The 70864-nt window shown below is 40.7% G+C and overlaps 4 protein-coding genes across 5 annotated transcripts in view; 2 read left to right on the top strand and 2 right to left on the bottom strand.

Annotated features, from left to right (window-relative positions):
• LOC130608993 (zinc finger protein 493-like) overlaps nt 1-3763 on the bottom strand; it is a 4148-nt gene extending 385 nt beyond the window's left edge. Inside the window, exons 1-2 of the mRNA XM_057427504.1 lie at nt 3451-3763; nt 1-2459 (exon numbers count right to left, since the gene is read on the bottom strand). The exon at nt 1-2459 is cut by the window's left edge and continues 385 nt beyond it. Coding sequence (XP_057283487.1) covers nt 1-2459; nt 3451-3745 — 2754 coding nt within the window. The 5' untranslated portion in view covers nt 3746-3763. The remainder of the gene's footprint in view (nt 2460-3450) is intronic.
• A 26733-nt stretch (nt 3764-30496) lies between these two features.
• On the top strand, nt 30497-36310 carry LOC130609019 (opsin-5-like). The gene is made up of 4 exons (XM_057427547.1): nt 30497-30618; nt 33675-33968; nt 34878-35209; nt 35966-36310. Exons 1-4 carry the CDS (start codon nt 30546-30548, stop codon nt 36308-36310), a joined length of 1044 nt encoding a protein of 347 aa, XP_057283530.1. The 5' UTR covers nt 30497-30545.
• Nucleotides 36311-38207: 1897 nt separating this feature from the next.
• MMUT (methylmalonyl-CoA mutase) lies at nt 38208-56743 on the bottom strand. The gene is made up of 12 exons (XM_057427507.1): nt 56332-56743; nt 54161-54528; nt 53355-53512; nt 51785-51956; nt 50157-50405; nt 49624-49735; nt 47654-47769; nt 46905-47020; nt 42452-42583; nt 40184-40331; nt 39905-40072; nt 38208-38644 (listed from the first exon to the last, which is right to left on the bottom strand). Exons 1-12 carry the CDS (start codon nt 56708-56710, stop codon nt 38516-38518), a joined length of 2247 nt encoding a protein of 748 aa, XP_057283490.1. The 5' UTR covers nt 56711-56743; the 3' UTR covers nt 38208-38515.
• A 3251-nt stretch (nt 56744-59994) lies between these two features.
• On the top strand, nt 59995-64810 carry CENPQ (centromere protein Q). 2 transcript variants are annotated; one of them, XM_057427531.1, is made up of 8 exons: nt 59995-60121; nt 60839-60896; nt 61778-61892; nt 62133-62201; nt 63392-63521; nt 63797-63916; nt 64080-64157; nt 64587-64810. In XM_057427531.1, the coding sequence occupies exons 1-8, from the start codon at nt 59999-60001 to the stop codon at nt 64713-64715; spliced, it is 822 nt and encodes a 273-aa protein (XP_057283514.1). In that variant the 5' UTR covers nt 59995-59998; the 3' UTR covers nt 64716-64810. The 2 variants fall into 2 exon arrangements, with proteins under 2 accessions (XP_057283514.1, XP_057283515.1); XM_057427532.1 differs by having other exon boundaries at nt 60842-60896; nt 64587-64809.
• Nucleotides 64811-70864: the final 6054 nt, after the last annotated feature.

Genomic DNA, 70864 nt, shown 5'->3' with positions numbered 1-70864 from the left:
CTTCAGGTGGCTTGATGTGCGGAAAGCGACAGCACACTGACTGCATTTGTATGGCTTCTCCCCTGTGTGAATCCTCATGTGTAGCTTCAGGTTTCCGTTGTGGAGTGTGCAATAGCCACACTCCTTGCAAGTGTATGCTTTGACAGGTAGCTGCTTTTGTTCATAGAGACAGCCAGTAGATGAGCTTTCTTCATAAGAGTGTGAAGCCAGATGCCGTTTCAAGGACAGCCATTTGTTTGTGGAATAGTCACACTTCCTGCACTTGAGATAATCTGAATTATAATGCATGACTCTGTGTCTTTTAAGGTGACTGGAAGTACGAAACTTCTTCTGACAAACACTGCAGCTGTAAGGTCTCTCACCTGTGTGAGTTCTTACATGTAGTTTAAGATTACTTAAAATGTAAGTAGCATATTCACACTCTGCACACTGATAGTATTGTGGCTGACTTTGTCCTAGCAAATCATTCCCTTTGCCCCCCTGGACATCTGGCTGTAGTCCAGAGAGTTCTGAACCAAGCAAGGAATGGAAACTTTTTGAACCTTCCAAGGAACCAAAATCTCTTTCTGGACACATAACTACAGGTGTGTCACGATGCCATTCAACATCCTCTAAACAACTATTTACATAGAAGCAACGGCCAAACTCATATCCATTCTTTACATGAATTAGACTGTGTTTCTGCAAATCATCTGCTGTTTTAAATGCCTTATTGCATTCTTCACACACAAACTGTCTTTCATTTGTATGACATTTCAAATGCAGCCTAAAGTTGCTATGAACAGTGGTAGCATAACTGCAGTGTTGGCACCTGTATGTTTTGAATGCAGACAAACTGGAAGGCCACGTCACCTTTAGGTTTTCCACGTATTTACGATACGCATCAACATCTTGAACTTGTGAATGAGAGCCCTTGGAGTTGAAGAGAGGCTCCGCTTTACAAATGACAGCTTCCATATGGTGTGAATTCAGAGGAACTTCAGATCTATTCCCAACAGGTAAGCTGCTGCTTCCACGGCTTTTTTCAGAGAATTTCTTTCTAGAGCGCATTTTCTTATTGTCCCGCACATTACCTTCCTGCTTGGAGTCTACTGCTGAAGCTAGCATTCTCCCACCAAGACAATCATTTTCTTCACCACCAGGAAGAGACAGAGAAACAGTCTCCTGGGAATCACTGTTAGCTTTGCATATTTTTCTTTTATGATATTCATTGCTCTGATTCACATAACCATTAGCCTTAAACTGTTCATGAAATTTCCGATGAAAGCTGAGATGTCCTTTAGTGTAAAACACCATGTTACACTCATCACATGTGTAACTCTTTACAGGTCTTCGAGTTCTCTTTCTTCTAGTTGCTGAGTCAACCTGCTGCCCTCGGCAAGTTTCTTTGCCTGCATGTAATCTTCTGTGTCTCTTTAATGCTGTAGTGCTTGTGAAATTTGACTGGCAGAACTCACAGGAATACAGTCTAGCCCCTGTGTGTATGTAGCTGTGCCTTACCATGCTTGCAAAATACAGTGAAAAAAAGGTGCAAAACCTGCACTGGTACAGCTTATATCCAGCATGCCAGTAGATGTGATTCAACAAATAGGATAAGCTAATGCAGGAATAATCACATTGAGGACACTGGTAGGGTGGTCTCTCTTTATGTCCCTTCATGTGATTAATAAAAACCCTAGGATCTGATGAAGCAAAGAAACAAATTCTGCAGGAAAACCTAACTGGTCTACTCAGAGGTGTGAAGTCCCTTTCTATTTTGCTGAAAAGTTTATTATATTTACTTTCTTTTTTCTTGGTCTCAGATTGTCTTTCTTCAGATCTTCTCTGACCAACTTTTCTCACATTCTTTCTATTTTTTCTTGCATTTTTCAACCTAGTTATTTTCTTATGAAGCTTAAGGTGGTTCTTAAGGTTGACAAAAAAGAAAAAGGTTCTTTTACAAAAGCAGCATTTATACATTTTCTTACCTTTATGAGCTGAATAAAGATGTTTCTTTAGATGTGCACTGCATTTATATACAGAATTACAAAATCTGCACTTCAATCTTTCATGCTTATTTGTAGAAGACGCTTTAGGAAGGGTTTTGATGGTGATAACATTACTTAGGCAAGCTAAACCTTCTTGCTGGTTTGGGGATTCTTTTCGGCTTGCATGAAGAGAAATTACTTTTTCCTGCCGACATCTTTTTTTAGGAAATGGTGATAATGTCTCACAAAGATAATCTCCAGGAGTATTTGATTCAGCAGAAGTGGAGGCACTCATCTCCGATTTCCCTGCCTCTTGTAGCAATTCTTCTGAAGTAGAAGAACATCCATTAGCAAACGGAGCAGAACAATTATAGGTAAATTTTGGTTCTTCTTTCAAGCCACGCTTCAAAAGAGAACCCAGAGTTTCATCTTCAAATTTGCTTCTCTTATTGTTACTGGCTTTATTATCTCCATTCTCTGAAGAGTCAGGATCTACAGGGGAATAAAAAGTCACATGCATGACAGGTCATACAATCACCTATGTTCATGATTAATTGGTAGTAATAATCCTGAATTATCTAATGACTTGATTGCTCTGCACTCCTTTTGCTTCCTTAATACTTTCCCATCTCCACTCTTTTAATGTCTCTCTTCCAGTACCTAAAGGGGCTGACAAGAAATTTGGAGAGGGGTATTTTACAAGGGCCTGCAGCAATACAACATGGGGGAATGGCTTTAAACTGACAGAGGGGAAATTTAAATTAAATATTAGGAAGAAGTTCTTCCCTCTGAGGGTGGCGAGGCCCTGGTACAGGTTGCCCAGAGAAGCTGTGGCTGCCCCATCCATGGCAGTGTTCAAGGCCAGGTTGGACAGGGCTTGGAGCAACCTGGTCTAGTGGAAGGTGTCCCTGCCCATGGCCGAGGATTGGAATAAAATCACCTTTAAGGTCCCTTCCAAATCAAACCACTCGGTGACTGTGTTCTCTGTATGTTTCCGCATCCCATCCCCACCCCCACCCCCACATTTAGTGTCTTAAGATAAATCCTAAATAGAAGCCTTCTTTCCACTTAAAGCTCCAAATTCCACTGGACAACACTACATCCCCTATACTTTTTAGGGAACAGCTTTATGCCAAAATTCCTATAAAAGTACCATCACAAACTTTGCTAGGGTTCCATTCTCACAAATATGACACCTGTTTTGCTTCTTATTTTCAGATACTTTTTCCTAATGAAAGGATGCCCTGCAAACTGCAGCAAAATGCAACAGTACCAACTTATTTTAGTTTCATTTTCACATGAGTCTGTGAAAGAACTAAGCATACTCCAGCCAGTATTCTCTTTCTGCTGCATTTGATATTAATCCATGTTGAAATGCTTACTCTAAAAAAAATGAGTCTCGCATTCTTCCTATACACTTTCCTACCTATTTCAAAACCTTGAGATTTCTGAAGCTCTTGCACTAGGTTTACTAACAACTTACTTTTCATTTCAACAATAGTTTCAATCTCCTTGGGGATTTCTGGTTGTTTCTCTTGACTGCTACCATTTGCAGCACTGACAGGCTCCTCTTCATGTTTGGGTATCACTGTCAATGTCACCTGGCTGTTTGTTCTGATGGTATCATACCTACCCTCGATGCCAGCAGAGAAGAGAGGAGGAATTTTCTGAGAGCTGTCATCACCATCACATTCTTCTCTGCAACTGGCTTCATTTCTCTCTGTAAGCTGTGTTTTGCAAGATGATGTAGGCAATATGTAATTCTGACATTCATCCATGAATGCACCACTCCCATCAGTTAATTCGTATTCATTACACACACTCTTGGCAACTTGTTTTTTTTCAGTGTATGTTATACTATTATCCTCATTTGAAGCAGTCTTGTTTTCTTCCCAAATGCTCACACTGTTACTGTCATTTGAAGCTGTTCCATTACTTTGTAAGAGAATGCTGCTGTTCAAGGTCACTTCCAGCTCATCCTCCTCCTTTGACTTGGGAACTGACTCTGCTTGCTCCTCAGAGTCATCTGGGAGAAAATCATCATCACTCAGCTCAAGCACGGTGATAGGGAGAACAATTTCAAAAACATCTGAGGACAAAAAAAAAAAAAAGTATTAATACTATTTCCAAAATGCTGCATACATTTCTGGTGTCCCCAACACAAAAAGGACACAGAACTGTTGAAGCAAGTCGAGAGGAGTGCCACAAGGATGATCAGGGGGCTGGGGCACCTCCCATATGAAAACAGGCTGAGAAAGTTGGGGCTGCTCAGCGTGGAGAAGAGAGAGCTGTGTGGAGACTTCATAGCAGCCTTCCAGTACCTGAAGGGAGCCTACAAGGATGCCAGAGAGGGACTCTCCATCAGGAGCTGTAGTGATAGGACAAGGGGTAACAGGCTAAAACTTAAACAGGAGAAGTTTAGATTAGATAAAAGGAAGAAGTTCTTCCCTGTGAGGGTGGTGAGGCTGCCCCGAGAAGCTGTGGCTGCCCCATCCATGGCAGTGCTCAAGGCCAGGTCGGGCGGGGCTTGAAGCAACCTGCTCTAGTGGAAGGTGTCCCTGTCCGTGGCAGGGGGTTGGAGCTTGATGAGTTTTAAGGTGCCTTCCAACACAAACCACTCTGGGGATTGTTTATGTTGGTTTAAAGTTTGGTTTACTCACCCGGTGCCTGGACTGGAATACCCCAGCCGTGAGCAGGGAGGGGTTTTCGAAAGCTCTGCAAAATCCGCGTTTTAAGCAAAACAAGATAGCCCATCAACCGGGAGGTGGAGGGCTCAGACCTATGTGTCCCGAGTGTTCCTTCCCCCCTCGGTTGAAATACGCCGGGTTCTCGCAGTGATCTCATGATGTTTGTTTTGGTCCTGCTGCTGAGGAGGGGAGGTGGAAGAGAACAGGCAGGGTAGGGCAGGGGAGAGGCTTGCAGAATAGGTCTGAGGACATAATTTGCTGGTGAGAGTGGGTAAACTGCAAGGTGTCCTGAGCAGCTTATCCAGAACTTGTTTCCAGGATGTTATGGACAAGCCCTCAGAGGTGTTCATTCAGGAATGAGCTTCAGTGTGTTTGTGAGGGTTTGGACTCAGAGATGAGTGTACTAAGGACACACAGAAGGAGGAGTTTCATGATGAGCGAGCAGTGTCTTGGGGCTTAAAGACTGCTTTGCCTCACTTGCTCCTCTGTGCCAGCTCCTTGCTAACTCAGCTTATAAACCAAAGAAAAAGTCATTGTGTCACTAGGCCCAAAGGATTTCACAGAAAGTCTGGTTATGATAGAGTTAATTTTCTTCCTAGCAGCCACTATAGTGCCGTGTTTTGTGTTTGTGACCAAAACAGCATTGATAATGTACCAGTATTTCAGCTGCTCTTTGCACAACATCAAGGCTTTCTCTGTTTCCCATTTGCCCCGCTGTGAAGCAGGCTGAGGTAGGCAAGAGGCTGGGATGGGACCCAGCCAGGACAGCTGACCCCAGCTCCCCACAGGAGTTTGATCCAAGTGACCGACAGGGTCATTCTAGACTGTATGACTATCTGGTGTGTTATTAACACAGTTTAGTTACAAATCTAAAACAGAGCACCTTGCAAGCAGCTATGAGGAAAGTTAACACCATCCCAGCTGGAGCCAGTGCAGGTGCTGATGGCCATCTAACAGAGGAGTAGGAGATTTTGTTCCTTTTTAGTTTACTGCCTGGCTGTCCATGTTCTGGGGCTGTTGATTGAAAAAACAGCACAGGAAGGTAAACTGAAATAAAAAGTAAATCAGTAATGAAAGTAGAAGTGGTTATATTTGCTTTGAAAGGACTATTCTCAACTAGTCTCATAAGCTCACATGTGCTGCCAGAACTTGCAGTCCCTTATAGCAAGGTAAGGATGCAGTGAATCCCTCACGCAAGGCCTGAGGGAAAAGTGTTGGGGTTTGTTGAATCTTTGACTCCACTAAATGGGAGTCTGCTGCAGCTCCTCACTGCCAGATCCAGCCAGCAGTAAGGCTGAGCATGTACTGCCAAAAGGCACTCGTGTTCATATACCCAGCATACAAATATATATATATACACACACAGATTTAAATATACGTACACATGCATGTATGTGTGTAATAATCAGCCACACAGATTAACTCAGACAGAAAATACAAAGCACGCAGACAAATATGAGAGGTATTGGTGCCCTGATCCTGTTCCTCCTCACTGCCTGAACATGCTGGATTCTGCTAATGGAATAGGTATGCATACATCTGTAAATATGCATACTATATATATATGTATATATATATACACCCATAGTAAGGATCATTGCAATAGCTGGTGGGGTGCTCAAAGTCTCATTTATGGGGAAAGAAGCGGCACACCTTATATATCAAGCTAAGAATTTGTTGTTAGTACAACTGATAACAATCTAGTTCAAGAATCATTATTAGTCTAGATCTAATTATTATTAAAAGAAAAATAAGATTGCATTTAGAATACTTCTGTGGAGGAGAAATCTCAACAATAATAGAGCAATTAGAATGTAAAGCACACAGTTTCTGTTACCTGGCAATGAAGAAGTTAAGATTTGTAAAGGACTGTGTGTGTGAAAGCTTGAAAATCTTGAGTTTGGAAAACAGTGTTTCCTTACTAAAGTTACAGGCCTTGAGAAGAGGTAAAAGACTGGTACATCTGGATCAGAAGAAGAGTAACAACTAACTTGGGAAAGATTCGGAAGGAACCCAGGGTCAAAAATCCAGAACTAACTTTGAAAAGTGCAGCAAAGCAGAAGATAACTGTGTTCTCTGTGAACTTAGTTCATTGTAATAGCAAAAATCACACCCCCTGAGATGAGACCCTTCCCCACAGAGGAACATGCGTAATAAAGTAAATATGTACTGTGTCCTTAAATGGAGATGAGAGAATCGAAGAGACAGTGATTGTAGATATAGATTGTTACATGTACAGAAAACAGTGATTTTCACTGTTTGAAATGCATGAAAGTGAATATCTGGCAGACTGAGGGTGTGCTAGGTCTGTGAAACTACCACCTAGCCCCATCTTTGTGCAAATAAGAATGGAGCAATGTCTTGACTCTGGAGTGAGCTGGATGTCTTGCCTACACTGTTTCCTGCCACAGCAATCCATAGGACGTCCTTCTTGTTCCTTGTGCGAAGAAAAAAAAAAGCAAAAAAAAAAAAGGCAAGAAAAAGGCAAAAAAAAAAAAAGCAAGCAGAAACATCTCCTCCTGCCAGAACCGCCTGAATCTTCTCCACAAGAGGGCTCTGCAGCTGCGGGTTTGCTCCATGGCCGTGCTGGGAAAGGCTCTGAAATGGGGGAACCTCAAAACACACGAGAGATCACAAATAATCCCGTTCCTGTTCATCTGGTCCAAAGCATCTCTTGTGGAAAGGGGTGATAGATCTGATTTTCAAGTAGAAAATTAAGGGGGAAAAGAACATCACCTCAGTTGTAATTATCAAAACTAATGAAAAGGTAATTTCCCACACATTTGTTGTTCCCATTTTATAGGTGACTTCAAAATGAATCATATTGTTACCGCAAAAGACAGTCTAAGAAACTCTCTAAGATTTGATTCAGAGTTTTAAAAAGCAGACATTCTTTATTGCAGCACTGAGCGCACACACAAATCATTTTGCAAAGGTGAGTGCACCTAAAGTCTACAAGCACCATCCATATATCCAAAAAAATTATGCATATTTGCAACCTTTCTAGGAAATGTTTTACATTAGATTTCCTGAAACTAATTGTAATATTTGCATTTTAATTACACGTGCTTTTCTTGCTGAGTGGTGGTCTCTAGAGGTCTCCGATGGTTGTGTATAGTCTTCTACTGACTCATCTCTGCTGGCGCATATGAAAAGACTCGTGAATTACTTAACAATTGTGTCTGTGTTTTAGGTTAGTTCTCATTTGTTCTTCATCTTGAAGAACCGGCCCTGTCTGTCTTGTGAAAAGCCCCTCTCCAGCTTTCTTGTCAGCCCCTTTAGGCACTGGAAGTTACTTTAAGGTCTCCCTGGAGCTTTCTCCAGGCTGAACAAGCTCAGCTCTATCAGCGTCTCTGCATGACAAGCCTTCTTCCTTGAAAGTGAGTATTTCAACTTTTTCTTATAGTAACAAACTATAACTCTCAGCCTAGTACTCCTTAATGCCATCATCCACCAATTAAAGTAATCATGCAATGGCTGAAGTGTGGCCTATAGACAGTGAGTCTGGGTCACAGTGGATCTGCCCTTACAAGCCCATTGCACAAAACTCTATTCTGCAAATTCAGCTTGCAGTGGAGTGAAAATCTGCCTGCAATAACACTTGTGCCCACAATCCAGAATGAAAAAAAGGAATAAGTTGTGGGAAGTATCTTGAAAGGAATCTCTGTGATTCCTGCATCTATGCCTTCTAACTCTGTGACAAAACCGGGAGAAGGAGAACATCCCACACTTAAATGGAGGAGGAGTTGACATTAATTAGTAGCCAAAGGTCATTATTTATGAGCTTTGATTATGATTATCCATGCATGCATGTGTCTTGGCCAGTGAATGTTCCTATTTTCCTTTGATTTGCCAGACAGCAGTGACAGAAACATGCATATACTGTATTTTTAAGTGTACTTTAACAATAAACAACAATAATCTTTTTGTCTGCAAGATAAAAATCAGACACTGATTTGTACTGAGACTTTGTCTATACTGATTAACAGTCAAATATGTATCTTGTATTTTTGGAAGGTAATAAATTTGTAAAACAATTTGGAAAGTATTGGACACTAACACTGCAGAAAATTGAAGTATCCCCAGTGAAATGTAATTATTTGAAGTGTGGATTTTTGACATCTCTGGGGCCAGAAAGGTGGCCCAGATTTACGTCAACATAAGGCATTGACCTGAAATGTGTGACATGAGAGTGCAGTCACCCTAGGCTGCTCCTAGAGCAGGCTTTTTTTTGGTCCTCATGCATCTAATGCTGTGCATTGGAAGGACCCATAACAGTAGTTTCATGAGGTCTTACATCAGGATGCTTCAGTTTGCCAGCTAGGGCCTTGTACCTCCAAAAGGTAGCCTTAAGTCTTCAGAAAGCTGAAGAAGGTTGAAAATTATTGCCATACAGTAAGAACAGAGGTGAGTGAGGTGTTAGACTGAGCCACCTTTCTTGATTATGGAAGAACTTTGGAAATTACACTCCTGATATGCAAACTTTGGCTACAACACTAAAACGAGGATTAGTACATCTGGTATCTGTCTGCACAGTGCTTTGCTTAGTGGAGCACAGTCTGATTACAGCCTCCAAGTGCTGCTGCTGTATAAATATTACTATTGCAGCAGTTACACACTTTGTATTTCATGCTCCTGATTCTGTTTCTCTCAATGACTGTCATCATCTCTCATATTGATGCCATCAGAACCTGTCATTTGTAACTGCTGGCAGATGGCAATATAAGTCGTTATGGGCGTTATAATATGCTGTTTAAAACCTCAAGAGAAATACCGTCAGCTGTAGATGCTTCCAGATTCTCAGCTGGACAAAAACATCCACTGCTCCTAGTAATTTCAGTTAAACCTTTGCAGATTTGGCACGTAACAAAAATCAGGCTGGAAATAGCCTAGTTGAGTAAAAAGCCTGAAACCCCAGGGATAAAAGATAATGTCACTTTTAGACCAGGGAGAGTCAGAGAATTTTTCCTAGGAAAATAATGTAAGAGCAGTTATGGTCTGGCAATTAGAGCAGGAAGCCGACTACAGTGGTAGCCGACTACACATCCAGCTGGAAAAGCACAGAAACAGGATGGATGAGTTGGAAATAAAATCATTAATTTATCAGCTAATGTAAAGAGGGAAGATATCTCTAGGAGGGTTGGTCAGCACAGTATCAGCTGTATTAGGACTGTGACCTGCAATGACTGACAGCTTTTTAAAAGCTAGGATGTTGCAATAGCAAACCAAGACTTAGGAACTAACTGGCTTCCTTTATTGTAAAACCTGCTCTGGTGTTGTTTTTCTCTTTTTCACACTGACTCAATTTTTTTTTTTTTTTTTTTTTGCAAGCAGCTTGACTGAATTCCGTTCCAGAGGGAAGAGAAGAAAACACGTCAGTAAGGAGCTAATCATTGAGAAAAAGCTGAGCAACACTTAGGGACAGAGTCTTCTAACACCAAATGCCCACAGAGAGATGCAGCTCAGGACTGAGAGTCACACAAAGTCCGCAGTGCACTCTCTTTTCAGTACTTTCTGCTCCAAGATGATCTCTTTGTCATTAAGTTCACCTTGAACTCATTCAAACTGCAAGACTGGAGGAGAAATTCAGTCCTATGGTTAGGGCAGAGGAGCCAGAATGTTTGATTTCCACTCCTGATCGTTCTGCAGGTTTGTGTAAATCAATGTTGTTAGCAAAGTGTTTCACATTCTTCACATTGCTTTAAGACAACAGTGCAGTGCTATTATGTAAGTGTTTGCAGCTCTTGGTAATTGGAAACAGATTTTAATTTATTGCCATACACAGCATTTCCCTGAATCAGGAGACAAATATATCGAAGGTAGAACTCAGGAAAACATGGAAATACAAAGGCCTTTCTCTGGTAAACTGAGGACAATCAATTCTACTGAACAATCCATTCTCTCTCCCTGCAGTTCTCTTGCACCTTTCTGATGGGAAAGACGAAGGATCTCTGCCAGCAAGGACACCAGTCTGAGACTTCTGAATCAAAACAGTGTTTCTTGTAAAGCCACACTTAAGAGTCTAATACCAAAGTAGCTATTCTTGAAGGTGTGCAGAAAGAACTAGTAACACTGAAAACTAAATGTTGTTTCCTGGTTTGATCTGAACAATTAGCTGAAAATTCTGGGTTGTGGGGCTTGTTGCAGATTGAGAGAGGAGCAAGAGATAACACGAAATATTTCTATCATGCAGTCCTCATTGCAGCTTTTTCCCTAGAAGGGAGGTAGTCCGGGGGATTCTGTGTCTTAAATACATGCTAAAATGCATAGGCCATCCACTTCCCTTCATCTCTTGCCCATGTTCTGCGAGAAACACTGAAGACTCTACTCTTCCTTCTGCTCTTATTTCTATTTGTTTACAGTTTTCTTCTCTTTTTTCCACCTGCCAGTTTTCTTTCTGCATTCCCCACATTACCTCCTTTCTTTCTGCTTTCTGTCCCTGTTCTTTCTCTCCTAACCTTTTCGCTCATTTTTCAGAAATCTTCATTTGACTCAGTTCACACCTTGCTTTGCACAGTAGGGTCTCCAGCATTCCCTTCTGACTGTATCACTGACTTGCACTTTGGTGACCTGCAGCTTCTTGGGAACCTTTACAGGGAAAGCCTTGCTGAGCCCCAGTGACCCCAGGGTGGATGTGCCTAATGATCCCAGGAATGGTGGGGAAAGGAGCTGTGCTGGGAGAAGCTCAGTGCCAGCACACTGGACAATATAGCTGTCAAACTAAGCCTATTGTGAGCATGTATGAACTGAATTTTTTCAGGGGCTCAGAGCTGTGTTTTGTTTGGAAGAACATAATGAAAACAGCTAGACACAACGTTGTCCCCAGAGTTACGTGTATAGCTTGATTTAGAATCATAGAATCATATAATAGTTAGGGTTGGAAAGGACCTTAAGATTACCTAGTTCCAACCACCCTGCCATGGGCAGGGAGACCTCACACTAAATCATCTCACCCAAGGCTTCCTCCTTTTCAAGCTTCAAAGCACAGAAATACTAGAACTTTTCAGATTAGTGTAGTACTGACTGTATTTTTTAATTATTTCATGTACACAAAATATTGCTTAACACTGGTCTTGGAAATTACTGGTTTTTGGGGGTTTTTAATTGAATCTTTCTGAAAAAGGTATCAATGTGAAACAAACATGGCCAAGGAAATTTCAGCTTGAAAGGTCCAGCAAGACTTTATTATGGAAAGTGTGAGGAAATTTTAATATGGAATATTAATACCTCTGCCTTCAATAATAATTTGAAAACTGAATATTAAATTACAGTTTAACAGTGAGTAATGAGCCATCACTTGTCAAAAATAATATTGTAGGAAGAGATCAGCTGTTTGGGAAAGCAAATGCCTATGGATTGACAAGGTTAATCATAAAAATGTGTGTATCACTGCCAAATTGTCAGTTGCTGAGTGACCCACAGCTGAAGAAAAGTATATGTGCCTAATGGACAGAATTTAATGATTTACCATCTGTGTGAAGTTTTCTTCAGTGCAGCGTGTAAGACCAAAATACAGGTTGTACAGACAAGAAGTAACCAGCTTTATTGGTGGAGTTCAGGTTATGATTAAGACATAGGTCTTAGTCCAGTTACTTGCACATAGGTAGATGCCTTGGGTTGATCAAGAAGCCCTTGGCTACCCTACAGCTGTTTCTACTGCTGGTCTGGAAGGAGCAGGTATCCTGACTGTGTCCTGTTGTCCAGCCCTGTGAGGATGTTTCCTATCAGCAGAGCATTTAAAAGAGTGCTACAAGTCCAGCTATGAACTGGTTTAAAACCTTGAAATGAGATTGAGCTACAACTCAAGAGACCTGCACCACATGTGTCCACAGGTACAGCAGATGTCTAAGCTCCCACTATAGATAGTAGACCTTAGGAAGTAATTAAGCTTATCAGCCACTACATAGTTCAGTCACCTAAACATGGGTGTCTGCAAACATTTGAGGTGCCATAGGGCATGTGAGACATCTGTGTGGGCAGGCAGATATGACAGATATGATAGAAAAATGAGACCTTCTGAAAGAGCATCCGTAGACCAGGCAAGATAAATCAGGGCTTCTCAAATGGCTTTACATTTACTTAGACAATACAATGTACCTGTCCATTTGGTCAGCTGATCTCTTTCTAGACTCAGGTAATATTGACTGCAAGCTCTATTCAATTGGCTGAACATAAATAACAATAAAAAGTTCCTTTATTTAGTTTTTATGTATCCTAATGGACTTGAAATAACTTAAAATAAAACATTCCCACCAATTAAATAAACTACATGTTTTATTTATGGAACAGTTTCTTCATGGGCACAAGGGTTGAAGACCAACCCAAAAAGATGATAAACAGATGGCTAAGGCATCTCACTCAAAATGGACAATGTTCTGTTTGCTTTGAGTGGATATTATTTGATTGTTTAGATGATTCTTGACATGTTTTTTGCATGTGGCAGGGTTTTTCTTTTTTCTGGTTGAAGGCCTTCATAATAGGATCTGCTCATGTCCTGTTGTGAAATTTCTTTTATGCTCCAAAACTGGGTGGTTAGATCCCAATTGCCATTTGGAAATTATCCATCCATATCTCTGTCTCTGCCAGGCCGCACCGACAAAGTAGACAGTGACAGACACCTGCACAAAGCAGTAGAACTCAATCCATCTATATGGATGGACTGGAAAGGCCAGGTTGTACAGGTCTTTGAGCAACCTGTTCTAGTGGAATGTAGACCCGTTGCAGGGGTTTGGAATTAGATGAGCTTTAGGATTCCTTCCAACCCAAACCATTCTGTGATTCTGTGATTTCCTTTTTTGCCAATTCTTAGAATAAAGTATTACTACCTCACCTACCTACCCTTCTCTAAGGCTTCCTTTAAACTAGACACCTAAGGCCCTTTTCTATGGACAAAAGAAAAACAAGCACCTTTAGTGTGCAGTCCACGTGACCTTTAGATGTCTACATTAAAAGATGAGTCTTTTGACTGGAAATACCCTTTGTAGTGTGCAAAGTGGAATCTAGACTACTTTAGATGGCATCTAAAGTTAGGGCTGCTGTTCTCAGCTGCAAAAAGGATACTTCGTTTGACTACATAAAAGGGTGCTTTGTTTGTCTATACCATATATTTAACATTTTTCTTTTCCAAAAGATTTCTTAAAAAAGTCTCCCCAAAACTATAAGTATATGCTGATCAGATGTGGGTTATGGCTTATAGTCAGCTTGGTTACATTTTTGCAGTTGGGAGGAGTGTCTCCATTGAAAACAAAACAGATAAATGGATTCTCAGTTGTTTTTCAACTTAGTTATGCATTCTGGAGCTGCTTCATAATCATAGAATAAATCAACTATATTATTCATGCTGGGAAGACAGAAAATGACATAAAATTATGGAAAAGAAGCCAAAGCTTTTCATGTTTGCAACTTTTTCCCCAGCTAAACAGGTCAGGTCCCTCCTAACCTATTTTTGTATTTTCCTTCCAGCTTATATTATTCCACCCTAAAATAGTTTAGGTTATACTTCTAATAATGGAAAAACACATGAGGCGCATTTTATGTGATACAAAAATCCTCTCCAGAATTTATTTTCCCCTGTACATTGCAGAGTACCACATCTGGCTTCAAGCAAATTCCATTAATGCAAGTACAAAATACTCTTTTTTCCGTCTTTTGCCTTGCATAAGTGACAGTTACACAGCATGTTAGAAGTGATGGAGGCATTCACCAAGTGGTATGGACTTCTCATTATAGTCGAATGATTACTAGGGTGACTTATCAGTCAAAAGGCATTATATTCACCATGGCTATGGTGTAATTAAGCACAGATGAGACCCACAAGCAAGCATTGCTCTGGGAAATAAGGTTCACATGACACTGAATAGAAGGAGCTTTCTGAGGAAAGGAGGTAGGACGAAACTTACTTTGGTACACATGATTTCTCTGAGCTGTCCCAAGCCACTAGCTTGCAGTGCTTTCCCAGAGACCAACCTGTGACACGTTGTAGGAAGACACTTTATTCTTCCCCTAGCAGACAGAAACAGTACTTGTTGTCTGTTGGTTTTTTTTCCAGAGAGTCATTTGCTGTGCCTGCATTTAGCATATATTCCAGATGTGGCCAAGTTCACTCTGACTAACTTCTCCCTAGTGAGACAAGGAGGCACAAAAGCACAAAATGTAATCAGTTCTAAGCAATGTTAAGTGTGATGGCTTTGTAATGGAAAATAACTGCGGTGCTTGAAGATAGTTGACATAGTTTCAGGTCCTTAGGACCTTACTACAAAAGGTGTAAGAAAAGCAGAATAGAAAAACAGGACCTGGGGATCGGGAGTATCCGGGACTAGCTGATGTCCAGGATGGGAGCAGTTAACTGATAAGTAGAAGGACAGGATGATTGCTATGTCTGTAACGTTAATTAGGCTGGTTATGAAGATTGTTGGGAAAAGTAAACTACCCTTAAAGACCACCACATTTTTGTATGCATGCCGGAAACTTTCTGGAAAATGATGTAATATGCCCAGTGACCATATTAGGATGGCCTGCATGGCAATACGGGGACACACGTTAGGAGGAGCTATCCTCCGTGTCTCCCGGCGCCGCAATAGAGAACACTTGCTTGTCAACTTGAAACTCTGTCGACGAGTTTGTTCCTAGAGTTTTCTCCGAATCACTAGTTAAAGTTACCTGGAGTAGTTCGCTCAGAAACAAACCAAAGCATATTTCCCTTAGACAGGCTTCTCACTGAGATACTATGAAGGAAAATCTCATTTTAGAGACGGAGAAAAAAAACTCAGAGAGTACTCTTTTGCCTAAACAGAAAACTGGAACACAGTCCTGATGTCCCAGGTGCCAGCTCAGCACTGTTATCACTGGGAATGCAAAAGGCATGTTTATTTATTGCACTGACAATTCTGTAGGCTGCACTACCTCCTTGCACTGGTCCCCTTGCCTGATATTGCAGTTCTTTGAAACATTATGGCATCTCCCTGGTGCAAAAGAGAGAAATGCTGCTTACTGCAGCTCATTAAAAAAGAAATCAGTCCACTCTTTCAGAGGTTAAGTATAGTGTCTGGGCACAGTCTGAGAGCAAAACTCAGCCTACCTGAATATCCAAATCGGGTTCAATCTTCAGAAACCTATATTCATGCTTTACCTGTATTTCTTTATAGAATTTTTGAGAACAGAGGTCCAGTTCTTTCCCCAGAGGGAGCTGCATTCCCTAATAGATGATAGGAGTCCCTACTTCTCAGATAAGTCTGTTAAGTTCACAAAGTTCACAAATTAAGTTCTGAGATTTCAAAATGCAGCTATTATGGAAATAGCTATTGTTATTCTTGCTTTTAATAGCTGCTGACAATCGTGAATATTTTAAGGATTAGTGCCAAATAAGAAGCTGTGTTTAAGAATAGAGCTTTTCAAATACACAAGGACTCTATTATGTTTTGGGCAATTTTGTGAGAAGCTTTATGTTGGTGTGTTTGGACTATCATCCGAGAAACATCTGGTGGAAGGGGATCAGACTGATACAACAAAGACTGGCAGTCTTTCTTCATGTCCCCTTGTGGAGCCAGTTTATGGTTTTGGTTGTGCTAAAGATGTTCTACACTTCATCTTTGCAGGGCTTTATCGAATTTACTTGAGCTGTCTGAAACTCAACATTTCCATTTCATGTCAAAGTTTTACAGTGTATTTTTGTTCTCAGTATGAACAAAGCCACAACTATAAGAAATTTCCTGCTTGTTTAGAAAAACATTGCTTTAAAAAAAACAAATCTATATGTATGTATGTGTGTACACAGGAAACTTCACTTCAAAATTAAATTGTTACTTCAAAACTTATTTTGGGTTTCTTTTTGTCTCTGTATTAGTTCATTATCTCCTGACATAATAGCTCTAGTAGTCCAGGATATGGCAGATCTCATCACACTGTGTCTTGTCAGGATGTGGTCCAGGTAAGGATTTTATTACTAGGCAACCAAGCAGGCAGTTTCCAGTGGATGAGATTCAACTACAAGTACCTAATTTGGATATCTTCTTTGCGTAGTGACAAAATCAGAGCTAGTGGCCAAATTCCTGGTTTGGAGAAAGATTTCCTATAGCAAACAGAGCCCACAGGGTAGTGCACATCACTCTGAAGTAAGTACCTCTAGGCAAGTGAATTGCTTTCCACTCTTTATTGCCTGTATTGACTAGTTCTTCATTGTGTATTACAGGACCCTACAGTCTGTTATAGACATGTCCATTTAGTTTTGAAATGGATGCTGAATTTAACCCTACAGTGTTCACCAGTGGGATAGGAGCTTTCTGAGAACAAAGTAATGACAATAATTTGAAGCCGCTTGTCCATTTAATATTGTGATCTTTGGAATATAATTGAGGCTATTTTGGACCTGTCATCCAGAACATATAACCAGAGCAGAGTACTTCAGAGGCTATCTTGTCACTGCAAAAACTTGATATATTTTTAAGCTGTTAATATGAAATCTTACTGAAGTAAATTTTGTAGTTCATGCAAGACAACTCAAAGCCAACTGGATTTACGTGAACCTGTTTCTGCTAGGATCTTGTGTTGACTTAGCTGTTTGATTTAGCAATCAGATATAAAAACACAACATTTTTGAAGCTTGTCTAATGAAGATGCTTGGAGTGAAATTCTTTCTAACCGCATGTCAATGTCTGAAGCTGAGAAAATTACCTCAGGCTCCCTTTATTGTCAATGGGAAGAAACAGGCATTTAGAGTGTGAGTCATCTGACCTATTTTAGCTGTCCATTTTAGAGTGATGAGTTCCAGATAAAATGCTGATTTCTCTTCATTGAGCACCAGAGAAGCAGAGGGTGATTAACTTAGATGTAGATGTCCAATGGGATTAGATGAACACATTCCATCCCCACTTCAGAGTACAATGAGGGTATGCTTCGCTGTATCAGCAGCAATAGCTTTATCACTCAACAAACACCATGGCTGATAAGGGTTCTGTCCCGAGGATCTTCATGGAGATGAGAATAGCCACTGGAACTGGAGCTCTGTTTCCAGTCGAGAATGATTCATAGCCCACTGTGGTCAATGGGAATCTTTCCACTGGCTTCAGTGGGCTTTGCAAACCCTGGGGTTTCGGCATACATTAATTTAGCAGATGGTGCCACAGTTCAAGATAACATCATTCTTCTGGTTTTTATTATTAATGTTTTGCCAAAAGTCAGCACTTTTATGGCAGAGCTGGCAGAACAAAGTGAGTCATAGACTAATATGGGGGCTTAATCAGTCTTAGAGGCTGTGTCTGTGCTATCCTGTTAGCATGCATTAGCACAGTTCCTTCCCTTAGTTACCTGAGTCTCCTCTGGTTTGGTCGATCTAGACCAGAGTCTTCACCATCACAACAATCAATACTTAATCCCTTTGTCCATCTAATCTATGGCTGCTGCTCATCTGTTTTTACAAAGAATAGCTTCCCCAACCACTCTGAGTGTTAGCCACCTTCCTCAAGGAGCCCCAGCAGTCTAGTCAGCTGGGTCATGAGAGAGATGAATAAGTTAGGCAGTCTATTTTAAATGGATTATATAGGTTCTTATTATGATATGTGAAGGGCAGGCAACCTCCAGCTGAAGATAGATAGGATGACGTTTCATATGGAGGGTGCCTGTCTCTGTGATGTAAGGGATGCCTGTGGGCAACTAACATTTATAGGACTGTAACCAGAATGTGAATCCTTCAATAACTGTTTCCCTGGCATATGATCTCTATCCTTTCATCATTTGGACGTCTTGAAGCCTACATATCAATAGCAAGTCTGATGGATTAAGCAAACTATCTGGACTGATCAGTGGACTGAAAGTACCTTTGAAAAGAATTCAAAGAATTCATAGAATTGCAGACCCACAGAACGGTTTGGATTGGAAGGGACCTTAAAGATCATCTAGTTCCAACCTACCTGGCATGGGCAGGGACACCTTCCACTAGACCAGTATACAAAACTTTTGGGTTAAAACCACACGTTCTTTCTCTCTGCCAGATTGGCAGAGCTGTAACTTATATGATAGAGAACAGGTAAGAGGAAATACATTATTGAACTGGATTAACAAAGCTTGAAACTTCATTAATTAACAACATGAAATGATATTGTAGCTTTTGGGGGCAAGTGAAGACTTTGCAAAGAAAATATGAAGGTTCAAGGATTTGCCTTATTTTCATGGCTTTATGGGTGCTTTTGCAATACTTATACTTTTACTGACCCCACTGTTCCAATCTTCCTTTTCAGTTTCTGGGAAAGATTACTCTTTTGTGCCTGGAGAGTGCCACAGAGAATGTTCTGTTGCCTTACTAGCAGAGCCTTACAAGTACCAACAATTTTCTGCAACAAAAAAGGGTCAAATTCATGTTCCCTCTGTTGCCCAGGTCTGTGTAATAGTGACTTTCACAGTCAAACTGAGATCATTCAAATACTAATAACATCATTGTCCTAATTGTGTTTCTTCAGGAAAAAAACAGCAATTTAAAACCTTTGGGAAAACAATGAAAGTTGAACAGCTAAAATACTTTTTAATTTTCATGATTCGTGGCTTTTGAATGGTCTGAGGAATTTCATATTTTTTAGTTATGGAAACAAGTAGAATATAAAAAAAGTTTAAAGCCTTAACTCAAGATTAGAGACACCTAGGTTCCAGTTTATCCTTTCCTATACGGTTCTTGTGTTGCCTTGAATAAGTCTGTCCAGATGGGATTCAGCTCAATCAAATCTAGCCACCTCAAAATGGGTGGTTTGTTTAAGACACCTCTTTGGCTTCCTGTAACATCAGTAGGCACTTCCAATGACAACTGATCTCCTTCAGACAAGGTGGATATTTCTCCACCAAGAGTGCCTTTCACCACTGACTCTAGAAAAAGTCTGGAGGACCAGTTTAAACTAGATCTGAAGCTTTTAAATGATTTTATTTAGCTGAAATAAATTCTGTTCCAATGTTAAGTTTATAAAATCCATTTAAGTACATGTGACAGAGAAATAGTTTAATATATTCAGTTATCGGCAAAAATAGATTATTATCCTGTCAATTCCACACATTAAAGTGGTCACAAGTCAGTAACAAAGAAATGGTGAGTGAAAAAAGCATTGTAATTATGGATTTTTATTTACCTCATGGCTTTTGTGCCTGTTGTATTCAGGCTGTCAGAGTTTTTTCTAAATAACTGTAATGGGTAAAGACGGCCTAGAATTTTCCCTTCTGAATGAATACAGAGATTCTCTCCTAATGAGGAAATGGAGTCTACAAACAAAGAAGCAAACAAACATGTTTGCAACACAGACTAAGTATAAAATGCTCTTGGGGAGGGATTTTCCAAGTGACAAGCATCCCTACTTCCAGACATGCTGAAGTGTGCCATGGGGACCTTTGACCGCATCTGCTGATGTGAGTTCAACAAGCCCCCAGAACAAGGCCCTTCTGCCCCCAAACTCTGTGCTTATGAGTAAACAAAGCCATCAGCTCTGCTCTGAGCAGCAGGGCAGGTGTAGCACAGTTCAGATCTACGTGCCTGAACCTTCTTCCTACCCAGCACAGGAAGGAAACTGCCCACCATGAATGCTCCTTGGCACACTGGTGTCCTTTGAATCATGTCCATACATTGCCTGAGGGAATGCTGTTTTGCACAGGCTGGAACTCTGCCGCAAATTGTACTAGTGATTTAAAAGATACAAAGACGAAGAAAGCTTTATTGACATCCATAGTTTAATCTGGGGGTATTAAGGCCCAGAAAGATTTGATCACTTGCCGAAAAGCAGACAGGAAGACTGTGGCAAGGCAAGGAAATGAACCCAGCACTCCCCAGGGCCATAACCACAAGACTTTGTTGTTTTTTCTGAGCCTAGGTTCATCTCTGTTTTTTTTCAGTGTAATTGGGTGCAGAAAGTATTCATAGTTGCTATTGCTGTTTTTAAGCATGGTCTGTTACAGAATAATCTGAACCATGGTCTTAAAAGTGAGATAATTTTTTTTCTGATGTACAGCAGATTATTTAAGTAGCGGAAAAATTTCTGTTGTACCTACCTAGAGCTGCAGAAGGCTGCAGCGATGCATAGCTTTTCTGAGACCTGTTGTCTTCTTACTAGTTTTTCAATGTAAAGTGGCCCTTGGAAGGTAATCAGAAGGATAACACAATATTACAAAAGCATAGCCAAGCACCATTTAAACGTGGAGGAAATAGCTCTAAGTTTCTCTGTGCAAATACCGGGAATATCCACTAAATGTTTAACTTTCCCCCGATCCCACTCTTGTTTCCTGTTAAGTATCAAGAGCAATGAGAAGAGTACCTGACTGCAAGTTAATAACACTTGCAGGAATTATTTTTTGCAACTTAGATGATCTCTTATATCCCTGCAAAGGGCATTTTACATCACTGCAACGAGGCAAGGGAGTGCCAAGAAGTAAACCCTAAAAAGCCTTCCAATGCAGAAGCGTGGGATATGCTTCCTGGGAGCAACACATAGCTGCAGCTCACTTAACCTGGAAAACTCAGGCAATTGAAATGCTAGTGCCCAATATCTAATAGTAACACAAAAGTAGTATAGTAATTTCTCTTCTTTGCCTCACAATCCTGCTGTGTGCCAGTTTGAAGCTTGGCAGTTTTGTATAGCAAGGATTAAACACTACATGGCTTAAAGGGCCAAAAGACCATGGAAAGGAAAGCAAAGCAGAATAGCTGACTTCTCTCACTCATATAAATATAATCTGAAGGCTGAAAAACAGGCCTGAACATGATTTTGCAAATTTCATAAAGACCTGAAAAGTGACAGAGGGTTTTCACAAGAGGCTTCTGGTGCCATTCCTGTTGCTTGAGACTGTTAAACTCACTCAGCCAAGCAAGAAGTTTCACATGAAGGTTAAGAACCAGGGAAGTTGCCTTAGCTGTGGGTTGTTGCATTAGGAGTTGCTGGGGAGGCAGCTATGCTGAATGTTCTCCTAGAGAGGATCACTATTAAAGTACTGTTGGTGCCACTACAGCTCATTGTAGGGCAGAAGAGATTTGTTATCATCATGTCTCTGTTGTGCCTACCTACCTACTTCCTCTTTCTTTATTGAACAAAGAAACCTGTTCTTTTCCTTTAAAGAGAGTATCCCCATGAATTTCCTTTCATATTTTGCACTATATTTTTGTAGGATTTAGGCCCTCGTCTATTTTTCTTTTCCAAGTCTAAATAATAAGTTGTAATCCTGGCATTTCTGAATTCTCAGTGTGGGTCCGTTTATAAATTAGTAAGAGTAAAATTAGCCAAATCCTAGCATGAAAGAAAATTGGCCTCCTTCTTAAAACTATTGTTGTATCACAATGGTGCTGAGAGGCACAAGCCAATAATGTGCAGCACTGTTAACCAGACAGCAGAAATAGGAGATCAGTCAGACCTTGAAAAATGTGGGATCTCTGTGGATAAATCAGAGGCAGAAAGAAGAAGAAAGTGACTTGATGAGTGTTACACAGTAGGCAACAGAGAGGCCAGAGCAGTACCACTGAGTTCATCTGTAGCGCGTATGTATCCTCGCACCCTTGAATTCCACTGTCTGTCTGCACTGGATGCACAGCCATGCTTGCCTTGGTGTCACACCCCTGGTCTGCTGTATTCCTGCCTTTCTGGAGAAACTGGGAAAGGGAATAGAGGCAAATGCACCTTGGACCTTTGGTCCTTCACACTAAAAATCCAAAGAGTGCCCAGAGACCCCACGGTGTCAGCACAGCTGGGTTACACCATTTGGGTAAGGAATACCAGGATATACTTCATCTGTGTCCCCAAAAGTAAGAAAAATACCTTGATCTCTCCCACTCTTGTAACTTTGCCTTCTGACCACCTTTAACTAGATCTAACAAGCTCCCTTCAAAACAATTCCCCCTTTCCCTCCTTCAGTGAAGCAAGCATCACCAACACAAGCACAAATGCAACCAATGGAATCTACCAGAGGTGGCGCTGGATGGGATTTATTTTCCTCATACCTGTGTTCAAAAGGTCCCTCAAGTATTTGCCATTCCATATGGCCCTGCACGTTAAACATCCCCATTTGTGGCCATCACTGCCACAGCCTGCTTTGTCCTGTCTTAATTCTGCCAGATCCTAGTCCTGCTATCAAAGTTAAGGAACAAAGAGAAGGACCAGTTTCACCTGTGCTGCTGGAGTGATGCTGCCTCCCATCATGGTTCTGGATTTCCCCACAAAGAGGAGAGGTTTGAGTTTTGTCACTCAAAAGAGGTAGGAGTGAGCACAAATCAGCACTGGGTCATCTAAGAAAGAGACAAAGAGCAGAGATGGGACTAGCCTTGAAGCTGAAGACATGGCCTTCCTGCTCCCAGTGCTGCTGGAGGGATCTGAGCAGGTATAGTCCCAACGCTACACACTGTGATCCCTTTCTAAGGTCTGACTCCCAGTGGCATGATTGCTATTTTTCTACTTCCAGGACACTTCTGAGCTTAGGATCACAGTCAAGTCTTTGTTGCCACCATGCTACAGTTACACAGTATCAGAGAATCTTGAATGATTTAATCTGTTCACTGGCTTTTTGGGGTGTAGAGTGGCTGCAATGCATTGATTCCCAGTTCACCCTTCTTTTTAGCTATGCTTCTGCATGCAGTCTGTCTGGAGGTGTGCAGAGGATGACGATACAGAGCTACTGCGCAGGAATGTTCTTGTGGTGGTAGAGTTATGGGTGGCTCATTCTACAAATTGTATGACTTCTTTCCATGGTCTGAATGGCAGAGAAGAACCATGAATAAATAGAGTCCAGGACCAAAATGCAAAGGAAACTCAGTACTGCTAGCTACTGAAAACAACTGTTAATAATTGGTTGAAAAATTACTTAAATTGCAAGTGTACCCTCATGATTATTTGTGCAATACCCAGCATAACAGGACAGAAATTTGTCTTTGCCTGAAAATGAAGGGATCAGTTCTGTTCATACTACTATTAAACTGAGGTCTCAAATACTGTCACTATATTAAATATAAGCAGGTTTGCATTCTTCAATTCCACACCATGGGCAATATATTTTATTCTTGTCTTTTCATAGAATGGTTTGGGTTGGGAAGGACTTTAAAGATCACCCAGTTCCAACCCCCTGCCATGGGCAGGGACACCTTCCACTAGACCAGGTTGCTCCAAGCCCTGTCCAACCTGGCTTTGAACACTGCCAGGGATGGGGCAGCCACAGCTTCTCTGGGTAACCTGTGCCAGTGACTCACCACCCTCATAGTGAAGAACATCTTTCTAATATCTAATCTAAATCTCCCCTCTTTCAGTTTAAATCCATTCTCCCTTATCCTATCCCTATATGCTCTTGTAAAAAAATCCATCTCCTGGTTTCTTGTAGGCTCCCTTTAGGTACTGGAATCTGCTCTAAGATCTCCCTTGAGCTTTCACTTCTCCAGGCTGAACAACCCTTTCCTGACATTATAGTATTTTTCATTTTATGTTAGCATCTTTGGTGCCATTTCCTTTCCACTCATAGTGTCTTCTCACACCTTTGAAAGAAATAGTTATAATATGCTTCATACTTGAATGTTGAATTAACCTTTTCATATCTCATTAGCACCTTTCTCTTCCCACCTCATGCTATGTTTCTACTTTGTCTTTTCAGATTGCTTCTTAAATTAGTCCTTTTCATTTTGTATTTGGGAAATATGAAAACAAACAAAAAAAAAATAACCCCCCCCATCCCTGAGAGGGCATCTTATTGCCCAGTTGAAAAGAGCTGGCTTGTCACATCAAAGACACATCTTTACTCTGCATGTGACTTTCCTCACAGGTGTACATCTTGACCTCTCTTTTTCACCAATGTGTTATGAGTATCAATGTTTACCAGATACAAACAGATGGTGACATTGTTGTTTAATAAATGTGAGCTTCTGGCTTTAATTCTATGTTATACTTACCAGTCCTAGTGTGGAAGTTGTACAAGTTTTTTTGTTTCCTCATAACTCAATCACAGGTCATTGATTTAGTGTTAAAATTGCTGCTTTAACTCCTCACCTCAGACTCCCAGTAGCATTAAACAACTCTTAAAAGTGAAGAATAGAAGTGATACAAGAAGTCTTGAGGTCCTCTTTCAGGCCTTTGTGTACAAGATGGTCTTGGGTTTGTAGCCTGCTCTGGGGTCAAACACTCACCAGAATAACAGCTCCAACACAGTTCTTCTGGGGGAGTCTCTAACTGCTGTGGTAGAGAGCTGTACTCACTTTGACTGGGTTAACCAACAGCCAAGTATTATATGTTAAAATGGTTTTAGTAAAAGAGCAGAATTTATTGATCCAAACTGGATTCTTCAACAGGGCAGCTACCTTCAGTTACTGTGGAGGGAAGCTAGGGAGGTCAGTGTCCCTAGACCAAATTTAGACTTTGTAAATAACCCCTCAGGCAATAACATGCAAGTCTGTGCAGACATCCAGAAGAAAACAATTAACGAATTACTATGCTTGAGGTTGCAAATACCAGCTTAAACAATATTTGGTTGTTGAAAACATACAACTTCATGAGCAGACTGAGAATTCAACTTAAATGCTCATTCTGGTTTGCAGAAGTGGAGATGAAAGCTAGAAGCTCAGCTAGGGGTCCCAAAGGTGAGCCTCAAAAAGTAAGACTGCAGAAATAGACCAATAATTAAATTAATGGAATCTGTAGGAATTCCTGGATAATATGATGAGGTTGTCTCCTCCAAGGAGGAGAAAAAGGTGGCATCTGTTAATGAAAAAGCTTGAGTGTGCGTCATAGCAAACTTGTTTTGAGGAGAAGACACCCAAAAGGGGCTCTCCAAACAGACTGTTTGCAGTACTCTGTTCAGCTAGAAATCTCAGTCTTCACAGAGAGTAGATTTGGACAGAGCAGCCACTGATAAACAGGAATAACAAAGCCATGCTCATCTTCTAAATGACAAATGACTATTTTTGATAGACATGAATTCTGTGCAGGTAGGGACATAGCTGCATAGCCCTATTCAGGTATAGGAGATATCAATGCTATTGATATATAGTACCAAACTAAACCTAATATTCTTGGTTCAAACAGCTCCAAACATTGAGACACTTTATCTCTGCAAAATGAACTACCATATACTGGCAAAATGATAATTCAGAACAACTCCCTTATTCAGAATTCAGGATACTATTGTTTTTTCCTTGTGGAAAATAACAATAGAGTTGTAGGACATCCTAACTTGGTAGCATCAAGTAATTACTCAACCCACATCCTGTTTTACCTCAACAATAGGAACTTGTTCATATATATATATGTTTACATCAACATGTATATATTTAAATCATACATATATATGTATGATTTTATGGTAAGTTCACTTTTTGTTCAAAGTCTCATATAAATTTTAAAAAGTGAGCAGGTAGCAACATTATTCTTCTATCTGTCTAATTCAAAGAGTACTTTAAGGGCAATTTCACAAAACACTTCTAAAATATGATCCCCTCAAATTGGGTCTGTCAGGATGCATAAACTTTGACTGTGCTTTGGTTGTAAACAGATAATCTAGATTGATCTGCTGTGCAGAAAGATAATGCTGGGTACAACTTGCAATTGTTAAATGACACAAGAATAATGCACTGGATTTGGGATCGGTCAGCTCTTCTGGCTTTAATCATTTATTTTCTTTTCTTCCATTTTATAACTGAGCTGTTGATGTAATCCTACCCCATGTGAATGCTAATTTCAGGATTTCACAATAAATGAAATGCCATCTAAACCAGCATGAAATATCCTCACAGTTTAAACTAAGGTGCCCACAAATGTTGGACAAGGACTAGGCTCCTGATGTAGCCAATGGGGTATCCAGGGAGTAATTAAACTCTCAGCAAAATGTTTTAAACTTGACTCTGGTTTCTTTTTGCTTGCCTGAAGAAATTTAATGTCTTATTTCAGTAGAGAGAGGGTGGATCATGCAGCAAGTGGGAAAGCAGGAGACCTGTCTTGGATTCGGTGACATCAGGCTCCTTGAACTGAGTCCTCTGTTATGTTTTCACCAAGAAAGGCCAAAAAAACCCCATTAGGTGAGCTATGTAGCACAGGCCAGTAAACTTTCCAAAGAATTTTCTTTATCAGCATTATAAGCTTTGCTTTACCATTAACAGTCCTTTAAAAGTCACTTCTCATCCAGTGACTGCCCACCTTGAGAATGTATTTCTCAGCTAAATGTTTGCACTCAGGATAAGAGCAAAACCACTGGGCAACGCCTGTACCAGGGAACTAAACAGGATCACTTTGCCTTTGAAACTGATGACTTTACTGCCTACTGGGAATGGTCCTGGGCTCATTCAGCTGACCTGTGCCTGGGAAAGACTTAGGGCAGTGCTAGCTGGCTCAGCCCAAAACAGTGCCAGCACCCGTTCTGTGAATTTAGCAAGGTGACAGTTGAATTCCAGCATCTTGGTGGATTTAACAGTGTTAGGTTTACGGTTGGAGTTGATGATCTTAAAGGTCTTTTCCAACCTTAATGATTCTGTGGGTATGTGGTTCTTCTGATCTTTGTGGTGATCTGACATTGTTTAATTTACCAATATTATGGTTTTGTGTGCACTAAACAGGATTGTCAGATTGCAGCAGTCTTCTACTTTCTGTCACAGGATTTACTGTGCCTTGCTGATGTTAGCAGACATTTCTTCCCCAAATTGGGATCAAATGCTGACTTATAGAATCATAGAATCGTTAGGGTTGGAAAGGACCTTAAGATCATCTAGTTCCAACCCCCCCTGCCGTGGGCAGGAACACCTTATGCTAAATCATATCACCCAAGGCCTCGTCCAACCTGGCCTTGACTTTCTTGAAAAGATTACACTGTTTTGATCAAGCTATTTAAGACTCCCTTATAAGCATGTTTTTGAGACATCATATCTGTAATTTTTTAGCCTTTGCTGATAGACGTTCCTTTTATAATTAATATTGTCTGTCCTACCTTCCTAGACTAATACAAAACTGATACTCAGTTATACACACAAGGCTTGAGAAGCTTTGCAACAACCAACCACATTCAGCTGAATATCTGCTGCCAGAGAACATGGTGAAGGATAACTGGACTGAACATCTCACCAGTAGGTGCTTGATTTCTTGCGTTAGGTGGTATCTTCAGTCATAAACCATGTGAGACTTTGAAGGAGACCACAAAGGGGCACTGGAACAAATTGTACACGACAGAGCTCCACCTGTTGTGGAGTCTCCATCCTCAGAGATATACAAAATCCAACTGGACACAGCCTTGAGCAATCTGCTGTACCTGATCCTGCGCAGCAGTCTTGGACTGTATGACCTTCAGAGGTGCCTTTCATCCTCAGTGATTCCATGTGCTCTTTTCATTGAATTGGGGTTTGGAACATCAGTTTCTCTTCACCCAGATAAGATCAAAGTCCCTCCTACCTGTGTTTTCTTCCCTCTACCAATAACTCGTGCCTTCCTAGCTGTCCAGTCTATACAGTCTCATAACCTTTTTGTCTTACCTGTTCAGATTTTTCAGACCAGCAGTTTCTGCCATTGAACTAGAATTTTATAAATTCTGGAGAAGAACCGGTGGACTGTTCCATCTCCTAGTGCTTACCTATGCCATGAGTACATACTTCATTGTGCTTCTGCTGACTTTGGAGTGATGTGATGTTTGGGGAAATTTTCAGAAGCACGTGAGCCAACTAAACATAAGCCAGCCTCTGTCAAGAAGTAGCTTACCATAGGGCAGTGGTTTCTGAGGATAAAATCATAGAACCATAGAAGGCTGGAAGAGACATCAAGGATCATCTGGTCCAACCTTTCTAGGCAAAACATTGACTTTGACTAGATGTCCCAGCACCCTGTCCAGCAGAATCTTAACAGCGTCCAATGCTGGGGCTTCCACAAGTTCCCTGGGGAGATTATTCCAATGGCTGATTGTTCTCACTGTGAAAAATTTTCTTGTGACCAGTTAGGATCCCCCCAGGAGTAATTTGCCCATTCTTCTTTAAAAACAAGGACTGTGTCTGTGGCAGCAGAATTAGTGGTGAATTTGGTATGTGAGATCTCTGTTTAGAGGTAGACGCAGATTTACTAAGAACAAAACTCATCACACCTAACATGCTGGCAGTGGGGTCATGGTCCCAGGTACAGGGATTTTGTTTCTCTGAAGTGATAACCATACCCTGAGCAGCACCTCTGTGAGATCAGTTCACTTTATAGATGTAGCTAGCGAGCAGTACTGAACCACCACTGCCCCTGCAGTTTTGGGTTGGTTTTATTTTTTAAACTATAGCTGTTAATTGCAAAATACATTAATAACCTTTGGAGCAAGAGCTCCCTTCAGCACCATACTAGAGAGTCAGATACCACTTGGTTTTTCTCCCTCCAATCTTGTGACCTAGGTGTGGAGCAATCCAGCTTCAAGTGGAGAGGAAAGCATCTCTCTGTTATGCCATTTTTCTCGCCCCAAAGTATCAGTAACCTGCAGAATAAATGCTCTTACAGGAAAAACATATACACAAGTCTCTGAAACCAGAGGAAGGAACTAATTTCTCCATTTCATGCAGGATGGATAAGCTTTTAGGGCAAAGGAGGCCTGAGAAGGCTACAGGTGCTGCTGAGCCCTGTCCTATACGTGTTGTGCTGCATGCAGTTGGGTGCTGAATTAAACTCCTCAAAGTCTTCAGTGCAAGGATCCCTGGGGTGTAAATCCAGACAGCTTCAGCACAGGAGCACAGATACATGCAGCAAAGATGAGGTGGTAGCATATCTGTGTGTATGGTCAGTTTTGCTTTCTGGTGAAACTCAAAGCTTTTGAAGTCTCTCAGATTCTTAAGGATTCCAGAATTCAGGATGTTACTGCTATACTTAAGCACATAAATTCCACTTAGAATTGCACATGAGATCCCTATGTGCTCTTGCGGATCTTAAAATTCCCTAAGTCTGAACAGTGTAAAATAGGCCAAGCTGAGAATGATGCTAATGCAGTTTAGCATATCTAGGCACTGGAATTAAATAATTTAGATAATTTAGAAAGATCAGCTCTTCAATGTGCTGGCTGGGTGCTGCCCAGGCTAAAAGTAAAGTTAATGGCATTGCAACTAGAGAGATGTAAATTGTGTACACTGAAATCAAGACCTGTGTATGTAAATTGACAGATGAGTCTGTAACACATTTGGAGACTGGAGCAAAACTCAGCATTGTTTATAAAGACTGAGAGAGCATTATGACAATTGTAGGCTCAGATATTACAAGGAGAAGGTAAGCTTGGATGTGAAGCACTGCTCTGGTTGCTTGCCAGGTAAAAACACTGATATGTCACTGGAGTGAAATCAGAGCTTGGTTTTGCTGGGGTGCTCTGCAGACTGGACTGAACATCCTCTGGTTCTGCTCTGGAGCAGCTCTGAAAGTCAGTGGTGTGACTGACCCTTCTGAATCCCCACAGCAAACAGCTTTCCTCTAAACACTTCAGCATAGAGATCCACCTCCCCAGCCTCGTACTTCCCAGCCATAAAGCTGAAAACCAAACATCCCATTCCCTGCCTCATCCATCAACCTGAATTAATTCCCCAAGGCTGCCGCTGGTTGAACAATATATTTTGCTCAGCAGTAGCAGTGTGGGGGGTTTGAATTGTGAAGTTTATTGACTAGCCCAGGAGCAGGGCGCTGTGAGAAGAGGGGTGGGTGGAGAGATGCTCTGCCAGCCAGGCAGGCGGGATCGCTCTTTCAGTGGCTCAGCCTAGCTTTCACTCTGTCTCCCCAGGGAGGGAGCCTTTCTCTCACTCCAAGCTTCACCCCTGCCGCACAAGAGGGAGGGAAAGAGGAGAAAGCAGAAGGGTCCCTTCACACTGACAGCACCCAACTGCCCGGCTCACATCTGCAGCAGGCAAACCATGAGGAAGAGTCTCTTTGCCCCTACAGTCACTTCATCTTTGGTTTAAAGCCTTCACCCACTTCCACAAGGAACAATGGAGGAGCAGTACATTTCCAAACTCCACCCGGTAGTGGATTATGGAGCTGGGGTCTTTCTTCTGATCATAGGTGAGTTCTGCCTTCACAGCCTGCTTGCTTGCTTGAAGCCTAGGAACAGACACACTGGAGCTGCCCTGGCTGTGCTGCAGTCAGTCAGAGGAAGCTGGAGGGAAATGATAGCACATCTGTTCCCCTGCTTAGTGCCTTCAGGTTGGTTGGATGTCAGGATTAATCTCTGCTCTCAGATTTGCAATCTTTTGTTTCCAGGCTGAAGACTTGCCAGCACAAGTTTGCCTCTGTGGCATCACAAGTATTCGAACTGTCTACTGCTTATCCTAGCATCTCAGCCCCATTAACTGAGAGATGAAGCAGCTCATTTCATGAGGCTGATCAAGGGAGAATAACTTTGGTCTGACCCTTGGCAGGGGGAGAGCTGTCATTATGCTTGAAAAGCAGCTGTGTCTTGGGAGAATAAAATGGTATAAAATGACAAAAGGTTTCCAATTAGCAGTTCTAGTTTTTATAATGGCCTGTTTGCTCTGCGGAAGGCATATTAAAAATTAAATACAAGTGGGGTTACCTACCAGTGTGCTCCAGCATGGTTTTAGCTAAGTGTTTACTTCCTTGTCTGTTTGTTGCATATACCCAGGTGATTTGGTTACTGCTGTTGTAGATTTGGAGAGGAGCAGAACTGGTTGAGGCATGCACTCCAACTGAATTTTGCTAAGATAGAATCATAGAATAGTTAAGGTTGGAAAGGACTTTAAGATCATGTAGTTCCAACCCCGATGCAAGTACCTGCATCCCTTCAGCTCATTTGAAAACTCTGGTTGAGGTTCATTGAAGAGAGAAAAACATGTATTTTTATGTGCTTTAATAGAGAGACTTTGGGCAATGATGCTGGGCTTTAGCATTCACGTCTCACCCCTGTTCCTGCACACTTTTCATTGCACTGCACTGTGCTGTCCCCTCAGTTGAGCTGACAGCAGAGAGCACAACTCAGGGTGAGAAAAATCACTATCTGCAAAACAAGGAAGAGTTTATATTTAAATTCAAGTTAGGAAGCCAGCTTGTTTCTCGTAGAAATGTAAATATGTAGGTGCAGATAAGGTAATGGGCAGCAACAAAGGACAGGGGGCTGGAGCTCCCCTTGTTGATACTGCTCTTGCCCCACCATGCTACAGTCTCACAGCTGTCCTAAAGGGCTTTTAGGCACCCAGACTTCAGATATAGCTTGCAGCACTGGATCAAGAGCCTTCTGTGGCACCCAGGATCACTACTTGCATAGGGGATCTCAGGAACATCCCATATACGAAGCAGTGAGCTTAACTGGAAACCATGCTGCATTTATCTGTAGTTTTGCCACCTCACTGGGGGCTGCAGCAGGGCCTATGTGTCCTATGAAATGATGTTTTCATTACAAAACCAGGCTAGGGCAGAGGCTTCAGCACTCACCACCAGCATCTCTGCTATTTGATCACTAGCCTATTCTTGAACTGTTCTGTCCCATGCCAGCCAGCAGCCTCACAAGCAATGGGATGGAAAGAAATAGCATGTCAAAGTCAGTGTGTGCCCAGATGTCTATCTCTGATGGTAAGACTAAGAGCTACTTCCTGCCTTATGCGCGGTGATTAGGGCTCTCTCAGAAGAGAGTGAATTAATTTTCCTCCTGAAGCTTGTGGATGTCCCATTTGGCAAGAGAAGGCTCTTCCCACCAAGCTACAGGTTGCTGGCTGTCATCAAGCAGTCCCATGCCAAGCCACTGTGGGCATCCTGTGTGTGCAGACATACAGCTGTTGAGAGCTCAGGGAACACTTCAAGATATCCAGGGATGCCAAGTGAACGTCTGTGATTAGGAGGTGAATGAAGGATATGGGGTCTCAGGTTTGTACCTCTGTTTTTTTCAAGGCTTTCTCTTCACATCTCTGCCTATTCTTGGATTTATGCCAATGTATTCCATTTTGTTGCATGGGCCTTTATTAATTCCTCTGTGAGCACTTTATTATGTGGTGTCTGTGAGCAAATGCAGCTTCCCTGTGTTCACAGCGACAAGGGAACGACAGAATCTTTTTCTGTTTTCCAATTTCACTTCTGGCTTCTCAGGAAAACCTTTGATCAAAATGAAGCTCCAGCACAATATTCGCCTGAAATAGAAGAAAAAATTAGTAGTTTGCTACTTGTACTTTTCACACTGTTGACCTGAATGCTTTGAAGCCCTATGGCGTGTCTGAATAATGTATATCCAACAGGTCCTTTTACAAAGCAATCTCTGGTCTGTTGCATGCCTCTGGCTAAACCATTTCCGTGATCTGCCTCAGGGCACTCAGCCCATACGATTAGTGTGGGTGTCTAAGCTGCAGCACGTAGTGACAAGCAAGGAGCTGCCAAACCAGCATATGTTGACTGTCGAGGCAGCTCAGAGCCTGGGAGGATTGTCCTGGTGGTCCAGTGGAAGATACATTGTAAAGGGAGAAGGAAGGCTTTGGGAAGTGGAGAGCACCAGTTGGGAGGATGGAACAAGCAGGCAAGACAGTTGGAGCTCTTCAGTAGGAAGGAGAAGTAAATGAGGATATTACCAGGGAAATATGAAGATGGATACGCCTGTTTTACTTCCTAGTGTGTTGTGCAAGATACTGAAAGAGTGGAGTTTGCAGGTGTGAGATAAACACGAGAGGGAGCCACAGGGGAATAGGTGGGATATAGTGCATGGAGAGGGGGTGTAACATGGAAGTGAAGATTTACAGTGTGGTGATATGAAGGGGCAAGATATTCATATGAAAAAGTTTCCCTCAGTTGAGTGGATGCTGTGATGAGGATGCTGAGCTGTGTAGCAGCTCTCAGAAACGCCATCCAGGCAGTATTTCCTATCTGCTAGCTAAGAGAATGAGTTTCCTCATCATGAGCTGAAGAACAAGGTGTCATGGCAGGGAACAGCAGATACACACCAGTACTGTGCTGATACTTACAGCAGATAAGCATCAGCACAGTACTGTGCTGATTTGGGAGGCTCTGAATTCTGGTTCTGGCTAATCTCTTAGTCTGCTCTCTTCTGGACGTTAGGCTAACACTTCACAGCTGTGTTAACTATGTGGTATTATTGCCCTGTGCTGATGCTTCTCTTTCAGCCATCCTGACAATCCTTGGAAATTCAGCTGTCCTTGCTACAGCCGCAAAACGCTCTTCCCCCCTGAAGTCACCGGAGCTGCTTACAGTCAACTTGGCAGTAGCAGATATTGGAATGGCCATCAGCATGTACCCGCTGGCCATCGCATCTGCCTGGAACCACGCTTGGCTGGGAGGACATGCATCCTGCATATATTATGCCCTGATGGGTTTCCTTTTTGGTGTCTGCAGCATGATGACCCTCTGTGCCATGGCCGTGATTCGATTCCTTGTTACCAATTCATCCAAATCTAACAGTAAGTAATTAAGCTTCTGATAACCTTGTAGTGGAGCATTTGGGCTGTTATATTCAGAGAGGTAGTTAGTAGAATATGGCATGGTGTATCAGTTCAGTAACCGTAGGAATAATCCTCAACTTTTAGTCCAGTATCAAACCCTATGTTCTTAGAAGGATCTGATTAAATTCCTTATGAAGCAATGAGGATTTTCCACTTCTCAGTAATACCAAGTGAAACTACCTGAGAGTTTGGAGAGCCCAAATGTTTTGCTGGAAGCTCTTGGCTTCCTATTTGTGTGCAAGCAGACACACTGACATACTGGAATTTGAGAGAAAGGAGTGTTCTCTGGCATTCCTGGGGTGGGTGCCTGGTGCATTTGGGGTCAACTCATAGGCCTATAGGGATGCTGGGGAGGGACTCTTCATTAGGGACTGTAGTGATAGGACAAGGAGTAACGGGTTAAAACTTAAACAGGAGAAGTTTAAATTGGATATAAGGAGGAAATTCTTTCCTGTTAGGCTGGTGAGGCACTGGAATAGGTTGCCCAGGGAGGCTGTGAATGCTCCATCCCTGGCAATGCTCAAGACCAGGTTGGAGGAGGCCTTGGTGGACATGGTTTAGTGTGAGGTGTCCCTGCCCATGGCAGGGGGGTTGGAACTTGATGATCTTAAGGTCCTTTCCAGCCCTAACTATTCTTGTAAAGCTCCCTGACCTATAAAACTTCAGATCAGCACTGAGGTCTGCACTCAGGTCTCACACAATCCATGGACTGTCTCTGTTACATTCCTCAAGAAGACCAAAGGTTCAGGAACTGCAGCAGCAGCCCAAGCATGTTTGTAGCTGCCACACTTCTCTTCAAGAAGCTACAGCAAAAACCATGTGGCTGAGATGAGTTCCATACATGCTTGCTCTTCCTCTTTCTTGCAGGTAACAAAATCACCAAGAACACTGTTTGCATCTTGATTACTTTCATCTGGCTCTACTCCTTGCTCTGGGCCATTCTGCCCTTGGTAGGCTGGGGCTACTATGGCCCTGAGCCATTTGGCATCTCTTGTACAATAGCCTGGAGCAAGTTCCACAACTCCTCCAATGGCTTTTCGTTCATTTTGAGCATGTTCCTCCTGTGTACAGTCTTGCCTGCACTGACCATCGTTACCTGTTACTTGGGAATTGCCTGGAAGGTTCATAAAGCATACCAAGAGATCCAGAATATTGACAGGATCCCTAATGCAGCTAAACTGGAGAAGAAGCTGACATTGGTGAGTTGTCCCAGTGGTGAGAAGAGCCTACAGTAATCAGGAGCTTGCAGAGAACTGGCTCTGCTTACACATGGCTCATGATAACCCTTCATTTTTTCTGTCTAGTATTGACCAAAGTTGGAGATGTGCTTCCAGTGTCATCCACATTGTCATTCCAGTAGCTTGATCATGATATCATAGCTACAGTGCAGCTTATTAAATCTTTAGGCAGTTGCACCCAAGATTTTCATAGACAAGCAAGTTTCCAGTCATGCTGGAAGAGCTGCTGGATTCTTTCATGATGTAGCTGGGCTGAAGGTCTTGTTCTGCATCCTAGGTATTTTTAATCAACTGAGTGGCTATTCTGAGTGAGTGCTACACAGAAATTCTGTACAGAAAGAGGACTTTTTAATATATCATTATTGCAAATAAGCACTTCAGTTGCTAATTTCTTGTGGAAAAGCAGAATTGATCCAAGCTTTCTAGAGGCCAGTCTGTTGATAGGCTACACTGACCAGTTAGGCTGTGTCTCCTGTGACGTTGCAGCCAGAGTCAGGGAAGGAGATGAAAACAAGTACCTTTTAAGAAACCACAGTGTAGATCTGCTAGGTGGGAATAAAAGCATATATGCACTGTCCAATGTTAGCTGTGCTCATGTCACAACATAGCAAGCATACAGTGTCAGGCATTTGAGCTGTTTCGGGCATGGTTACATCCACGCACCACATGCCTGAGTATCAGTGCCCACTGGGAACTGAATCCCTGTTTTCCTTTCAGATGGCTGTGCTCATCTCAGTTGGGTTCCTGAGCTCGTGGACACCGTATGCAGCAGCCAGCTTCTGGTCCATATTTAACCCCAGCGAATCCCTGCAGCCCGTCATTACACTGCTGCCTTGTCTGTTTGCCAAATCTTCAACAGCATATAACCCTTTTATTTACTACATCTTCAGCAAAACTTTCCGTTGTGAACTCAAACAGCTGCAGTGCTGCTGTGGCTGGCAAGTTCATTTCTTCAGCACTGACAACTCTGCTGAAAATCCCATGTCAATGTGGAGCGGGAGAGATAACATGCGTCTCTCTGCAGCTGCAAAGGTGGAGAACCAGGGAGCTGCAGCTCGCTGAGATGCAGTGATGGTGTCATAACACAGGTCAAAACTTGGGCTCCCTCAGGAGTCCAAATGAGTAGGAATGCAGCACTGCGTATCTTATGTCAAATCCAGAGGTTTAAGTATATATTTTTAAGCTAAGCAACTCTTAAATATAATCTTTATGCTACACAGCAAAAGAACCTATTTTTTTCAAGAATATCCAATTTAGATGAAATAGATTTATGTACTAAACATAAAAAAGATATAAGCTAAACTTATTTTCAGGAAAACAGTTTTAATTGAAAGAGAAATTATTATTGTGGGGCTTATTTCTTATATTTTAGACTTTTTAATGCAACCTATCTGCAAACTCTTGGCTCTTTCAGTAAAACAGCCATCAGAGAAAACTGTAGGTTGAACAGTTTGTTGCCAAACAAATACAGCTGAGCATGCAGTTTTCCAGCAATAGACAGAAAACCATACAGGTAGCAAGAAATACTTAATGTCAGGAGATAAAAGTGGCTGATATCAAAATGTCTGACAGGGATTTACAGTCCCTTGCTCAGTCAGAAGTATAATTTCAACTTCTCAAAACACAGTCAAAAAGGAGTTGAGCAGCCTCAGCCTGCAGAAGTTAGGTGGGAATGTGGCAGTCAGTGAAGGAAGCTTTCTGCATGTCACAAATAGCAAAATGAGAAGTGAAGGAATCCCTCAGCAAAAGGAACTGTGCCCTTGTGCTGTTGCTGGCTGAGGTATAACAGGTGTAACAGCTCTTCTATCATGGGAACTTTTTAGACAGGCATGTTTTATAGGACAAGAGGGATTGGTTTTGAACTGAAAGAGGGCAGATCTAGACTAGATAGTGGAAAGAAATTCTTCCCTGTTGAGGGTGGTGAGACACTGGCACAGGCTGCCCAGAGAGATTGTGGATGCCCAGTCCCTGGAAGTATTCAAGGCCAGGTTAGATCAGGCTTTGAGCAACCTGGTCTAGTGGAAGGTGTCCCTGCCTGTGGCAGGGGGCTGGAACTATATGATCTTTAAGGTCCCTTCCAACTCAAACTTTTCTTTAATTCTATGAACAGGAAGTCACTAGACCTCCTTGTTTCTGAGCAGTGTGAGACTATGGGCATGTGCCTCTGTGAACAAACTTATTTTAAGTAAAGATCTGTATCAACTGCAATCTCTGAAGCGAGGATACAATGCTCTTAGTTGGATCTGAATTTCCAGCCAACTGCAGAAAATCTCAGTTTGAATGAAGTGTTATGGTGCTGAACATCTCAGAAGTATGCTACAGCCTCTTTCACCATAGAAAAAAGCACTATCCCAGGGCAGCTGTACTCTCATTTTATGACGGGATGCAATGAGCAAGAAGCCAAAACAAAGTGAAGTGGGATAGGGCCATCATGCCAGAGACTGCCCCTCCAAAGATCTGCACAGCCCGTTTGCCTCATATGGTTCCACACAGGACTTTTCACATGTATAAATCAAATTCTTTCTGGAGGGAAGACAAAAATGGTGAGAATTTAGGATCAATTTACCTGAAGAAAGTCCAAGTGCTAAATAGACAGGGACAGCAAGAACAAAAATACAGAACTACAGAAGGGAGAATGAGCACTGAAATGAACTTCATTTGAAAACCAGCGATGTATTGGGGATGGGCAGTGATGTAGACAGAGCAGAGCTGCATGCCCCTACATAGGTTACTGCCAGATAGAGGATTTGTATCTCATTAAACAAACCATGAACTTTGATAAATTATGTTTTATCTACTTGTATGTTTCTAAAGAGATTTAAGTCAGATTAGCCTTAATATCAAAGTGCTGCTGGATTGAATCACATCTCTACTGAACTTCAATGACTTATCTGAAGACTTCTAGGTCTACAATACCTGCCAAAAAATTCAAAAGAAGTCCTCTGCTTGGCAAAACAGATCAAGCAAAGAGCTGGAACAGATATTTTATTTATCAGTATATATGGAAAAAAAATGCAACAAACCCAAATGATGAGTTCCCTTCATTCCCAGAAGTCATAGTTGTAGAGGTAAAATTTTCTTGTGAGTACCTATATAAATAATCCTCAAATAGAACAAGCAGAGAATTAATTAGAACTTTCTTAGAAAGCACAAAACACCAGGGCACAGGGCAGTGGAACCAAAGGTATGTGCTGGCCATTGCTTTCTGATGATTACATTCTGTAAGCGATTAGTACAAGGCTGGTTGCGTTGTGTGACATTTCAGCATTACATAGATTGCAGCCTCTTCTCCAGGCACTTCTCAATATCATCCAAGACTTGGACAGCAGCTTTCGGAATGCGAGTCCCTGGACCAAACACATTGGTAACACCAGCTTCATACAGGAAGTCATAATCCTGTTCAGAAAGAAATTTAAGTGCTTTAGTTAAGAGTGCAACAGAAAATTGATAATTGTTTTAAAAGTTCTGTTCTGTTGTGTATGCTGGGCCTGAGAAAGTGTATGTGACAAGTCCCAGAAAGAGGCAGCACAGCAGAAAGGGAAATGGGAAAAAATTGTTAGTTCAGTGGTACAAAAACACTCCTGGGAAAGATTTGTTCAGAATCAGACTAAAGTCAGATCCTTGGAAAACATTCAAAAGTCAACTGGATGTGACCCTGAATGTCCTAATCTAAATATAACACTAATTTTGAAAATACTGCTTTACTAAAGGCTTGGGCCAGATGACTGCCAGTCATTTCTTGTAATTTGAGTTAGTCTGATTTTATGACTGTCCTGAAATTTCAAAAAGGCCTGGGAAGCAGTTATGTATTCTCTCTCTATAGGATACATTATTTTTCAACAACAGGTTAGTAGCATCCCATTGAGAGATACTGAACAAAACACAATTTTTCTCCTAGAAAAACACTATGAGTTCTGTTTGTTCAACTTAAAAGTCTGTCACTCCTGAACACTTACCTAAATGGCTAGAAAAGGAAGAAGTCTGGGAAACGGGTGTAACAGGAGATTTATATGCAAAATCAGATTAAATCTCTCTAGACAGAAGATCACCCTAAAGGTGATTCAGGCAGGGAAATTGTGGATGAGCTAAGGCAAAACCATGGATCTCACTACAAGAGAATCCAGAAAACAGTTCAACAGTTTAGGAGAAAGCAGAGGGAATGAGAAAGAGGCAACACTGAGGCCTGATGATGGGGAACATGAGGAGAGGGTAAATGGTGAATGTGATATGTAGCCTATAGGTGATGGGACCTGTCTGGTGTCTTAGTCACTAGCTATGACTCTTCCAAACTGTTACCAGAAGTCATAAAGTCTCTTAGGAGCTAGCGTTTAACCGTAATATGCAAGGTACTCGTAATCAGAAACAACAGAGCATAAAGAACACCTCTCTCAGGCTACTGATTTCAGGACACAATATACCATCCAACGAATGCTGTAAGATAAACCAGAACATGATGTACAGAAAACCCAATCAGCAAGACCCAACAGCACTCTGCAACCACCTTGCAGATCTGTGCAGAACCTGGTGATTGTACACAGTAGCGTTCAGTTCTGTAAATCTTATTTAACACTAACAGAATATAGGAAATAGCTAAGAGCAGTGCAGACAGAAATAAAGTAGACTCTCAGTCCTGATGGAAATGATGTTGACCTGTACCTGAGGTGGGATGACACCTCCACATATGACAAGAATGTCTGGCCGGTCAAGGGCATTGAGTTCTTTGATGAGTTCAGGCACAAGAGTTTTATGACCCGCTGCAAGTGTGCTCACACCAACACAGTGCACATCTGCATCAACTGCCTGCTGGGCCACTTCTCGAGGTGTCTGTATGGAAAGGGGATGACATGAGAAGTAATAGCTTGAGCCTTGCTGCTGAACAAGCATTAGAGGGAAAAATGCTGCATTTGAAAAACACTGGACACTGCTCAGTCATACCTGGAAGAGGGGACCGATGTCCACATCAAAGCCAATGTCTGCAAATCCTGTAGCAATGACTTTAGCTCCTCTGTCATGGCCATCTTGACCCATCTTTGCAACAAGTATACGAGGCCTGCGCCCCTCACGATCCATGAACTTGTTAACTCTGATTGAATATACATATTGTATCTTCGTAAGTCACTGAAAATCATTAGAAGTATTTCCACAAATAAAAAAAGCACTGGCTTCAACTGTAGCATCATTCATATGCATCAGATAAAAAAGATCTTCTAAGTCATGCTTTGTCTACATAGTCTGCACACTATGTTAATTTTTATGTTATATGATTACTAATATGATTTCTTGTATTTACTAGCCTCAACAATAAAATGTTCTTTTTTAAAGAAAACCATTCCACCACTTTTCCAGTGGACAAAATTTAATGGTTTTATGGTTTTATTTCAGATTTAATGATCTGAATGACAATTACCTAAAATACAATGCTTAGGTTTTAAGGATAACTACAACCAATTATTTCAAAAGAACTTGTATGGCACACAGAGACATAAAGATGTGTCCTAGACATCATACTGTGCATCATCATTCAACTGGTCACAAGTCTGCCCCAAAAAGGATAACTGTATCCCTCATTCTGTGCACTCATTCCAGCACCTCCCTTCTTCTGGTTAGTAGCAGTTCATATTTCTGTTGTATTAAGGTGACTCGATAACCACAGCACATCTTTCATCTTGCTGCTCATTATCCATGTACCACTACTTTGACTGGGACACTAAAACTACCACATCTCAGAAATGGCAGTTTTTATTGGTTTTGGTTCTTTTTTTATTATTCATAGAACTGTAGAATCACAGAATGGTTTGGGTTCGAAAGGACCTTAAGATCATCCAGTTCCAACATCCCTGCCACGAGCAGGGACATCTTCCACTATACCAAGTCACCAAAGGGTCTGTCCAACCTGTTCTGAGAGGAGCTGGATGGATTTGATGTGCCTTGAAATCATATGTTGACCTGGCCAGGATGATCACCCTTTGAATCCAGTAGCTTACTCAGGGGAAAAGAATGACTCTAGATAAAGCATTTATTAGCACAGACGTGAAAAGCCTCAGGAGGTGATTCCAGGACAGAAATATGCAGCATTTAAGAAGCAAAAAAGTAAGAACTTGCACAGCTTAAAAAGGAATTATGTCAGCAGAGCCTGAAGAAACTTCTGCTTGAGGATGTACAGGAGTTGGGCCTGCCTTCTCTATTCCTAAAGACTGCTGAGAAGATCGATGAAGTAGGTATCTGAATCATAGAATCCCAGAATGGTTTGGGTTAGAAATAGCCTTAGTGATCACACAGTGAAAAATCCACCCCCTGTGCCACAGGCGGGAACACCTTCCACTAGACCAGGTTGCTCAAATCCCCAACCAACCTGTAAGCTGTAAATGTATAATTAAAAATACTTAAAATAAATATTTAAAATAAAAAATGATGGTGACATTCCCCAGCACAACTTGACTTGAAAAGTCAAGTCAGGCTAAACATCACTATTATGAAGCCATCAAGAAATTCCCTTTCAAGAGAGCCTTTAAGTCTTTAATGTGTAAGCCGCAACACAGCAGGGACTTAGAAACATTGATTCCTATTACACCACCACCCACTACAGCAATTAAGTTTCTTTACCCAAGAGGACAGCAGCAAAGACAGAAGCTAACAAAAGGCACAAACAGGCAACTGTTTTCACACATGCTACCATCTTCTGATGTTTTTCTCCCTTGTGGTATGAGTAAGTAACATGCACAGACTGGAAGTTGTATGTGGACATCCAGACAGATTTTAGCCTTATAATTTTAGGAACAGTAAGAATGAGGTTACAGCAACAACTTATGGGCAGAAGAAAACCAGGTTTTGTAACTATGAGGTACTGGTAATATTTTAGAGATTACTCTTACACAGTCTGTAAAGGAAGCAATTCAGTGTATGGGGATTTCACGCAATGTTTTTCAGCTTCTTAATCTGTGGCTGCATAGTTTATTTGAACAAAAATCTCAAATTATAACATCACCCCAGTGGATTTTGTTTTCCAGCAAATACAAGTTCAATTAAGTTTTGACTATTTTCTTATTGCACTTAGTTTTTATTCTGCTGACAGTCATGGGAGTGCCTACTGAGGTCAGTGTCATGCAGGTTTGGGAAATGCTTTTTTAGGTCACAACGAGTAGCACATATATCTCAAGGATTAAATGTGAGGCTGTGTTTAGCTATATAGGAAGCCATTCTCACCTCTTGATGGCATGAAGAATTTCATCACTCTCTCCAAACTCTTGGCGATAAGCTCCGCTCACCATTCGGTCACTGGCTTTATGCTCCCCAAACACCTTCTTCATTGCATCTGTTATTTCTCCAACAGTGCACCTAAGAGAGAGGAACAAAGTATTAATGCTACCAGGAGACTTATATGAAAAGAGACTACAGATACACACTGGCAGTGGCCCAAAAACTGGCCATGCTGCAGAACAAATTCAGTTGCACTCATTTCCCCTTTAGTGCTACAACTCTGAACATCTGACTCACCCCACTGTCATCCATTAATAGAACATACAAGAGAATTTTTAAAGAAATACTGTTTTGCTGATGTGAGAAGTGACAAAGCAACAGGGACCACTGCACAGCAAAATATTTCAAGAAATTAAATTAAATTTTCTCAAATAAGAATATTTTGGGGGGCTGAGACTACAAGAGCTTGCATTTGGACTCATACTATAAATTCAAAATATAAATCAAAACATAAACACACAGAAAAGCCTGAAAAGTAACTTTTTAACTGGAATTTGTTTTCTTTTCCCTTGATGTTTAAATTTCAGTATTTATTTTTCTTCTCCTCTACTCTACTCTTGACATAGCTCCTTTATCCACTGAGCTGTACAAGAACCTAGGAAATCCATTTACATGCAAGTTACAAGCTGGAAACACTGTGAATGTTCAAAATCATACACATTTTGCTGCTGTAGCGCAAGTGCTAGAAGCAAATCACGTTGTCATCTACCCGAATAAATTCCACCTGTCTGTGTAAAATCTATAGTGCAGATTTTGCCAAAGTAAACAATGCTGCACTCTATTTACAGTTGACCCCACAACCAAATGCTTGATGAAGGGAACCTTCTTAGAAGGGAAAAACACCTTGTGTGGAGAAAGAGCAGTTCAATCGGTAGCTCAAACACAGCAAGCTTCTTCTGGTATGAAATTAACTGGGAATCGGTACTGAGTAATGATTTTGAAGGTATGTAACTGAGCTTCTATTGAAATCTGTCATAAAAATATTTCAGTTTATACTTGAACAGAAAAAGACTAAAGAATTTGTATATATAGAAGAAATGAATGCAACTTGCTGCAAACTTTGTCAAAGGAAAGGAAAAATACTACTCTTACAAAGCATTTTAAAAGTACGCTTACAGACACAGAAAATAAACCCCATTCAGCTACAGCTAAGCATGTTTCAAACCCCTGGAATTCACATTTTCTCCTGTCATATTGCATTTAAATATAAGGTACTATGAGGCAAAATTAGGTTAAGCATACTCTGAAGCTTTTAAATGAAATGCTCAAGGGATGTTTGGACAAGATGCAACTTTTTGTCTACATACCTTTAGAAAGGGATGGTGAAAGAATTGTACTTGGTTCTCCTTCTGCCGTTTGCAGTTTCAGTAGCTATTATCTGATTCCTACCTCATGCAATCTGCCATACATCCATTGTAACAGAAGATACATTTCTGCTGTATTAACTGAATTTTTCAGTAAAATTCAGAGTTATTCTACTTCCTGTGACCCACTCTAGCTATTTGCTCTTTTGCTAGCTCATGTGTTTTTATACTCAGCAACCTTAACCATAGTTATAAACTGTAACTATGCTAATGTAGAATGGCAGAAATCCTATCATGAATATATATGCAAGATCTGTGTAATGCATATGCCTGAAGCCGATCTCCTGTCTCTAGGTGCCACTCTTCACAGCTGGCCTGCTTTGTGTCATGGTGGAATACACATTTTTAACTCACACTACTGACACTGTCTTGGTCACTTTTTATCATTTCCCCTCCTCTGGCCTTTCTGGAATTACATTTTTAACATTCTCTGCTTTTATCCATTTTCTTCCTCAGAGCACTGAGTTCATATCTGGATTTATGAGGATCATAGTCCAGAAAAGCAGTTAAGGCAAAGTAATACCAAATTTATAGTTCTGTACGGCTATGTCTGAATGTGACTTATTCTGATACTCTCTTTTAACTTACCTGTTAACAATGATTCAAAAAGCATTAGTTATAAAGCAACCTGTCCATGACAGCATCAGAACCCACTGACACTGATATGCAGTACACTTTATTTTTACAGCACCTGTATGATCTCAGACAGCCAGTGTTACTTGCATTACAAGAGCTCTCAGACCTTATTGATCATCAGTTTTTGTTTGCCAGGACATCTAAATACTCATACTAATATTACTGTTCTCTGATATTACTAATAAGAAATTGAAAAGTAAAACTGTGTAAGTGCTAGATTAACTGACTTCCCCAATTCAAGAGCAAGTTTGCAGCAGACTTTGAAATAGTATCTATAAATACTGACTCCTCCTCAGAGTGCTAGACATCACAGATTGCAGCCTCATATAGATCCAGCCAATGCATAAACAATGACAACTTACTCCTGTGTAAACGCTGGCAGTTTGCTGAAGGCTTTACAGTGGCATAAACCATGTCTTTTCTAGAGAAAACTATAATCTTAGATAAATCTTTCTTCTCCTCTTTTGCAGAAGCAGCATCTATGTATAACTTCAGTGCTAAATTAAAGTGCAGCACGTGTAGATGTGGTGTGTTTCTGTTCTTACCATCTGAAAGTGTAAATGCAAGTTTATGTAAGAAGCGAAAAAGAAATGGTTTGGACTATCAATTTTATTGAAGAATAATCTGGTGGCTGGGATAAAGTTTTTTCTGTGTACTGCACAAAAAATGAAATACATTTATTTCTTCTATAAATACTGCTTCTGAAATCCCTGTATTCTTTTCTTAACAGGAGAAGAAAAGCGTACTTCTAATGACAATTACACTCTTCTTTAATCAGCTAGCCACATTAGACCAGTTTGTTAAAATAAACCTCCTCCCATTTTTGTTTCTCTTTACAGCAAAACTCTGTTCTGGAGATAACTGTTTTCATCTCACTATTATAAAACTTAGGTAGCATAAGCAATAATTCTGTTAAACAGGGCACCTCTCTAAGAAGCCTGTTCCAGTGTTTGACCACCCTTTCAGTAAAGAAATGCTTCCTAATATCCAGTCTAAACCTTCTCTGAACAGCTTTGAACTGTTCCCACATATCCTACCACTGGATACCAGAGAGAAGAGCTCAGCACCTTCCTCTTTAAGTTCCCTCCTCAGGAAGCTGCAGAGAGCAACGAGGTCATCTCTCAGGTTCCTCTTCTTGTGGCCAGACAAGCTCAAATTCCTTAACTGCTCCTCATAAGACATTCCTTCCAGCCCTTTCACCAGCTTTGTTGCCCTTCTCTAGAAGCATTCAAGGACCTTCACATCCTTCTTAAATTGCGGGGCCCACAACTGCACACAGTGCTAAAGGAGAGGCTGCAGAAATGCTGAATGCAGCAGGATAATCACCTCTTTTGACTGGCTGGTAATACATCCCAGGATGACATTTGCCCTCTTGGCTGCCCGGGCACACTGCTGACTCACACTGAGCCTGCTGCTGGCCAGCACTCCCAGACCCCTTTCTGTTGGTTGCTCTCAGTTATGTTTTCGTAGCACCTTTTGTCTACCTGTTAACAGGTAATCTGCAGCGTAATCTGGGGTTTTAAGTAAAATTAAAATTTTGAAGTGGAGACCAAAAGACAGCTATATTCTCTGTTTTGTGTTTTATCAGACTATAACCCCTACAAAATGTGGCAAGGGCAGTGTATTTGTACATAAATAGTAATCTGCACTTCATGAACTTCTGCACTGCTCATAATTACTGCTGACCAACCATGCTGTATCAGAACCCTCAAGTGCTCAGAGATTCCCTGTGCTTCCTCAAACTTAGTTAATTGAAGAACGGACAGACAGGATCTATTCTAGAGACCAACACTGAAGTAGGAAAGAAAAGTCTTAAAAGCGCCTTAGGTGAAAAAAGTAAACGTTCCACTGGACTCCAAAGGATGCTTCACTGCTCTACTCAAGAGTATCTTTCACGTGTTTGTCTGACTAACCAAACTTATTTCTCCTTCACTCAAAAAACGTTTTCACACAAATTCATGGTGCAATGAAGGATAAAGCAACAGACCATGAGAAGATTCTGAATATCCATTTTCACCTCTCAGACACTTCTTAAGCTCCCTGACCTGTGAAATAGCAGGGTGATAGAGAAACCTAGTTATGTCCTGAAACTGGTAAGAATCTGAGTTGCAAACAACACAATGTGTATGAACAAGGAATGTGTATGAACACTGTTAAGATTCTTTGTATCCATATTGTTCTTTGTAAGAAATTAAAGCATAGCCTTATGAGACTGTAAAATGTAATAGTCTATCTTACAATGTCAAACTGAAGTCATCTTTTACTTCCACCTCTGAAGAAAAACCCAAAACATCTCAAGACACCAAATGCACTGACACCATACAGAAGAACAACTAAAAGGCGAAAATGAACCAACAATTTTTAAACATCAGTTGGATATTCATCCCCACTCTCAATACCTTGAACGTGCTGCTTCCACTGCAAGGGCAAGTAAGTTGCCTTCTCCGGTTGCAGCACACTGTGTTAGAGCAGTGAGACATTGCTGGGCTGCTGCTTCATCTCTACTAGCCTTCACCTAACATGGAAGAGAGAAATATTAACTTAAACTACAAAGTGAGCTGACTTCAAATGTTAATTCTAGATGCATGCAATTGTCAATTGTCCATATATGCTATTTATTCATCAGTAAGATTCAAAGTAAAAGGTTGTCTCAGACTTTAAAATGTGTACAAGTCCATAAAATAACTCTAAAACAATTTTATCCATGTTCTTACTAATTATGAAAGTGGAAGCTGATTTCTGCTTCCATAACCCTGCCCCTTAATAGCACTTGACAAGATGCAATAGTCTGAGTGACTAAGTAATAGTAGATTTTTTAAAGCAAAACATTGCATAGCTATTTTCTATCTTATTTTCAGAAAACATAAAGTTCCTTATTTTGAAAGGTTAAACAAATTCACAAGACTATCTGAAATACAATGGTTAAAATGAAATGAATGTAACAAAACCATTTTTGTTTGGAATGAGAATACTGTGTTTCTTGGGACTTTCCATCAGCCTCCAGTGAAGCTGAACAGAAATGCAGCTTTTCTGCTAAAGACTAGAGCATATTTTCAGGAATTTGAGAATCAAGTTTCTGGCAAGCCACCTTTATTCAAGTTCTATCTGCAATTACAAGAACTTTCATTTTTAAGAAAGTTGTTCCCACCTTATTAATCTTCTCGATCTGCTTGCTACGGACTGAAGTATTATCAATAGCCAGAACTTCCACTGCCTCCTCTTTTTCTAGCTGATGCTTGTTTACTCCAACAATTACTTCAGACCCTATTTCCAGTGGAAACACCAGAAACTCAGCATAGATTTACAAATTACTATGAAAAGACATAATATTAATAAGAAAATTTTTGAGCATTATAATGCAGTGCTTTGCTTTATAACTACATACACTTCAAATACATAAGATTTTGTTCTACAGGAAAGACTACGAGAGGATGAGATGCATGAACTTGGCAAATACTGGGACTGAAAAAAAGATGTGAACTAAACCAATATTTATCTTACAAACTGATTTTGTAATGAGTTACCAATATACATTAGCTGTTGTTCTCTTTTTCAGTTTACATGACTGAATCTTACAGAATTAAGAAGTGCTCATCTCCAGCACTTTTCTACATTTATTTTTCTGATTTACCAGACAAATAAGAAAGTAAAGTTCCTACCTAAAACTACTGCATGTAAATAAAAATTAATCTGTCACATTGAAAATCTGTGTTTCAGCTTTCAGCCAGTATGGACTAAACCATTTTTATTTGCAGTGCCTGATAACATTACATTACATATATATTGTTTGGTTGATATGCTGGAGGGAAGGAATGGCATTCAGAGGGACCTTGACACGCTTGTGAGGTGGGCTGATGCCAACCTCATGAAGTTTAACCATGACAAGTGCAAGGTCCTACACCTGGGTCGGAGCAATCCCAGGCAGAGAACAGATTCAGAGCAGCCTTGTGGAGAAGGACTTGGGGGTGTTGGTTGATGAGAAAATGAACATAGGCCGACAGTGTGTGCTTGCAGCCCAGAAAGGCAACCGCATCCTGGGCTGCATCAAAAGGAGTGTGACCAGCAGGTCGAAGGAGGTGATCCTGCCCCTCTACTCTGCTCTTGTCAGACCTCACCTGGAGTATTGTGTGCAGTTCTGGTGTCCTCAACATAAAAAGGACATGGAACTGCTAGAACAAGTCCAGAGGAGGGCCACAAGGATGATCCGGGGACTGGAGCACCTCTCATATGAAGACAGGCTGAAAATGTTGGGGTTGTTCAGCCTGGAGGAGAGAAGGCTGTGTGGAGACCTCATAGCAGCCTTCCAGTATCAGAAGGGGGCCTATAGGGATGCTGGGGAGGGACTCTTCACGAGGGACTGTAGTGATAGGACAATGGGTAACGGGTTAAAACTTAAACAGGGGAAATTTAGATTGGATATAAGGAAGAAGTTCTTTACTGTAATGGTGGTGAGGCACTGGAATGGGATGCCCAGGGAGGCTGTGAATTCTCCATCCCTGGTGGTGTTCAAGGCCAGGCTGGACAGAGCCTTGGGTGGCATGGTTTAGTGTGAGGTGTTCCTGCCCATGGCGGGGGGGGGGGGGGGGGGCGGAACTAGATGATCTTAAAGTCCTTTCCAACCCTATTTTATGATTCTATGATCACAAAGAAAGAGCTATAATCACACTCATCTGAGATGACTGCTTTTTTTTTTTCCTAGTCTTTGGGGAAAACAGGCAGTTCTCAAGCAAAACCAGGAATTTGGCCAGATACATTCAATATTGCCATCTGCTGGCACTCATGCTTTTAAATTCAGGAATCACAGTTTAAAGATACTATCAGAAATAAAAAGATTAGGTACTGAAGGCCCAAAATACTCCTTTAAAACGGTCTTCCTAGTGCTTTGTCTAATCTAGTCTTAAACAAATCAAGCAGGACTATTTTCATACTGGTACTGTATTTCATACATACATCTATCTCTTTTCCAAGGCTTTCACTGAAACTATTATCATTTTATCTCTCAAAATCTGCTACTCCTAAACTAAGAAGAAAAAAACCCAATGAAAATGTGCATAAAAGACTTTTATACAAAGGTATTCTATTGGTAGTTTTCCTTTCTTTCATCTCTCTGCTTCCTACCAGAGTCAATCCTGGCTTGTTTTCGGGCTGCACACTCTTCAATACGAAGTTTGGGAATTCCCTCAGCAACAGCTTTAGCCATTCCACCCATTTCTTCTATCTCCTCAACAAGCTGAGAAATGAAGAGGATTGAGAAAGTGAGTAGTAGCAAGGTTCTTCAGAAAACAAGCTTTGGCACTGGTGTTATCATGCAAATTTATGTTATAACTATATATACAGTCTTGTGCTCTAAAAGTGCGCTTCCTATCTCTGCATCTCTCACTACAGATTTTGATATAAATTAAGAGACATCTCAAACAAAAGAACATTCCTATTACCAAAACTCCATGAATTTGTTAACTTCTAATAGAAGTGTCCCTCTCTCAAAATATACAGTGTATTTTTGTAAAGTTCATTTACAAAGAAATCACTGACGCTTAAGTGTAAAATAATTGTTAGAAGTTATCAACATTATCAGACAGTCCCTTAAGAGATATTTCTCAAAACTCATATACCAATTTTCCTACAACACATAAAAGGCTATACAAACTGACCTTTAAAGCAGCTTCATAGACATCATTGGTGAGGCACTCCATAAGGTAAGATCCCCCCCAGGGGTCTGCCACTTTAGGAATACCTGACTCCTCTTGAATTATGATCTGTGTGTTCCTAGCAATGCGAGCGCTCTTCACCGTAGGCAAACCCAAGGCTTCATCATAGGAATTTGTATGCAGAGACTGTGTACCTCCAAACACTGCAGCCATTGCTTCAATTGTAGTACGGATAACATTGTTAAAGGGATCCTGGAATGAAAAGGAGAACTCTGAAGCTCAATGGTTCTGCCAGAGGGCTGAAGAAGATTAGTCACACATGTACTATACTGCAATGAAATGAACGCAAGATTCCCCATTGAAACACTGCAATCATAGCAAAAGCTGAAAAAGAACAGTCAATAATTAGCATTCAAACTGATCTATACTTATCAGTATCTTAGACAAGGAGATTAATCCAGAAAGCAAGCCAAAATTATCAGTGTATGAGCAAACTGGTCTGATAATACAGCAAGGCTTAACTTATATTTAGTGTTATTTCGAAGAACTTCACGAGTCCAGGTTGGAGAAGATGGAACAGGAAATCCCAATGTCCTCTATCCTCAGATCCAGAATTCTTGGAGTAGTGAATAGCACATCTGCCAGACAGGTTACTAGTCAAGATCCCTTCTGGAACTAAATGTGCTTAGTATTTGCATTAACAGCAGCTCTATATAAAGACAGGAATTACAGCTGAAATTTGCTGGTGCTATAAAACTGAAAGATATCTGCAGGAGAACTGGGATATTAACCAAAACAAAAAGATAATCTGGAGCACAAGGTATAGAAACAGTCAGTATTAAGGAATATAATCTCAGCCTTTAGGTGAAAATTTTTATCTGTTTCTTTCAGACATTTAGAGAGTCGAGTTGGATATATGTGCCTTTAAAGTCACAGAGCAGTTATCATGATTTAGATTCAATACAAGGAAGAAATTCATTACTGTGAGGGCTGTGAGGCACTGTCACAGATTGCCCAGAGAAGCTGTGGCTGCCCCATTCCTGGAAGTGTTCAAGGCCAGGCTGGACAGGGCCTTGAGCAACCTGGTCTAGTGGAAGGTGTCCCTGCCCATGGTAGGGGAGTTAGAACTAGATGAGCTTTAAGGTTTCTTCCAACCCAAACCATTCTATGATTCTATGATCTCCAGGGGGTGACTTACATTCTGAGACAGAGTGAAGAATCACACAGTGCAGCTGCCTAATTTAATGTGATTATTAAGGGAACTTAACAGTAGCTCAGACTGCATAACTCATTCTTAACATGCTTGTTAACATACTGGAATCCTTTTGTGAATACAGTTTCAAGACTCCAGTTTCTGCCTTTCACTTGAGCACTACAAGGCAGTCCAGAATACTGAAGTATTTTGGGAAGCAGGGTTCTGGGAAGCAATGCTGCTGGAACTCAACAAGACTTATGTTTTACATAAGCAAAAAGATGTATCCAGTGCTAGTGTGTGCATTTGTCAGGGTAAGACAGGCGGTTTCCTTCAGAAAGCTGCACCTTTACGAGTAAAATCAGCAGCCCCCTAAAATCAGATACATACCATGAAAACATATTTAAATGAGGAAGTTGATGACAGTCCAGTTTCTAACCTGCTCAGTGAGTGACCAGCCCGAAGTTTGGCAGTGAGCTCTCAGCAGAAGAGATTTGGGATCCTTTGGCTTAAACATTTTCTCTACCAAGTAAGCCCACAGCCGCCTCCCAGCTCTCATCTTAGCTATTTCCATGTAGAAGTTCATGCCAATTCCCCAAAAGAAGGAAAGCCTGTAATAACAGTATATGATCAGCATAAAACATTAAACTATTATACTAACTCTGTTTCAGTAAAGGAGAAGCCCTACACCAAGGTCACTGATTAATTTACTGTTACAGAAATAACCCAGACATATGATGATGTTCCTGGACACTGATGCCAGCTGATATAGAATATGATATACAGAATAATTGGACTTATTTTCCAAACAAAGTGACCGCAAGCACACTGCCAGTGACAATGCTCCCTGGAACTGCCAAACTGTCCCCAAGGTCTGTTTTAGGGAAGCCCTAGGTCAAGTGGTGTTCCAGCACGTCACGGATACAGACAGCGACACCCCAGTGCCAGGTGTGCCTCGTGGTCACAATCTACTAGCGTAGTTATGCACACAAACTACTTAAAATGAGAATACATCACATATTATAAGCGTGTTTTCATCCTTTTACTGATGATTCTAATAAAAATAAAACAGTTCAATACTGGCAAGCATATCAGAGAACAGACTGACTGATCTCTCTTTGCTACTTATATCTTCTATGATATATACATTTAAACATGATAGTTAAAGCTAGTAAACCCCATTACACTAAAGATGCCTTTTTAACAGTGAATTAGCTATTGAAACAATTTGCCAAAGGCTCTTACAGATTCTCCATAACTAGAAAATCTAAAAATAAGGCTGCACCTTTTTTCTGAATGATTCACGTGGATTTTACCACAGATGCTGGAAATAGGTTAATTCAGCTGACTCCTTTAGCTTGAATGTGCAAGAGGCTGTGTGAATCATGTATTTTTTTTTTTTAGACTCACTGTATAGTTAGGGAATCTGTAAATCAACCAGATCACTGAAACTGCTTCTGCTTAGTTTGGCAGCAGCTATACAAAAATACAATATCCTGCTTAAAAATTTTATTTTTAGAAATTTGCAACTGTAAATTGAACTACCTGAACTTCCCCTTGTTAAGCATTTTCCCCAAATGTTTCAAAATACTACTACTAAAAAACATAAATAATACTACAGCCTAAAAGAATTGCAAGAGCTCTTGCTGCATTCTGCAGTCCTAAAGCTACAACTGTATTCGATACATGAGGTTAGAGATCCTTTTCTGATCAGAGAACAGTTATTGCAACAGACCTTGACAATGCTTGGGCTTGTGAGCATGCTTTATTCAGTTTATTAGTGTAGACGTAGTCTAAATGTCTTTTGGACCAGACATATTTTCCTACCACTGAAATTGTGTAACAAAACCAAAACAAAACCTATCTGCAATGTGAGCACTGTCAATATTGTTTTAATGTGTAAAAATACTGAATTTGATATTTAACTCTTTTACATTCTCTTAAACTTTTGGTAAAACTACAAGTTTTAACAAAAGTGAGTTTCATACTTCGAAATTTTTTTATCTCACCTTGGTGCAAATTCATCAATGGTAAGGCCAGCTTTAAGTCCAGTTCTGCAATACTCCAAGCCATCTGCTATAGTATAAGCTAATTCCAGAATAGTGTCAGCTCCTGCCTCTTGCATGTGGTACCCACTGATTGAAATGGAATTAAATTTCGGCATATGCTGCAATAATAAAAAAATATCAGGGTACAACAGCAGAAGGGGGGATCAGATAACTGTTCTATCAACATTCATGAATAATACATTCTTTGTAAACTGAATACAATCCATCTCTATTAAGTGGTGTTTGCAGATGTTTACTTCACATGCTTAAACTATCACCTGCCATGATATCTTTCTCAGTTAAAAGCTGTGTGCCACCTGTTCAATGAAAATGCCACTAAGAAAACAACTGGTAGTACTGAACTTCCAGTCATCAGTTCAGAACTTCATCCCTTTCATTAGCTCCTTCTCATGTTTAATTTTGCAGCAGGAGTCCTTCAAGATTTCTTCCCTCTTTGCTCCTCATTACAGCTGTATTGTTAACCATGGGGCAAAGAACACCCTGTTTGCTCCTTGTCTATAAGCTTCCTGACATCCCTTCAGGTTTAGGTTCATCTTAATCTGACTTTTATTTGGACTGACTTAAAAAAACTTTAAATTTATGCTGTAAGTGACTCGGGATCTTAACTTCTCCTCCTGGCCCTTTCTACAACCACATCATTCATCACTATGACAGGTCTTTCCGTCTTCTGCTTTGTCCTCCGAAGTGCCTCACAAATAGTTAACTAGATGTAATAACAGAAGTAAATACATTTAAAGAAGAAATACCTTTGAGGTGTACTGGAAGATGTCAGCAATAATCCTCATTGATGGCTCTGGGGGGAAAATGTAGGTATTTCGGACCATGAACTCCTTCAAGATGTCATTTTGGATTGTCCCTGTCAGCTTGGCCTGAGGCACTCCCTGTTCTTCTCCAGTTACAATGAATGTTGCCAATATGGGAATGACTGCCCCGTTCATTGTCATAGAAACTGACATTTTCTCTAAAGGAATTCCATCAAAAAGGATTTTGGTGTCTTCCACTGTATCAATGGCAACTCCAGCCATCCCAACGTCTCCTCGGACTCGTGGATTGTCTGAATCATAACCACGGTGGGTGGCTAGATCAAAAGCAACAGATAATCCCTGCTGGCCAGCTGAATGAAAAAGAAAAAAAAAAAAAAGCCAACACAGAGAGATTCAGAAGTGTTGAACAGACTTGTATTAAAACTGGACCTACATTCATTAATTTTATTTTACATGATCCAGGCTTGGATGAGAAACCAATTTTTGATGTTAAACACTGTTTCCTCCCCAAACATGTCCAAGGTCTTCTAGACTTAAACTTTAAATGAAAAAGCTTTTAATTGAGAAAAAAAAACAAAACAAACCTGTAGCCCTTCTGACTCAGTCACACAATCAGTTTACAATGCTTAGCAAACCGATTAATACAGTTTAGCCACAATTTGCAAATGTGCATAGACAGACAGTATCAGGGTTTATATACAGCAATTCCACTTAGCTGGAAACAAAAGCATGATAAACGACTTCACATTACCTTTTTTTTTATCACAAATTAAACACACGCACACAAATTGCTATCTTGCCTCCAGGGACAGATGTTGTTTATTTGTAAAGCAAAGTGATACATTACTAAATCTGCAGTAGGAGAAAATTACTCATAAAGCAGGGAACAGGATACTTAGAGCTCTTGGCAGACTTGTTGCTGCAACCTGGAAGCAGTACCCCAAACTCTGCTATTCCCAAGCATTCACCCTCTGCCCAGCACTGCTGTTCCTGAAGTTAACTGTATCTACGGCATTTGCAAATTCCCTTCTCAACACCAGGAGAGCTCTGGTCAGATACCAGCCATCATCCCTGATCTGAAAAGCTAAGTGTTAGTTCTGCAGCACAATGACATAAATGTAAATGTCTGCCTAGTTTCAAGCAATAGAAATTTCAGCAATTATGAGAACTAACAACTCTTTTACAGCATTTCTCCAATTAGAGAGCTATTTTAATTGCATTATTAGAAATGCTTTACAAATAACAAGGTCAGATTCAGAATCTACGCTAAATAATTCAATATTAATACAACCGTTAACACAGTAAGATAAAATTACAATATCACAATTTCAAAACTCAAATAAAGATGGCAGCAAACAGACTTGAGTTACTGAGCTGTGCCAACAGCTAACCCAAGCATTAGCATTTCTGCTTCAGCAGCAGCATTCACCAGGAAAACCAAGTATATCCAGAGCAATATTTCTAGTTAAATGTTTGTTTGTAAACCTCTAATAACTTCTTAAGAATTTTATAAACTGAAAGAATCAATAATACTTGCAAGGATACTAAAGCAGCTAATACTGCTTCATATTAGCTAACCATGACTATCATAGGAGGTAAATACCCACAAACACCACCACCCCCCAGCCAGTTATGTTTTAAGTAGGAGGGACTGTAAAGTGGGAAATAAAAAGTGCCACAGATAAATTACTTATAAGTAATATGTATTTATAAGTTAATTTAAAATTTATAATATTAGATGGAAACCCAAAATGTCAGAATGCACTAACACCAAAAGTTTAGCCAAGTGACGAAGTTCAACGTTGTTTTCTGCTGCTATCTTCTCTCACAATCACATAATAAGCATGAAGTGCTCCATAATCTCTGCTGGTTGGAGCCTTGAATGCAGCCAAATTATGACTCTCTAGCTGTTAAGGCAGAACAACTGAAAATAGCATTCAGCACATTAATTTTTCTACCTGAATGGCAAAATGGAGCAAAAGCAGTTTCAGAAATGATCCAGTTTACCAGTAATAAATACAGTGCAATTGGGAAGATCCTATCAGAAATCAAAAGTCACAAGGCAGAATAATGACATTCACCATGTAACTCACCACATGAATGATCCCCACTGTTCTGCAAGGCAATGTGGTTTCCCAAAGTAGCCATCTTACCTTTAATGTTGTCTTTGTAGAACTTATTGCTCTCCTCCACTGTACTGAAGCCAGCATACTGGCGGATAGTCCATGGCCTGTATGTGTACATGGTTGGGTAGGGTCCTCTAGTGTAAGGTTTCATCCCTGGCAGCTCCTCAGGGAGGTCTTCTGTGTCCCTTTTGGAGTATAAAGGCTTGATGTCAATCCCCTCTGGGGTGCGCCAAATTAAATCCTTTGGATTCTTGCCTTTCAGCTGCTTTTCAGCAAGGGCAGCCCACTCGGGGTGCAGCGGCTGCCTGTGCAGCGAACGCCATGTGAGCCGGCAGGCTGGAAGCTGTGCCAGGTGTGTGCAGTGGTGGAGCCAGAGGCGCAATAGGGCATCTTTGGCTCTTAGCATGGCTGTCCCACTGGCTGGTTAGTATGGGGCAAGCTGAAGAAAATAAAAACATGTATTTTGCATTATCATATAAACCCAACATGGGAGAAGTAATCATAGAGAGGTCTAGCAGTTTGCTAAAGCCAAAACAACTACTCAAGAAAAACTAAGTATTTAATTACGCACGTGATAGATATCCTCCCCCCCCGCCTTTCAACCAGACAATGTATAAACTGAGTTCAGGAAAAAATCCTACATTTTGTTCTTTCTACAACCACATATAAAACTTATTATAGTCCCCAAGCAACACCATCACTAATCAGTCACTGAAAAAAATCACTGTCAGGCTTGAAGGTAGCATGCCGAGCTACCTGCTTACCTTCCCATCTCTCTCATCTATGAATTCCTTAATGGCAAAGAGGAACCCCCAAAGAGGCATTCTGAAGGAAGTGGACTGTCAGAAAATTGCTGACAATTGTACACTTTGGGAAAGGGGGCTTGGGCTGAATGGAAATCCGAGATATACTGAGAAAGGTGGTATGCAAGAACACAGGGATGATGCAAGCTGCAGAGCTCATCCCACCATGCATGAGACTAATATCGGGATAAGTTAAGTAACTCTGGAATGCTGTAAGTTCTTCAGCTTCTGCTCTGTGTATCCTATCACTGCACTTGCTTCACAAGCCAAAATCTTTAGTTTGGCTCCAAGGTCCTGTTAACTCCTCTCGAGCTCATATCCTTCAGAACTCCCTGGAAACACATGCTTCCCTGACACCTTTATGAGAGGGTATGCACAAAACTGGAAAGCATCTTTATCACAGTTATGGTACTGCAGCAACATACTGCACGCAAGTGCTTTAATAATAGATATGCCACGTGTGCTTTACATGTAATTTGATAAGCACGAAGATGCACCAGAGGAGTACAGAGCTCCCCGGAGAGACGTGATCCTGCAGCAAGAATCAAGACAACCTCTGCCTCCACTGCTGCACGGGTCCCAGCGCGCTTTCCCCGGCCACGCACAACGAAGTAACCACAAAGCTTCCCTGTCACCTTCCTACAAACCTCCCCCTCCACCCCCCATACCACTGCACCCACACCCGGAGGAGGGACAGAGACTAGAAAGCACGGTTCATCCGCCCCTCTGCGCCACGCCGCGCCTGGCCGCCCCATAACCGCCCTGACAGGCCCAGCGTCTGTGCGTGCCCAGCGCCCCCCGCCGCTACAACCTGCCCCCAACACGCCCCCATGGCGGCCTATGGGACCAGAGGTCCGGTGCGGGCGTTGCCCCAGAGGGTCGCGGCCCTGCCCGCCAGCGGGACGGAGGCAGGGGGAACGAGTTACAGAATCACGACAAACCCCAGACACATCTACCCTCCGCTACCTGCTGTCTGCCCCTCAGCTGGCCCCCGACACCCGCGCAGCACAGCGCTTGCGCGTTGCACGGCAAGGCGCATGCGTACAGAGCACGGCTCGTGCACCGTCCTCCATGCGGGAGGCGGGAACGAGCAGTTGCGCGTGCGCCCCTTTGCGCGGGCAGATCGGTTTGGTAACGGCTGGCGGTCCAGCGCGGGATCTGCGGGTGTGGTGAGGCACTGACTGAGTGTGGGGGCCTTGGGCGGGTGTCGGGGCGGTGAGATCTGGTGGATGGTGTTGTGGAGGTTCCCGCGTCCTGCAGCAACGGGGGGCAGGAGTTTGGGGACGGGGCCAGATGGTGGGGGGGAGGGTTAAGACTACAACTCCCAGCATGCATTTCGCTCGAGTGCCCTATAGCCCTGGCGGGCAGTATTGCATTCCGGGAGTTGTAGTCCGCGCTGAGGACTAGTGGTTCTGCTAGCGCTGTCCCACAAAACCTGTAGCTACTGGAGGACGGGTGAGAGGCATGGCTTGTTTATATGACCATGGGGGAATGGCTTTAAACTGACATAGGAGAAATGTAGATTAGATAGAGGAAAGAAACTCTTCCCTTTGAGGGTGGTGAGGCGAGGCACTGGCACAGGTTGCCCAGGGAAGCTGTGGCTGCTCCAACCCTGGCAGTGTTCAAGGCCAGTTTGGATGGGGCTTGAAGCAACCTGGTCTAGTGGAAGGTGTCCCTGCCCGTGGCAGGGGGTTGGAACTGAATGTGCTTTAAGGTTCCTTCCAACCCAAACCATTGTGTGATTTAGCTGGTGTTCATTGTGACTGTCATCTGTCGAGCTGCGATCCTCTGTGTGAAGGGAGAAGTGGCCTGAAGGAATGCAAGAAAAACTGAATACATCTGAGTTGCTGTTGTACTTAGAAAAGAGAAAGGTAGTGTGGTGTAACAACTATTCTCTCTTGTGTGGTTCTTTTTTCCTCCATCTCTATAGCGAGTAAGAAAAGAAAGTGTAGGTTTAAACCGCAGCTGATGCGAGGGGTTAACCAATGCAAGGGAGTTAGGGTTAAGGGATGATTAATTAGGGGCTGAAGTTGCTTGCTAAACAATGTAGACTGCTGATAAGAGGAAGGAACTGTAAATTAGTTCCTGCCCTCTGGACCCCTAAGCTGGCTAAAACCACCTTTGGGGTTTAAACACCCAGGGAGCATGCCGGACAACTAGAAGTGAAAAGTTCAGGCCTGAGGCAACAAGTTCAGGCTCATTTACTTCATCTTGAGACCCTTGCCGGTAACCCTTAGGGGACACTGCGCAGGCGCAAAGGACCTTTTAGCTCATTATAATATGAAACGGGGATAGGACATGAATATGTATAGGCGTGTTGTGTAACCTAATATATATATATTACTTTAGAGGATAAATGTAGAGGGAAACAACACTGGGCTGTGTATGCCTTTGGAGGAGCTATCCCCCATGCGCCTCAGTGCTGAATAAAAGCATACCTACTTTACAACCTTAACGAGTTGTGGAGTTTATCTGCCTATCACAGTAAGGAACATTATAGTTAAGTGCTAGGGCAAAAAGTTCTGGTAATAAGATGACTGTACTAAACTGCATTACAAAGATAAAGAATTTCTATTGCTGGAGGCCTTTAGGAACAAATTAGACTGTTCAGTTTAGAAAGAGGTGTGAAACAGACAAAGACTCATCTAAAAGGCAAATGGAGATGCTTTTTTAGTGGTCCTGCACTTCAATAAGTATGCAAGATTTAAAAGGCTTAGGGTTAGCAAACATGCAAATGTTTGGACTCATTTAGCACTGGGTGTTTCCATCTAATTTTGTTTGTTAATGTGTGGTTGTACTGTATGGACTGTAATTGCTGGGTTTTAACTTGGGTTTTGTCCTCCTGCTTCATTTGGTTTATGGATAATGAACGTCATGTATATTGCAGTAAAATGGGGAAGACCGCTGGTGGGACATCAGTAAAGAAAACAGTTAAATCACAAAATCAACCAGGGCATTCCAGCAAGAAAAAAGGAACAGATATAGAAGGAAGAAAACAAGGTCATAAAGGAAAGGTAATCATTATTTTGTATCAAATTAGAAAAGTAACCAAAGGGGGGGGGGGAGGGAGGGAAGAGGCATTTTTGCCTATTTTTGAACTGGAATTTTTAGAGAATATTTCATTAACTAAACACAGTCCTCTTGAGGAAATGTCCAGTGTGAACAGGTCTTTTGACACCCAGTGCCTCAGCTGCTTCCTGGTTTCTAGAATTTCTAGTTGTGTGCTACTGTGCCTGTGACAAGTAGAGGGAAACATTGCCCAGTCATTAATAAAAGGGCAGGCTGCCTGTGCAATTATGAAGAGCTGCATAGCATCTGTTTGAACAGAGTGATAAACTCAGACATCATTTAGCTCTATTTGTTCAGTCCTGGAATATATTCCCTGCATGTCTCAGGGTTGGCATAGGCAGCTTTTTGTTGGAGAGAGCTTGCTTAACCCCTGAATTTATGAATGACATGAACTCAAGATGTGGCTAGACAGCCAAATACCTTATGCATTTCTTATTTCATGACCTCATTCTTGGAATGGGAGGAATGAGGATGAGTGAATTGCTTTCCTCAACCTGCTTGAGATGAATTACTGTTTCTCAGTTCAAAAAGCCTTTTTTTGTGGTGAGCATCAATAGACCTCTGTCAAGCATTGACGAGTTTTCACAGTCTTTTTACAGTGGATTGCTAGTAGTAGATGGTGTTTCAAAATCACCACATTTGCTGCAAGTGCTTTTCTTCAGCAGGTCACTCAGACAGTCAAAAGGAAAGCTGAGGAAGACAGCGACTATTCCCCTGCAAGTAGGATTGTATTCTTTCTTTATGTTTCCTTATGTTTGTCTAATGTAAATTCAGTGTTTTAAAAAAACAATAAAAGTTGCTGTGTTGAAATCCTAGATATATGAAGCGTCACTGAAATAAGTTTCAGACTTTTCTTTCTGAATGGTAACAGTATTTGCAGTGCAGTCTTAGCTGGTGAGTATTCACAGAATCATAGAATCATAGAATATTAGGGTTGGAAAGGACCTTAAGGTCATCTAGTTCCAACCCCCTTGCCATGGGCAGGGACACCTCACACTAAACCATGTCACCCAAGGCTCTGTTCAACCAGGCCTTGAACACCGCCAGGGATGGAGCATTCACAACTTCTTGGGCAACCCATTCCAGTGCCTTATGCTATATATGTGTTGTATATGCATGAATTAATCATATACTTTTGTTTGCAAGTAGTGTTGTTCTCTTGTAAAATCCCACCACAAGCACCCAGAACATCTCTTCACAGGTCATAGTCTTCTCTGTTAACCCTCTGTCTTAAGACTGGTGTGCTGTGTTGGATGTACAGAGATGCAGCCCCTGCTGCACCGAATTTATCTCCTATGTATATTCCCACTCTATTTTATTTCAGTCTGGGTTTTCTTGCTTGTATTGCCAGTGACTTTGGGAAATATATCTTTAGAATGAAACTACTGTAATAAAGATACTTTTCTGGTTTGTGCTTTTTAAACAGCTTGTGACTTGAAAATAAGAAATACCACCTAATGCGGATAGATCTGACCTGATAGATTTGTGATGTGGAAAAATCTTAACTGTTACGCCTTTGACTATGATCTAAATGGAGTCAAAAGCTGTCTATCCAGGTTTGACAAATCATATTTTTTTCTTTTTTGCTTTCGTATTAACAGGAGAAAAAGTTTTTTCAAAAAAAGTGAAGCTAACCAGTGCTAAAATAGGATCTTGGAAGACTCTCTCAGAGAACAGTAGGCAGTTTCTGGAAACTTTAATGGATTCAATAATACTGTAAGTGCCAGATGTCTTGGTGGTTGGAATAAAGTAAAAATCATGACGTTGCTTGAACTGGAAAAGCTTTGCATTTTTGGGCAATGTGGCTGGCTATGTATAGTTTGTCTGGTATAATATAACGCTTTATATCTGAATTTAGAAACTGTTAGCTAGAGAAGTTCTACATTCACCTAATCTGATGTACTCCCTGTACTTGCAGGCTTTGCAATGAAAATTCTGCCTTTATTTTCTTTCCAGATCTATTTTGTGCCAACAAAGGGAAAGAAAAGGTGATGTTCAGGAGCACCTCAATTTACTGAAAGAAAGGTAAGAAATTATAATTAAAAAAAAAAGAGAGAAGGATTTAGTTTATCCAGTTGTTTTGTACCATGTTTACAGAATTGTTTCTGGGAGCATTTAGGAAATTTCCATTTAGGAAATCTTGGAAGGGGGACTTGGTGCAAAATCAATTGGGGAAATATCTCAACAGTTCGTTGATTGAAGTGGACAAGCAAATGTAGATGAAAGACCCACTTTAACTACTTCTATAGGAGTAACAGAACCGAGGAGGTATTCTTAAATGCTCCTTAATCAGCTTTGTACTCTTTATACAGGGTTTAACTTTGCAGGCAGTTATTTATTTTGTTACCATCTCATGAAAGTGGAGGGAGTAGTTATAGCAAAACTTTCTTAAATGCTAGTTCATTTTCTGGCTGTCGAAGTTACTTCAAAGTGAATTGAAATTTTGTGTTGGAGCATAACTTGTAGCCTTTTTATGTCATTGTGGGAGTAGTTACGTACACTCTCTGAAAATTTTTGTCTGTGTGTGTATGTATTCTAGGCTCTTATCAGCATAGGGCCTAATCCTATATGTTGCTTTCTTTATTCTTACAGTGTTTCAGGATTCAAACATGAGGAGCTAGTTTTTCATAAGTTATTTTCTTTAAATGTTTAATTTGTAATATTTAATTTCTGAGTTGCCAAACTTCTGCAGTCTTATCTGAGATGCATGGCTGTTTGGTGTACCAATACGGAATTGGAAGGACCTTTGAGAGCAAGCTGAAACTCTTCCTCTGGTGTAAAACGATATAATGTTTCACAAAAGCACTTACAAGTTTACTAAAATGATCTTTTTTGGAAGCAGTTAAAAATGCTGCTTTTAGAACTTAGTTTTACTTTCCAAGCAGAAAGGTTAGAACTGGGAAAATATTAGTTAATGTCAGTTTGCAGTCAGGGAGTGTACAGGCCATTGGGATAGAAACCACACAATGTCAATGTAATAGCAAAGGTTAGAGTAGTCAGATTTCTTGTTTGTAGTTTCTCCCTTAGACATCTATTCCACATGATTTTTGGAAAACAATTTAAGACAGCTTTTTATTCTGTTTGGATCCTTTCACTTCACTGGCAGTAATTGGGCTAAACTGAATTCAGTTTCTCTCAGAGAAGTCATTAGTAACTTTCTTCTTGCTTTGCAAAGAATTCCAAACAAATTATGCTCTTCTTTCTCTGTAATAAAGAGTGCTGAGATGTTTCAGGACTTTAAAGGTGCCTCCACAGAAGCTGGGCAACCTGAAGAATCTCTCGAACCTTCAGATGGCGGAGAAACAAATGCTAAAGGCAAATGAAGAGTGTTTGGTACGATTGCAGGTATGAAAAGCAAGGAAGGGAGAAAAATATCTTGCCTATCTGCTGTTGCTCATTGTGTTGTAGCTTTTTAGTAGTTGGACTGTTGTCTGTGCCTGTGGTGTTGTGAGTTGACATCCGCTGTTCATCATTATCACTCACTTTCACTACAAAGCAGTGTATCTTTTCGGATGATTTTTCAGTGACTTGGCTGATGCTGATTATCAGCGTCTCATACACAAAAGACTTACCATCTCTAAGGTAAATTTTATTCTGGTTTTATGTCTATTTTGTCTTAGGAAGAAATAAATGAAGCTAAGCAATCAGCAGACCGCAGGGAAGAAAATATACAGCAACTGCAGTACAAAATCCAGGTGCTCAAGAACCAGTTAGAGGAAGATGAAAAAAAGGCCAAGAAGGTATTCCCAATAGATGCTATGGTTTAAGCTGAAACTAGGACAATGCTGTTGAAAGTTTAGTTTTCAGAAATTGGATAATGACAGCCAGTTTATTTTCCTACTTGTGTGCCTGAAGTTTGGTTTTGGTTTAATTATCTATTTTTAACTCTTTTCCCCTTTTTAGGTATTCCAGGAAAATGTCAGTGGAGCACTCCACCTTCCAAAACTCCCCAGGCGCAGTTTACAGGCACCCACTTTGCAGGTGAGCATGGAATATATTTTCAGAGACGCCTTGGCTAGAGAAGGAAGGCAAGAGTGTGCTTTTATCACTTAACCTCTGCCAAGGGGGCAATTCTGAAAATTCTGAAATATAGGTGGTTTTTTTTTTTCTTCCTTTTTTCATTTAGATCTATTAGATTAAGTTTAAAAAAAACAGAACAAAACCCTAAACCCCCTGCCATTTAAAGGATCACATGTCTTTTCCTAGGAACCCTGTGGTCTTACGGAACCTGTAATTTATTTTATGAAATATCTCTCTGTAACTGAGGGAAGGAAGACTGTCTCATTCTGTGTCTTTGAATCGTTTTTATTTTTGCTGTATTCAGGTACAGCTAGGCTGCATGAAAGTGAAATTTCTGTTGGACTTGATGAAAGCTGTTGTTTGTTGTCTTTTATTTTGTTTTCCTTTTAGGAAGAAATTTTGAAGATGGAAAATCAGAAAGGTCTTTTAAAGGATATGAATGCTATTCAGCAGTCAGCTGACTTGAAGAACTTGTTAACCCTCATTGAAAAGACCTATGAGAAGGTGGACTTCCTCTGAAAAACTGAAATATACATATATATATATCTCAAATGGAAAGAAAAATAGAATTACCTGGTTTCTATATGGAGCCTCCTTTGAAGAAGATAACCTGGGCTAGCACTCTGTGTTACTGTAGAGCAGCAGGATGCTGATCATGGAAACAGTATTTTCTTCTAGTATTACAGCTGTAACTGCTGAATTTCTGTTTCTGTGAATATTGATATACAAATATGTAGAGGCATTCTGCAACTGTAGTGATTTAAGTGATTGATCCAGGTTTTGGGGTTGGGTTTCTTTTTTTGTACCTGTGATGACTTCTAATGATACTACATACTATCTTAGGATTCTTGGTCTGGGTATTTTTATAGGATGAGTAATATATTCCATTATATTTGGACATTTATTATCACATTTATAGATCAGTGCAGGTAGTATCTGTTACCAAACTAACGTTTGTTTTGGAGTTAAATCCACTTTAAATTTGAAACACAGATTTTAAAGTATGATTATCTGATGCTCAGTTGCAAATCTCCAGTTCAGCTTTCTTACTACTTTTAACTAAAAAATCCTCCATGGTAGGGAATTGAATAATTGAGTATCAAATATACATGATTTTTTTACACTTTTACATTCATCACTTAAACCAGGTGGGTCGTATTATTTTTTTTTAATTGGGTTTTGTTGTTTGGGATTTTTTAGGGTTTTTGGTTTTGTGTTTTGTTTTTTTTGTTGTTGTTGTTGTTTTTTCTTTATATGTATATATACATGTTTTAATGCAGATGGCTGAGAATGCAGGTAAGAGCATTATAGAGCAAAGCTCTAATCTTAGAGTTGTGTACTCACCTTACATTTTATTAACTGTCAGGTCATCTTCCGCTTCAGAGGAAGAAAATAAAGTTGAAAGTATCTTTTCCTGTGCACTTTAACCTCTCCCTTATTTTTTTCATGATAGAGCTTCTCCCTTAAAAGATTAAGTGCCTTCTCCAGTCAAATGATCTACTGGAAGACAGCAGTGCTCTTTATATCGACTTACCCCTCAAATACCTGGTCTTTTGTTTACAAGCTGCTGATGCTCCTAATGAGACTTAAGATAATTATCTCTATCCTCCTATGAGAGATTAAAAGCCTCTGTAGCTGCTACATGTAGGGTCAGGAAAGCCAAACTAAGTACTTGTTTGGTTTATATTTATTTTCTATTGCATGAAAAAAAATATAAATATTTAGAAATAATAGGATTTTGATCAAGGACAAGGGGAATATTTACTGACATAACCACTGCTCATTGTAACTTAACACAGAGTATGAGTTCAGGATTTTACTGCATGCCAGCTATCTTCATTTTTGTTAAGCAAAGATATACTGCTTTCAGTAAGGGTGATTTACTTGCAAACAATTTACCATGTGGGTTCTGAACTTAATGAACCACATAGATACCTTTTTTTCTTAAAAAAAAAAAAAAAGGTATGGAGTATTTGTTCTCAATCTGAAAGTACCTGAGGTCGTAAGAACTGTCCTTAAGTGAAAGTAGGTAAAAGTAGTTGTGTATTCAAACACATATCGAAGTTGCCTGCCTTTAGGTATAGTTGCTACAAACCAAAACCAAAACAAGCAGTGATGCACAATACAATGGCTCACCACCCGCTGACCGATTCCCAGTCCAACCCGAGCAGTGATTGGTCCTTTCTGGGTGACTCCCCCTAGAGTCACATCCTGGGCACGACATGCTGTGGTATGGAATACCCCTTTGGCTAGTTTGGATCAGGTGTCCTGTCTCTGCTTCCTCCTGGCTTCTTGTGCCCCTCCTCACTGGCAGAGAATGAAAGACTGGGAAGATCATGACCAGGGTAAATACTACTTAACAACAACTAAAACACTGGTGTGTTATCAGCATTATTCTCAGACTAAAGCAAAAACACAGCAGTGCACCAGCTACTAGGAAGAAAATAAACTATCTCAGGCAAAACCGGGACAAGCATAAATAAGGATAAATATTTGTTGATTAAAAGGGATTGGAACTACAACAGAGTGAGATATCTGATATCCAGCTGTACTGGTTTCTTATATGTGTTTTGTCAAAGATAGGTTCTCTAAAGAAATATAGCCATAATTATAAAGTCTGAAGGGAAATTGTAAATGTTTTCATATAGCTATAAAAGTTGGAATAAATGAGAAAAGATTCAGTTAACTCCTGCTATTTAACTCTTTTTGTCCAGGGTTTTGAGATGTTCTACAAAAGTGACTTGTATATAATCATGGAATTCATCTCTGTTTTGGAGAAGAGTCTTGTTAGCCCTTAGGAGGAATCCAAGGTGTGGGAAGATGTACATCTACAAGAATGAAAGATGTTAGGTGGAATTTACTGGCCAGAGGTCTGAAAATACTACAGAAACAGATTAATAATAATTTTGTGCCTGTTTTGCAAATACAAAGACTTAACATTAATATTTTGTTCTTTAGAACATGAAAAAGTGACTGGATGAATTAGTGGTAGCAAATCGATCAAAGACCACTGAATACATGGAAAACTCTCAGCCCCAAATTACTATTTTGCAGATATAGAGTAGATGTCAGACTCAAACACTTGCAACTTGCCACTAAGGAGATGGAAATGTTTTCTAGCAACTTTTTTTATTGTTTTAGCCAGCTCTTCTGCTAACTTTTTTTTTTCTGTTTCAAAACTTAAAGGAACAGAAATGAGCCTGGTGTGTGACAGCATTTACATGCAAGTATCAGAAAGTATTTATTATTCTTTGAGACATTTCAGTGTAGCAAAAGCATGGTAAAATTGATTTTGTATCCAGGCTCCTTGTACAGGTATACCACATACTCTATAGCTTCTTCCTTTCCTGTGATCTGAGAATACTTTACTCCCTGGTCACTTTATGCATGTGAGCCATATTTTTGGGGAATGCTGAGCTTGCTGTTTATGCACTAGGCAGTCTGATTTTTTCAGTCCAGATTTAGCAATTTGCAAACTATAGCTTAAGTATACCTTCAGCATAAGAAGGACATGGAGCTATTGGAGCAAGTCTAGTGGCCACAAAGGTGCTCTGAGGGCTGGAGCATATTTGCTATGGAGACAGGCTGAGAGAGCTGGGCTTGTTCAGCCTGGAGAAAAGAAAGCTCCAGGAAGACATTAGAGCAGCTTTCAGTGCCTAAAGGGATGACAAGAAAGCTGGAGAGGTTTTTTTTTACAAGGTCATGGAGTGATAGGACAGGGGATAATGGCTTTAAAAAGGAAAAGGGTAGATTTAGATTAGGTCTTAGGAATTAATTCTTCACTATGAGGGTGGTGAGGCCCTGGCGCAGGTTGCCCAAAGAAGCTGTGGCTACCCCATCCCTGGCAGTGTTCAGTGCCAGGTTGGACAGGGCTTTGAGCAACCTGGTCTAGTGGAAGGTGGAAGGAGCATTGGAACTGGATGGTCTTTAAGGTCCCTTCCAACCCAAACCATTCTATGATTCTGAGATTCTACACATACAGTGATACAAACTACACCTTTAAGAAATGTTAGAAATGCTGGTCTGGAGTTTTGCCCTTGAAGAATTTCTGCTGGGCATTTTCACCACTATGTGCACTTACTTTACCATTTGCTGGTTACTGTTTAATGGGTCATGTCTAAATTAGTCCTGTGCATTGGCAGAGATGTCTGTGGACATAAGTCCAGTTAGAAACAGCAACTCAAACACTGCCTTGAACTTTGAGACTGGGAGGAAGTGGGAGAAGAAGGATGATAGTTGCTCAGGCTTTCCCTTTTCTCTTCATGGAAGATGTTGGAGATGCCAGGTCCTGAGTTCAATGGATCTCACTAACATGAATACAATTCTAAACTAAATTAGTTCTTAGTTCCAAATATAGGATTTCCTCTGGTATTCTTGTACATGTTTGTATAGTAGTTCTGAATCAGGACAACATCTATCATTTTCTTTGCAGTAGGTTGTACTAGTATTTGTATCTCTCTGTATGTGTCTGTATTTGTATGAATGTGTAAATAACCAAGGTCTGCTTTGGAGGTAAGGGAATAGAAAGTGTAGTTGTGTGGGTATATGACCTGTGCAGTATAAGAGACCAATCCCTGGCTTGTTTGCTTGATGAGAATTTTCATAGGTGTAGGGACACATATGTCAGTGGACTGTTACTGTATTTTGTAGTAAGCTTATGCATTTCTTGTTTCAGAGTCAGAAATGAATCTGATAAAAGCTCTGGGAAGGTAGTGTAGTGTAACCTTGTAGGGCTTTGGTTGGATGGAAAAAGCAATTGATCCAGGTCTGAGATGGAAACTCCTAAGGGAGAGTGAGAGGTGAACTCTGCAAGAGCCCCACCATACATACTTTGTTAAGAGCTTGATCCCAGTGAGAGTGAAAGAAGACTGTATGTCCCCAAGGAATAACAGACAAATAACAATTGATTAACTGATCATTTAATTCATGCATCTAATCAGCAACAGATTTGAATACAAATGTTAAAAGAAATTTGATAGACAAATGTTCAGTAAATGGCTTTAAAATAAATTTGCCTTTCAGGAATGAAGTACAAAAAATATTCTGAAAGAGGTAGTACTGCATATCTGTAAGACAGTCTTCAAAGTTTTGATCACCCACCAGTGTTTTCAAAAAGGGCTAAGTGTCAATAAGCTTGACATTTTGTTAGTTTAAATAAGAAATAATTGCTAAAAAGCTGAGATAAGATAAAACTTTTTATTTCTTTAAGTCCAACTTATTTGTTTTATTTAATTAAAATTTAATCCATCTGTACTTAATATCTTATCAAATAAAAAAACACTACATTAGAAACATTAAATTTGAAGTTTTCACTTAGAAAACCGCCAATCGCAGTGGCTTCAGTCAGTTTGACTCTTACAAAGAAAGGTACCTCTTTTCTGGTTAGGACTGGAAATAGAAAATATGTCTTAAAGTTTGGCTTACCTAACCTCCGAAATGCTACTGATTTGAGAAGTATGAACAGTCTTCTAAGGTGTCTTCTGAGAATGGCAGAAATCTAAGAAAGAGCTTTCAGAATCCTGATGGTGGAATTTAATTTCAAGTTGAAAGTTTCATGCAGTTGCTGCCATTTAACCATTATTTTTCCAGATATTTTTGTGCACAGCTTAAGAAATGAATGAATTTTTACTCACTTTAAAAAAACCCAACAACTTATATCAGGGAGTTTGAACTAGATGACGTAAAAGTCCTTTCCAACCCTAACTATTCTATGATTGTATGATTCTATGTAAGCTTTTTTATATAAAAAGAAGTCACACTGAGACCAAAGATAACTCAAAAAGAGTGTTATTGGGAGAGAGTAAAACATTGGCAATGTTTATGAGAACAAAAAGAAATGCTAGTCATCATGAACCTCAAATTTAGAGTAGTTGTATTTTAACTTCTTGTTTCAGCCCCATCCTCAAAGCTTATCCTTCACCTTGTGTCTAGTTTAACTCCTTGCTTTCCTTTTCTGCCAGTGTGTGGCTCCCTCATTGATGAGCAAAATAGTTCTTAGCAAAACATTTTAAGCTGTAAGGTTGGACACCTCTCCATAGTGTCCAGTAACATATTACACAGAAGCTATGTACGAAAGAAGCTCTATGGACTCAGGGCATTCAAAGCTTTGATTAATTTAGGAACAACCAACCAAAGAAAATACCCTTAGACAGAGAACCAAATGCCACTGGAATCTGAAGTATGGAGGTGAGAAATTAGGGTACATAACCTTAGAAGAAACAAGCCATACAATTCAAGGACACAGTCATATTAAAAAGAAAGTAATGTTTAAAGCCAACAACTCTGTATTTAATTTCCTGATGACACAGCTTTGTACACTGTCTGTTGCATAGAGTCTGTTCAGAGTGAAGAACAGTCTGAAACAAGATATCCAAACTTTTCATGAAGGGTGGTCAAACTGTAAGGCCTGGATTCATCTGTCCATAGCTGAGGCACTTTTCTAAGGCTTCTAGAAAATGAATGAATTTTGGTTTGTGAGTGATCAACATCTCTCCATCATAGCAGAGTGGAGACCACAGGAGGAAAGCAAACACATATGGATCTCAGAATCATAGAATTTCTAAAGTGTTTAAAGGAAAAAGTGCATCAACAGAAATGAAAATATCTGTTATGAGAGGAGTTTCTTTCCCTCTTAAATCTGTTAAGTAAGACTTGAAATAAGTTGGTAA

Source organism: Pezoporus wallicus, unplaced genomic scaffold, assembly GCF_028554395.1.
Source record: "Pezoporus wallicus isolate ANWC-B61680 ecotype Strahan unplaced genomic scaffold, APGP_CSIRO_Pwel_v1 contig_6464, whole genome shotgun sequence".
NCBI lineage: Eukaryota > Metazoa > Chordata > Aves > Psittaciformes > Psittacidae > Pezoporus > Pezoporus wallicus.
This window is presented reverse-complemented; position numbering and strand designations above follow the sequence as displayed.

What these genes read in the sequence shown, in the direction of transcription:
- LOC130609019 (XM_057427547.1), top strand. Translation starts at nt 30,546, where the DNA reads ATGGAGGAGCAGTACATTTCCAAACTCCACCCGGTAGTGGATTATGGA. An exon ending in GGTCTTTCTTCTGATCATAG is followed by an intron (nt 30,619 to 33,674) that starts GTGAGTTCTGCC and finishes CTTCTCTTTCAG; the next exon opens with CCATCCTGACAATCCTTGGA. An exon ending in TGGAGAAGAAGCTGACATTG is followed by an intron (nt 35,210 to 35,965) that starts GTGAGTTGTCCC and finishes TTTTCCTTTCAG; the next exon opens with ATGGCTGTGCTCATCTCAGT.
- MMUT (XM_057427507.1), bottom strand. Translation starts at nt 56,710, where the DNA reads ATGCTAAGAGCCAAAGATGCCCTATTGCGCCTCTGGCTCCACCACTGC. An exon ending in AGATCGAGAAGATTAATAAG is followed by an intron (nt 47,021 to 47,653) that starts GTGGGAACAACT and finishes CTTCCATGTTAG; the next exon opens with GTGAAGGCTAGTAGAGATGA. An exon ending in GAGGTGTCATCCCACCTCAG is followed by an intron (nt 38,645 to 39,904) that starts GTACAGGTCAAC and finishes CTTTCTGAACAG; the next exon opens with GATTATGACTTCCTGTATGA.
- CENPQ (XM_057427531.1), top strand. Translation starts at nt 59,999, where the DNA reads ATGGGGAAGACCGCTGGTGGGACATCAGTAAAGAAAACAGTTAAATCA. An exon ending in CAGCGACTATTCCCCTGCAA is followed by an intron (nt 60,897 to 61,777) that starts GTAGGATTGTAT and finishes TCGTATTAACAG; the next exon opens with GAGAAAAAGTTTTTTCAAAA. An exon ending in TACAGGCACCCACTTTGCAG is followed by an intron (nt 64,158 to 64,586) that starts GTGAGCATGGAA and finishes TTTTCCTTTTAG; the next exon opens with GAAGAAATTTTGAAGATGGA.